Source organism: Toxotes jaculatrix, chromosome 9 (genome assembly GCF_017976425.1).
Source record: "Toxotes jaculatrix isolate fToxJac2 chromosome 9, fToxJac2.pri, whole genome shotgun sequence".
Classification (NCBI taxonomy): domain Eukaryota; kingdom Metazoa; phylum Chordata; class Actinopteri; family Toxotidae; genus Toxotes; species Toxotes jaculatrix.
In genome coordinates, this window is record NC_054402.1 from 28,715,422 (window position 1) to 28,787,510 (window position 72,089).

The 72,089-nt window shown below is 41.0% G+C and overlaps 1 protein-coding gene across 2 annotated transcripts; it reads left to right on the forward strand.

Annotated features, from left to right (window-relative positions):
* The first annotated feature begins 3,916 nt into the window (after window positions 1-3,916).
* Window positions 3,917-21,830, forward strand: gal3st2 (galactose-3-O-sulfotransferase 2). Of its 2 annotated transcripts, none has more exons than XM_041047297.1 (4): window positions 3,917-4,033; window positions 14,085-14,189; window positions 14,807-15,509; window positions 16,416-21,830. In XM_041047297.1, exons 1-4 carry the CDS (start codon window positions 3,978-3,980, stop codon window positions 17,412-17,414), a joined length of 1,863 nt encoding a protein of 620 aa, XP_040903231.1. In that variant the 5' UTR covers window positions 3,917-3,977; the 3' UTR covers window positions 17,415-21,830. The 2 variants fall into 2 exon arrangements, with proteins under 2 accessions (XP_040903231.1, XP_040903233.1); XM_041047299.1 differs by having other exon boundaries at window positions 14,819-15,509.
* Window positions 21,831-72,089: the final 50,259 nt, after the last annotated feature.

A 72,089-nucleotide genomic window follows, 5' to 3' on the forward strand; every position in this document is an offset into this window, starting at 1 on the left:
GTATCGGGTGCGGGAGAGGAAAATGCAGGAAATGGATTGAGTGAGGAGAAGAGAGTGGAAGAAAGTTTAGTTTCATAGACCAGGGAGGGAAAAAGGAAGTGAAGAGAAAGATTAAACAGAGGCAAGGAGAGAAGAAAGGCAACACAAGTGTGACAGGGAACAGAGAGTCATTGTTCTGACTTCAGCAACTGACTCTCAGTGTGTCTGGCAGGTTAGAGTTTAAATGGCCACAGACGGGGCGAAGGCATTTCTGTACCTATTCCTATCCAACAGCCTGACGTTTGACAGCCTGCGTTCTTGTTCTGCAGAGAACAGAACCTGAATCTTACTCTTGTCCTGTTTTCCCCCTTGGTTTGTTGTCATGGCTGTTCCACACAGAGCGACAGGTCGCAGTCCTACGTTCCACTCCTGTTTCCTCTGACGTCCAGCCTTAAAACTCTTTTAGCCCAGTCACTGCAAATCACATGCACTCTTCATCACTGCTGTCCATTTTCCAAAGAGAGTAGTTGCTGAAAGTCTTTTCCCACATTCCACCTGGTTTCTCTTAATTTCCAGATTGTTTGTGAACAGTTTGAGGACAGCCAGTGATTTTTCTCTGCGTTCCTGTTGTTGAAGCTGAAACAACACTAGGTAAAACCTAGTATATGGCAGGGCTGTGTATGGTCAATGCACAAATCTGCGGACACAGTTGAAAGCTGCTGTGTAAATACTTGATGGTGTTATACGCTGATTAGCATATTAATGATCTCATCTCATTGTGTTTGCATCCTGCCTAGTTTCAGCTCTTTATCTGTTTGCTTCTCTCCTCCTCTCTGTGCTTACATATATGTTTTGATTTAATTTAACTGAATTAACAGTTAAGCTGTTTCTCTGTTTCTGTGTCAGATGGTGGAACAAATATGAAATGACTGACTGAAACGTGGCCCATTAAGATCCATGTTAACCAGCAGACACTGCTGCTCTACTGCTGCTAAAATCCTGAGTTTATAAATTAAAAAAATGGCTGTGCTGTGACTTCAGGTGTATTTACTTGTAACATGATCAGAGAGAAAGTTAGAGGCTCATTCATGTCTATGTCAGCTGAATGAGATGCACAGAGAGGTGTGCCTTCAGACGGAAAGCCAGACCTCTGGCTAACAGAGCAATACAGGAAGTAGATACGTTTTTATCCAAAAAGTAGCTTGATTTGTCTCTGGGTGCTTTTTATCCTGACTAACAGGGCATTTACATCCGCTCTATCAACATGATGAATCCACCCTCTCCATTCACCATCTCTGTCCTGTCAGTAGCAGCTCCTGAGAAGATAAGAACTTCACTGGGCTGAGAAACATCCGAAATTTACTGAACAAAAATAGTTTGACAGAAAGTTACCTGAACAACTTAATGTAGCTTAATGTCCCCTGATGGTGGGTGAGTGAAAGATTCCAGCAAGTCTCAGTGTGTGGATGGCCCTTTAAGTCTCTGGTGTGGTTGAAGTCCTGAAGCCACTGGATCCTACATTTTCTATATCGGTATCTGTTGTTATACCCTGCTTGGTTAATGTCCACATTTATTTTTTTTTAATCAAGCTGATTTCAATTGAATTGAATTTAAAGTTTTTCTTTATTTTAGCCTCTGTTCCTCTGCCTCCACACACACACACACACACACATGCACACACTTACATACGCCTACGGTTAGGGCTGGTGTTTGTACAATGCCATCCTCTCTGGGCACAGAAGGAGTAAAAAGAAGGGTGTGTGTGTGTGTGTGTGAATGTGTGTGAATGTGTGGAGGGGATTTGCAGGACTTACACAATGCCATGTTCACCCCCGTGAGGGTGGCTGGTGCAGGCTCATTTTACCTATGTGTTCATGGAGACAAAGGAGTCTTTTGTGGGCCAAAAAGCCTCCCTCACACCCCTCAACCCCTGAGTCTTTACTCCCCCGTACAGCAGCACAAGGGAGCCACAGACAGCAGATTATATGGGAAGGTTCGCACCAAGAAAAAAACTAAAGGGGCTACTTTCTATGAGCAGGACTTATTGGGACACATTCACACTGATATTCACTCTGTGTGAAAAATGCAGTGACGTGGGGGGGGGGGCTGGGTTTGCAACTTCTAACCTGTAGAAGAAGAAAAAAACCATTGAGGACATGACCTCAGTGTTGTTAATGGTATGAAAAATGAAAAGTGACGCTGGACAGTCCACAGACACCAGCAACATGGACACTTTGTATTGGTACAAAGGAAACAGACTTCAGCGTTAAAGAGTGGAGGGAGTCTGTATTCAGAGGTGCATGAATGTTGAGCAGACTGCTCAGTGTAGCTAAATTCACTTATTAGTCACTACCAACAAATAAAAGGTTATTTATGGAGAATGAGCCTGCAGGGGCACGTCTATTTTCAAAATGCTTTTACCCTGACTCTCACATGGAGGACCCGCAGACTGGAGCATGCATCCACCGCTCTACAGTTTATGGACTAACCGCAACAGTCGTTTCATTTCCAGGCTCGACACTTAATAGTCTCTTAAATGCCAACAGGAGAATATAATAACCAGTATTTCTACTTTAGTAGTGTTGGAGAGTGCTGGTAGCTGACCATCATATATCTTATAAACACAGTCTCTCATGCAGCACAGAAACCTCCCAGCTGAGAGGCTGATGTAAAAACAGTGATGTATTCTGACAACGTACAGATTCAGGTGTAGATGTATGAACTAATAATTCACTAATAATTTCCATAGCACAGAACAGAAACTCGTGGCTGAACTGTCAGAAAGGAGCCCTTCACACAAGGACTTGACTAATCTGACAAATTCAGCTGCATTATTTCTAAGAACAAGACTAAAGACTCTGTCCACTCCTGAGGTTTGTCTAATAGGGCTGAAAGTTTTGATTGCCGTGAATTGAAATGGTTTCGAAAGAATGAACTTGGATGAACTTTAACTTTTATGTCTACATGGATTGGAACTCACGGGTGGTTCCTCAGAAAGATGGAAAATTTCAACAACTGCAGTTCAGTTATATGATAGCTGAGCAATGATGAAGAGTTTAAAAAAAAAAAAGGTCATCGGGAAAAATGTTGAACCTGATTCCAATGTTTTTGTAGTGCTGCTGTTGTGTTAACCAAATTTAACATCACAAATTACAGGCATCTTTGCTTTTCTTTATATGTATTTACTTTTTCATTGAAATGTGTTGAGAGCTGTACAAGAGGGGCACAGACTCCACTGGGACAGCTCTGTTGTGCAAAGTCTGGTTAAAACATCAACTTTTAATTCTCATTTAAGAACAAAGTCTTTTGTTTCTGATGTGCAGGAGAACACAGAGCCACCAGTGAATGACCAGCAGGCTGCTGAGGTAAAGGTCGTGGTAGTGGGACAGGAAGACGGACACAATAGCAGACACCGAGTGAGACAGAAAAGACCACGGACTGGAGGACAAACTGAGTCAGTTCTACCAACAACAAGAGAAAACAGTAACAAAGAAACGCTTCCTGTTTTACTGCGACACAATAAAACTCAAATACCCTGCTACACACTGCACCTCCACCTACACACCCAGGCCAAAGCTGCATCCAGTAATAAGCTGGAAGAGGGAGGCAGCCGAATCTGTCAGAGCTTGTCATGCCTGAGGGAAGCTCCTCTGGTTCTCTCACAGTCACTCCCTGTGTAAAGCGGATGACAGGCAGAACCTACAGCAGCTGTGAGGTGGAGGTCCATCTACTTGACATTTGAACTTGTCCAACAGGATTTTACAAACTGCTGATTTCTGATCGTGTCTCTCTCCTCACTCATGCCTCATGTCTCTCTGCCTCTGTGCGAAGTGATGACGGCTCAGCAGGAGGAGTCGAGAGAGCTACAGAGAGAGAGGGAGAGAGAGAGAGAGAGAGAGAGAGGGGAAAGAGAGGGAAAGAGAGTGAGAGAGGACGGCAGACAGGACGGGGATCGGGGAGATAGTCGGAGCGGGACTTGTACCGGGGGTTTCGGGGAGATGCTGTCCCCACCGAGGAGATGGATCAGAGAGCAGCCTCTGAGCTCTGTAACCTCGTAAGTCTACTCATGTTCCGCTTATTCTGCCGCTGTCTCTGACTCCACTCCGCTTTGTGCCTCAGCAGCGAACACTTTCTCATTTCCCCGTGAACAGCATCCTGTGTGGCGGACAGCCCGCTCACACGCTCCGCTATACGCTGTAGGGAGGACACCGAGAGGCAGATGTAGCCCCCCCCCCCCCCCCCCCCGCAGCCGGGGGTGGGGACAGGGACCTGTTTCAGGTCCCAACTGAACGTAAAGTAAGTGAGAAGCTGGTGTCTGTGTCCTCTTTGCTGGGACATGTTCAGGGTGTCATTTAAAGAGGCTTTGGTAGGATGTTCCAGTGGCTGCTGAGGTGAGCGAAAGGTGTGTGTTTGTAATCTCAGCACACACCCCATGTGGTCAGGAACAAACATTTAGTTGATTCATCAGTTAGTCACTTAACACCACAAATTTAGAAAATCTATTACTAGTCCATGTTATTAATCATTAACAAGTTTCACTGTTTTCTGACAATTAACAGTAAAATAACAAATAGAAAATAACTGTCAGTTTCAGCCCTAAATATCAGTGAACAGGATGTTTGTAAAAATGTATTTTTAAACTCAGATGAAACAACATTCCACTGCTGATAAGGTCTGTGCCCAGGACATTTCTATCAACACTCTAATCAACATAGGACCTGACCACAGCTAAATGCAGTGTGATGAAAAAAGGTTTATCAGGCAAACATAAACACGTAAACATCAATGTAAATGGAAAAGCACAAAATCAAATGCTTAATAGGCCATCCAGGATCCGACAAAAAAATACATACAGGCGGGCTTGTGTTCTGGACTTGTTCTACCAGGTTATTTGTCGTAAATTACTTACTTGAATGATTTTACACTCTTGACAGGACATTCCAATTCAATTAAATAAATTAGGGTAATTTCCTGTGAAACATGTCTGTCAGGAAGTGAGTCAGAGTGAAGAAAAGTGTGTGATCAGTGCAGGCAGCCGTAAGGTGCACTTCCATGTATTCTTAGCTTTCCTGCTCAAACAAGAATTAATATGCTGCTTTTTTTAAGGAACAAGGCTTAAAACCATATGAATCCACTATGAAACTGTTATGTGAACAGTACCCAAGTCAGCAGGTCAAATCAGTGTCTGCTGCTAACGTCACTCAGCTTGATGCTGATACTGTATCCTGTTCCAGGTTCCAGGCGGACTGAAATGGTAGCCTATCAGCTTCAGATTACAGTCTGCTGATTGGATCTGATAAGTGTAACAGTAGTCCAGGTGGTGTGGATGTAGGTTGGTGATCTTGAGTCCAGTCCAAGGTCAGATAGCGCTACAAGCTGGACCTCCTTCATGTTATCTAACACTGGCTGTTAAGGTGGCACTCCTTTCTCTTTAGTTAGAGAGATTGGTCATTCTCTCACCTGGACTGACTGACTCAGTAATAGCATGTGTTTGTACCTATGCTGTCTGATGGGATGGCACTGTTGGTTGCTGCTTGTTGGTTCACATTTTTGCTTCAGTGGAAATAGTTGAAATTTCTCCAACCAAAAGAAACCTCGGTGGACTGAAATCGGACCTACTCAACTGTTCGAAAAAAGTTACATGTTATCTCTAAATGCACTGAGTGTACTTTATGTAGCATTAGTAGCCTAAAATAAAAAAAAGCAAAAAAAAACTAGTATTTGCAGAATAGCATTCTGATTTGTTCACACTCTCAAATCTATCTAAATGCTAAAATTAGTTTGGAGCTGATTCAGAGTAAACGTTCATTAAATGTACAGTAAACATTCAGTACAACATTAGACATGTTAGACCCAGTAGTCTCCATTAGGTTGGGCAAGTTCAAAATGGGGCGTTTTTAAACCCCCACCCCATCCATCCCCTTGGCCTTGTAAACAGTAGCTGACAGGTTATTGCAAACAGTCTCAGTACATGGTCCATTTTGGAGTCTGCCCAGTTAACTGGAGGTGTCAGTCTCAACTCATGTCTTTTTACCATCACTTCCATTCCCTTTTTTTCTCTTTATTTTCATTGCTAATAAGCTTCTGTCAGTCACAGACTTCTCTCACAGATGTTTCACATTAAAAGCCTCCCAGCAACTCCGAGGATATAATCCCTCTCTTTACTTGAAGGCTTTTAATGTGAAGTATCTGCAAGAAGTTTTGAGCAAAGTTGAAAGTGAATGAAAGTAATTAGTGACTGAACAGTGTTAATATCTTTATCTGCATGTGCTGCCATTATTTGACATTTGCTTTTTTCAGCATGAAAATGTCTGTGCTCCTCTAACTGTTCCAAGTCCAGACTGTGTTGGTTTCACGTCCCCCCCACGCTTCCTGCTTCATATCAGCAGCCCAGTGTTTAGCTTAGATCATGAGTGTGATTTCTTTGCTCAGGGTGACCTGGCTCTGATCACATCTCTGTCCAGGACCAGACTAGAGGCTGTAGTAGTACACACTTAGCCAGGATGAAATGTTCATCTTCACTCACACTGGCTGTGCGTTTGACTGAGCTCCAGTCCACCGTTGGCATAGAGATGCCTGGAATTCCTCTAAGAGACAGAGTTGCCTACCTGGAGCTACCTCTTCGCTTTCACACAGAGGTTAAAAGTTCATGTGTGTGAGCAGGCTGGGCTCCAGATGTTGCTGTTGCCTGGGGAAACCAGTGGCTTTTCCCCCCTCATTTAGTCCTGATTTCTGTAAATACTCGCTGCCCTCATATTTTAAGAGCAGTTTGAACAGGCAGCCTGTGGTCTGAGTTCGTTTCCATACAGCATGGAGATCACCTTGCAGATCTGACACATGCTTTAAATATGGCAACTGAACCACAGACTGAACCACAAACTTTGTGTGTGCTTTGTACGGTGCATGTGCACACCCAGAAAAGTGACCATTTATTTAACAGCTTGAAAGTGATTCCACCCCACTCTTTGGATTTTACAACATGTAATAATGACACGATTGTTGTTTTATATTTAAAAAATATATATATATATAATTCATGGCTGTGAGTGTTACCAGAAACAAATCTGAAATGTTGGAACTGACCATTTTGAGTGTGACTGAACTGTTGTGAAAGCCATAACGCTGGACCGTGTGTGGTCAGTGTGTGAAACTGAAAACTGTTTTTAGTGGAAAGCAGCTAAAGTTAGATAAAGTACACGCCTCATCATCACCATTTCATTCATTTCTTTATCTGTTTGCTTCTCCCCTCCTCTCTGTGCTCACTCATACAGTCATTTAACTCAGCTGAATTCACAGTAAAGCTGTTCTCACTGACATGTTTCTCGGTTTCTGTGTCAGACAGTGGAACAAAGTATGAAACAGAGACTGAAACTTGGCCCATTAAGATCCGTGTTAACCAGGATTTCAGTTGTATTTACATGTAAGATGATCAGAGAGAAAGTTAGAGGGTCATCCATGTCTGTGTCAGCTGAGTGAGACTCATAGAGAGGCATGTCGACGGAGAGACACAGAGCAATACTAGAGACTCTTCTACAGGAAGGAGTTTTGTCCACAACTTCTTTTCTGAACAATGTTGCCTAAATTTAGTGACAAAGGTGCTAAACACCCCCTGATGATGTAATAGGAACAATTCTTTTTTGAAAGCGCAACAGCCAACGGGAAAACTCCAACACTCGGCCGGCTGACCAGTGGTGTGCCTTCATCACTCAGTCAGTCAGTGAGTCAGCAAGAGACATTCGTGATTATAGAGCTGACCCTGCTGTTGTGGTCCAGCCAATAAAGTGGAAAGTGTGTACATCCAACCCTTGGTGTGGTCATGTGCAGGACAAAAAAAAAAAAAAGCAACAAAGGAAAAGCAGAAGAAGTTCGCATCCTTAAATTTGCAGGCTCCCAAAAGCTTTTCTTCTACTTCTTCTTCTTATTGTTTTAATAAAAAAAATGTGTGCATTGTGCAAAATATACATTAAAAGAAACAAATCAGTATTTGTTTCTAGGTCTTGGCATCAGGGGGAGACGTATCTTCAAAGAGGGAATGAAGGAAATTTGTACTGTCACTTGTAGGTGGAAATGTTGGATTAATAAAAACTTTTGGGAGCCTGTATATTTTAGTGTGTGGACGATGTGTCTTTTTCCTCATGGCTAACTGCATCAGCAGGCATGAAACTCTGTCAGTGTATTTCATTTATCCTCCTACAGAATCTGCTGTTTAAGGATAAGGGACCACAGTGGTCTTGGATAAATACTGAAAAGATCTACATTGAGTGTAAACCAATCAAAACCACCACCTCTCCCTGACCTAACCTTAACCATGTGTTTTAGTAGTTTTAGTAGCCTAAACCTAATCACACAATACTCAAAGCCTGCTTCCAGTGTCAGAGAATTTTGTATGTCCATCCACCTGGACCTCCAAAAACTCTATGAATCATGAATTACTGTCATTTTTCTTATTGTCAGTAATAATGTCTCCAATCAGCTAGTACTGTCTTTTTACCTAGAGTCTGATATCTCTGACTCCTCTGAGCCATAGCGTTCCACTGTTTCCACAAACTATTAAAACACGTAAGTGAGACACACTGTTACACTGGGTGACATGTTTCTTCATCACCATTAGCACACATGCTGTAGTTTATACTGACTTAGTATAAACTACAGCACACACACACACACACACACACACACACACACACACACACACACACATTGTCTTGCTGCGGACACTCACCGCACCACCAACAAAGTCACTGCTTTGAGTAACCTTGGCTAAAAACTACAGTGACCAGCTGTTTCAGGAAATTACTTAAAAATGAAACTTGAATTGTTTTTTAAAGAATTATGTCCTCAGTAGGAGCCAGTGGGCTCAAAGCTGAGAGCCACAGACAGATAGGGAAGTCAGAGAGTACTGAGAGACGCACCAACAGACAGATTATGTTTACATGCACTTAAGTGAGCCATGTAAACAACAAACCTGGTTTCATTTTTCAGCTGGTTTATGAAACACTGTGGTTTCAGTGACTAGCTGCTGTTCTAAATGAAAGACAGTGTCTTAGTGTGGTTTTGATCAGTGTATGTGGTACTTTAGACCTGGCAAACCAAATGTCTCATTTCTTTTCCATCTGGAGCTGTGGCTGAGCTGCGGCTAGCTGCGGCTGGCTGCTGAGATCAGTTTATAGAAAGCTCTGACTGTGCTAAAACATCAGACCAATACAACATGACAAAGCCAGTGGACACTTCTCTGCGGTGTGGAAACAGACACGGACATGAACCGGGCCCCAGCTATACCCTTCTAGGTTTTAAAGCAGTCCGTAGCGAAAGTTTCACACCACCATTTTAATCTGGACTGCTGTTAACTCTCACCTGCAAAGAACCAACCATTTATGAGTTAATGTAAGCTCAAAGCATGGTATGTCCTGCTCATCTCACTGCTGCTCTTAGCAATACTGATTATTTACAGCCACCACCACTTTTTTATTTTTGGTAAGCTACCATCAGTCTCTACTGACAGGGAAACTCTTCCTGCACAGATGTGTCATATTAAAACTCTTCTAATAGCTCAAAAGACCTAATCCCTTGCTTTTCTGGTAAGCTTTTATTCTGAAATATATACAATAAGTGTGGAGCTTCACTGATATCTGCTCAAAAACGTAGTGTAAAAGTGATTAGAGCCGTTGTGCTAAAAAGAGACTGTGGGAGCAGTAGAGATATAAGCGTGTGGTGTGTAGAGTGTGTGTCTTTGCGTGTGTCACTGTGTTGTGTTGTGTCCCCACAGCTATTTAGTGCCTCCAGAACTTCAACTTGGCAGAGCAGGCTGAGTATCACAGACACAGGCTGCAGCAGAGAGCTGATGTCTGCTTTAACACAGCAGGAGATAGGGAGTAGAAAAGAGCTGCTCTGGTTGGATTTGAGCCTCCTTCTGAATGACTCATGAAACAGAGTTCTGTTGTGGCTGTAACAGCAACACAGATTAACCCATAAGAACCCACGGTGACACCAGTGTAACAAGCACTTTGAATGGCCCAGTCTCTTTCTTATAAAGCTTTATGTCTGACCTTAACTCATTAAGTCCCTAAGCAACATATACTAAACATCCTGGTGTGATGACCATGTGGCTGTCATGTGACTCTGACGGGAAGTGGCCTCTCCAAAATGCTGGTATGGCCTGTGTGCAAATTTCAAGGAAGCAGCTAATTTCAAAAAGCTGTTTTTTGATACTACATGTAATTTCAAACACATTTAACAGTTCCAATGCTTTGATAACATGTTACATTCAACCTGGTCTGACCATATTTGTTGAAGAATGTAATCAGTTACGGAAATATTGCTGTAACATATATGTAACAACACAGATCTTTGGTATTAAAAAGTGTTATTCTGAAAAAAAAAACATCAGAAATGTGTTCTATGTGGTCCACTCGGTCTGTGGTATATCCCACATAATTTTCCTTTAAGGAAAAATGGGTCTGGGTTCTTATGGCTTAAGAATAGTAATATGTATAGTTAGGTTGGTGCTCCCTGGCCACTGTGGTCCACAGCATGATATGCTGATATGCTGACTAACACCAGCCAGATGTCTTTTGGTTCCATACTCACAATCAGCAGCATGAACAGTGCACCAACGTTTCTAATGTTTATATGACCAATGGGCCCCTCCCTGCTGACTGGCCCCGGCTGAGCAAAGACCATTTGTGTATGATGTGTCTTGGTGAAAAACAAACAGAAAAAACAATGGTGTTATTTATCCTTCAGAGGAAGTTGGGTAGGAACCTTGTGACCAAGACCATTTGGATGTCATCCATTATGGGTTACTTTCAGGTTACGCAGCACTCAGCTGTCATCTCACTGGTTTCGCTCGTAAAGATCAAAAGTGCTGTCACAAGGCTCACTCTGGAGCTGATCATCAACTTCCCTTCTTAACCCTATCACAACCCCATCATAAGACTTTCACTGCAGGCTGTGTTTTTATATTGTTTGTGCCAGTAATAATCTGTATCTGAAGATAATAACTTGCTATTTTTGCTGCAGTTTTGTATATGTTGACACAATAACCCAAAACCAGTATCCTGACAGTAATTGTCCGTACGGTCCATAATGGAGTTGAAGCTACTCAAAACATCAAACCAGCCAAAACATGCAAAATGGTGGCCACAGCAGTTAGAATGACTGTGTTACCTTGACATTTACAAAGTCCTGGTTGATATGGGACAAGGAACAGCTGGATGTGGGGAGTGGACAGAGCAGGCCTGAAGAGGGACTTATTCAGGCGCCGGAGAACCTGGTGGACATAGCAGACATGTTCAGTTTTATTCTTCTCTAAAGTTTAAGATCCAAAAGCAAAACTCAAACACAGAGACAGGTGGAATACAGTCTACTGCAGTTTATTGCCAAAAAGAATAAAGTTCTTTTTGCTGGAGCAGGACAGGAAGCTATAGGCAGACTAGAACAGGTGGAGTTTGTGTCCAGATAAGATGAAGGGCTTGAACGGGTAAGCCAGGAAAACAGGAATCCACTGGAGGCCGACAAGGGCAGAGGCATGCTGCTGAGTGTGACGAGAAGGCAGAGGTACTGGAAAGGCAAGAAACACAAAGGAGGAGGGAGAGACTTTAGACTCCTAACAACCATTCCTTCAAAAAGGATAAGTCTAACTCCTTATTGTCATTGTTCCAAACAGAAATATGCACTACAGCAGACTGACGAACTCTGCCCCACCCGCCAACTTCCCACGCTTTATTGCCACCTTCACTACTCAGCCCCTTTGACCCCCATGGAGATGTCCACTCTTATGGAGGAAATGAAAAGTTCCTCCAGTGCTTGGACCCCATCTCCTAATTATCTCCCCGCTCATCACAGAAATAATAAATTCCTGTCTCAGCCCTGCTTCCTTCCCTCAACCATTTCAACTGACTGCTGTCAACTCCATCCTCAAAATGGAACTCCTCATCTCCAAAGCTCACGTTTGATGTCTTTGACAAATATAGAAATGGCCTCCTGCAGGGAATAACCCCGAGGCAGCAGTGTGTCTTCACTCTCTGTGTGTCTCCTGGGGATAGTATTTACAGCATCACATTATATTTAATGTTTGTTGGTATGAAGCTGTTTCATCATGTAGAGGAAACCAGGGTGCTGCTGCTGTATGTTTGCCATTAATGGCCCAAATGTTAATTAAATGTGGAGCTCCATCGATTTAGTGCACTCAGCCTGTGACAACAGTTGTATGATGTCTGCTCTTTCTGAGTTACAAACATGGAGTTTGAAAAATGTGGGCATTTACCAGGTAGGAGGACACAATAGAGTTACATTACGGGAGTGGAGGATCTAGTCTAGAGATTCAAAATCTGGATGTCTCAGTCTCTGTGGCTCAGACTGGGACCAGTGTGTATATTTGGTCTTCTTATTATTACATTATCTAGGCTATGGAAAAAAAGAGTTAAAATTAGCCTCCATTCTCCAAGAATTCTTCTGCTGCAGCCCCCCACTGCTTCCCTGTCAGCCAGGACAAGGACAGATGTGGCTGCTACCGCAATTCAGACCTAAACTGGATGGATGTGGAGAGTATGAGACATGCAGTATTTGTAGCGGGTCAATGGAAATATGGAGCCATAACAGCGTTCACAAACAACTTAGCAACTTAGCATGGCATAGCCGAAAGTCTGAAGCAGTCAGGTTGTTGGTGTAGGTGGGCGAGAAGAGTGCCTACTCCACCCCGCATCCCCGTCAGACCCACTCCTTGCTCCACCCTCTTATCCAAATATGGTCACTTCTGGCTCCAATAAATGGTGACGACCAAATGCCAAACTCGAGGCTTTACAAACCAATGGGTGATGTCCCGTTGGGTTGACAGGGTGACCTACAGAGCCCTGGTCACCCTACAGACACAGTGTACAGTGAGACCACTCTTCTTCCTGGCATCAGAGCACCTGACCCATCATAACACACTTTCAGTGCTGATGGGTAACAGTCACAGGTTTGATGTTTGAGCTAACATATTGGACATATTAGTGAGTGCCAGGTGTGTTTGGGTCTTATACTCACCTTCAGGTCCATTCTGAGCCTGATTCTGATCACATGGTCTTCACCCACAGATGAGGTTGCTCAGTTGATAAGGACCATGTGACAGACCTGAAAGCTTCAGAATAGCTACCACATGGACCTTGAGGAGAGACAGTTTTGTCAACATCTGTTTCAAAGAATATGAATGAACTTTCATGAACTGAGGGAACTTTAAGTGAACCTGGGGTTTTGGAGGCCAGGGGCCACCATGGATCTGGTACACTGGTACACTAGTTCTCTTCTCAGCTTAGTGTTTGACTTTGCTCTTAATATTTTCACATACTCTCCCTGATCTTAACCATACTGTGGCTGTCATGGTCAGATATTGTGAGAATAATTATTTCTAATGTCTAATGACTTTTAAACGCTTTGCCACTGAAAGTAATCTGGAAGTTTGTACAACCGTCCAACATGAACACTGTGTCTGGTCAGTAAGAATGTCCACAAGTAAAACATGTAGGACAAGATAGTAGGTGACTGTCATTAACACTCAAAAATATGCAACTGAAATATTCAGTTCATGAAGTGCAAACAATAAAGGTTGGAAGGAACTGAAATGGCAGAGGAAAGAAAAGTCTAAATAAAGAGTGGACGAATGTGTGTATTTGAAGCAGAGAGTTTCTAAGTGTGGTGATCAGTGGAGTATTTGTTGGCCAGACATTGTGAGTCTGTTAAAATGGAAAATTCATTCCTTCACTGTTTGACATATTGTTTCACCCAGAGGTAGCTTGAGTCCCTGGAAGAGATGAGATGGCAAAATGCTACTGGATGTTGTTTGATCACAGGGTTACTGTCCATCTGCATTCCACAAGAGTTTAGAGTTTTTATGTCCAGACAACAGCCAAACATGATATATTGATTCATGGTCATTGCTGCAGATGGAAGAGACAATAGCTAACAGCTACAGAAAATATTCACAAGATTTGTATATTATTTATCACATTGAACACTGACTGCACCTAATCATATCTCAATTAAAGAGCTATATCAGAGCTCTCTTTGGTTTCACTGATACCAGGAAGGCTTCTATCAACAGTGTGTGTGTGTTGTGCCCCCTGCAGGTGTGTAAGGAGAGGGCTGTGCAGCAGGCGTCAGTCTCTGTGGATACTTCTCATCCTGCTCGTGGTCTGTATCGCCATTCAGACCTTTGTCGCCCGTCAGGCCAGGTAACGTTACACACTCACACACTCACAACACTGAACTGCCCCAGGTCTGGGCAAACAATAAGTACAAACCTTTGACTCAAGTCAAGCTGACTTTTCTTACCAGTGGAAGTTTGTCACTTCCCACACACATCTGTCACGCATGGCTGAAGAAAGGAGATATTTTTGGAGCAGAAAAACCTGACATGATATGACTTATGGTGTACCTCAGCCAAGTGCTGTGCTCACTGTTTTGCTGCACGCCTGCTGCCACACCACTCACCTGAATCTGTGTTTAGGTGCCCCTGGGAAAATGCTGTACATTTTAGCATTCACATAATAATCTATTCAACATGTTGACCAAGTGAGTGAAATTATAATAAAATAATAACATTATAAATGAATATCATTTCATTTCATTTCATGTCATGTCTAACATATGATATATCATGGATAAAAGCTGGGCTCAGACTGCAGCTCTTGTTTAAATCAATTAAGCCAACATTTATTAAAATGAACTCTGAGTAACTGACAAGATAACTTCATTTTTCTGTGTCATGACATGGAACCTAACAAAGCTGAGACTGCTGTGAAATATTTCAGTGCTGTACATCATATGACATCATGCTGACTGTGTTTAGGACTTCTTCCAGGAGAGACAAGCTGACGGGACTACCACATCTGAGATTCACTGTCAACAAACAGCACCTGTTTCCTACTCTGCAAAATGTGTACGAAGGCCTTCATCATCAGTCTTCACTGGCAGGAAAGCAGAATGTGAGGTCACTGCAGACAGAAAGACCTTCAGATCTTCATCATCAGAATGACGGACATGGAAAGTCATCAGATGTTGTTCTGTTAAGACATGTGGATAAAACTGTGGACCTTGCTACTGGATCTCAGAGGGATGCAAGAAAAGTTTCACCTGGAAAGCTGCTTCTACCAAAACATGGAAACGACCCAGGCCTTAGACTCCCAAGTTCCTTGGTCCTCCACAGCACAAAGGAACATTTGACTGCAGGCACAGACAAAAGGCTCATCAACACTCCGATTCCATCCACTTTTTTAAAGGCTCACATCAACAGTGTCCATACTAAAGCAACCTGTCAACCAAAGTCTCGCATTGTTTTCCTCAAGACACATAAAACAGCCAGCAGCACCATCTTAAACATCCTGTATCGCTATGGTGAAAGCAGGAACTTGACCTTTGCCCTCCCCATGAACAAGCACAGTCAGTTGTTTTACCCATTCTTCTTTGCATCACATTTTGTGGAAGGCATCAGCAGCGGAAGTGTGAGGGAATTCCACGTCATGTGCAACCACATGAGGTTTAGAAAATCTGAGGTGAGCTTGATCTCAAAATGATTCAAGTTGTGTTGTTTTGTTGAAATTACAGTACATTTACAGGCTAGATGTGTTAAAAAGCTTGGGATAGACAAATTGTGAGGGCCGCTAAAGTGTGGGTAAGGTAGAACTAGATACACTGTGTGGGTTCATAATAACTCTCAGGAGTGACAAGCTCAACTCATACAGTTAATATCATATCTATGAAGATGGTTGTCAGTGAAAATGAACAAAAGATCCAGAAGGAACTTGATGGACTCACTTTACCCTTGAGCTCAGCCAGCATGTTAATGTGGACCCCACATTGGTTAATGATGTGCTGGCATTTGAGCCCCATTTGGGCGACTTGACTCAGGTCCAAAAAAGTATGAATCAGCCCCCCCATTGGTCCAAATGAGCCTATACATGTGGGTTGGTAATGGGGTTAAGGAGGACTGTATTTGGCCCATGTGAAGGTCTACCCAGGATCCACATGAGTATTTTCTGTATCCATGTACAGTATGTGGGCCACTATCTGCACCAAGGCATGGAATTAGTATCGTGCTTGGTGATCACCTGTGACATAAATGTTGCTGATGTTGACTTATTTTTCTTGATGGAATAAAAAAAACAACAACAAAAAAACAAACAAATGTTTTGTTTGTTTACAAGTTAAAAGTGATACTGCTGGGCAAACTGGGCCCCTGTTAGCTGGGTCTTAAATGCCTTAAATGCCTTAAATGATCTTACCCACATGGGGCACAAGCAGGCACATGGCTAATGGCTAATTAATAGATTTCATTTCTCTGACAAAAATAAATAAATACAAAATATACATATACAGACAAATAAACAGTGACAGTGACAGAATTGAATTTTTTCAACATGCCATTTCGAAAATAAATTTCTTCCAATGTTTCATCCTAGGTGGCAAAAGTGATGCCTGAGGATACCTTCTACTTTTCCATACTGAGGCATCCTGTGGTCATGATGGAGTCCATCTTTACTTACTACAAGAGCATCCCAGCGTTCCGCAAGACTCACAGCTTGGATGACTTTCTAGACAACAGCTGGACAAACTACAACTCATCAGCAACCAACAATCACTATGCTCACAATATCCTGGCCTTTGACTTTGGCTTTAATAACAACATTGCAGCTGATTCTGAGAATCTAGAGGAGGTAGCCAGCATGGCTATTGCAGCCATTGAACGAGACTTCCACCTTATTCTTATTTCTGAATACTTTGATGTGTCCATGATCTTGCTCAAACATGCCCTTTGCTGGTCCCTGGAAGATGTGGTTTCCTTCAAGCTTAACAGTCGCAGTGAAAAAACTCGTCACCCACTTTCACCAAACACTGCGGAGAAAATCAAGAGGTGGAATGCTCTGGACTGGAGGATCTACCTGCACTTTAACACCACCTTCTGGCACAAAGTGGATAGTCTGGTTGGTCAAGAGCAGATGAAGATGGAAGTAGCTCATTTGAGAGAGCTACAAGACAAGCTAGCAAACACCTGCTTGAAAGGTGGCAGGGCAGTCGACCCGTCCCAGATAAAAGATGCTGGGCTGAAGCCGTTCCAGTATGGAGCAGCTGTCATTCAGGGCTATAACCTAAACCCACACATAGACAGACAAACCAAAACAAAATGTGAAAGACTCATAACTCCAGAACTGCAGTACACAGACCGTCTGTACACCCAGCAGTTCCCTGAGCTCGCTGCTAAGCTTAAACAAGCAACAAGGATGGTTTCTCCACAACGTCAACGCTCAGACAGGACTGGAATGATGGGAATGGTGTGGGCTAGAGAAGCCCATCACAGACAGTTCGTAAGACGCAAATTCTCAAATCTCAAGAACCAAAAGGCCTCCACAAGTCCCGTGTTAACACACACAGAAGCTAACAGCAAAACAAGAATGCCATGAGTGATAACTGTAAGAGTCATGGGATGATGTTCTATGTTCATACTGTCAAGTATGAAAGAAGCTGTTCTGTCTAATTCTCACTTTCTATAAAGTATAAAATGAAAACTAAAGCAGCTTATGATCTCCTAGTGATGGCAATGACCATTGCTAGCCACAAAGAGAAATTGTTCTGACAGAATGAACAAAGTATTATTTTGCTGTTTTTATAGCCTTACCAGTAGTGAATCTAAAAATGTGAAGGAGGAGCTAGAGGAAAGGGTTTGTTCTGTAAACAAGTGTTTTGGAAATCAACCAATGGTAGCTCCTCCTGGAAAACATGGCCTCACAGTGTCATGTCATTATCCGCCACTTATCTGGGTCCAGGCGCAGATGACCACAGATGGTGAGCCCATGGGAGGTGGTGCTGTCCAGAGTGGGGCTCAAACCCACAACCCCAAGAGATTGGGTCTCGTGCTCTACCAACAGAGCTAACCGGGTGGTGGCCTCACAGTGTCACCAATCAAAAGTCTATCTATCTGTCGCCAAAAGAACATGGTTCATTCTGTTTGATCAGGAATATCTGAAGCAAATTTTCAGCATTTCTGATCTGTTAGTGCCTTCCAAAAGATGTATGACCTTTACAAAAATGATTCATATTTCTGATCTGCTGCCTCTACGGTTATAAGAAACCAAAGTTTACTGCTGCAGTACTTGGTATTCCCAACCAATAATATTTTCCGGCACTGTAACAGTGTCACGTTACTTCCACCACTGCTTTTCAGAGACAACAGTCTTTATTCACTTGACCATTAGAGCTTCCTCAACAATAAGACAAACAAAAGTTGTTTTAAGTTTTTGACCTAAAAACTGCTGTTGTTTTAGTGAGGACATTGTCCTATCACCATGCCCACCTTTACAGAAACCTGACCACTGGTTTTCAGTGAACCTTGTCATGTGCTGAAGTGTTTGTCAAGGGGAAAGCACTGTCATTTCATACCGAACACCAGGTTGCTGGTTTATTAGGTACACTCAGCTACGTCCCAACAGCAAGAATTCAACTCTCATGGTTAAGGCAATGGTAAGGTTGTGTTAAACTGTACTGCATTGTATGGAAGGGTCTTTCAGTTTAAGGTTTGGGTCTCCGTAGAGGCATAGTGGTCCCAAACCTTTCAATCTCACTGTTCTGACAAGCTACACATTGTCACTGAGATTGTGTCTGTGTATGGATTAAACAGATGAGGTACAACATGTTCATTAGTGCGCTTTAGAGGTGTTGGTGTCTGTGTTTTGAACAGAACCAAGCTAACTTATTCCCCCTGTTTCCACTCTTTAAGCTATGCTATGCTAACAACATCCTGATTCCAGTTCTGCATTCAGCACACATGACTGATATCTGTCTTTACTGAACTCTTGGCCAGAAAACAAACCAACATTCTTCCCAAAATGTTAATCCAGTCTTTTAGTAGTTTTTTGAATATGAACAGGTCCAAAAGGTTATGAAATTCTAATCTGTTAGAATAATTATTTTCCATGTAATCTGCATCTTTCTGTCTGTGAATTCTGATTTATTAATACTGACAAAAGATTCATGTTTGTTTCTGATACCTTATAGGAAGGCTCAGACTCTGTCTCCATGGATCTGTTCAGTGATTTGTCTCTGTCATTCCCTAAATGAAGCTTTAATCATATTTGTCAGGAGCAGAGTGACGGGGAACACACTGTAAAGAGATTGTATTGAAGCTTGTCACTTTATTTGGGGTGACTTCAAAGAAACATCTTTGCTTAGGCGTTCAAAAACAGATCTCCTGCTTTTGATGTTCTATTTTTCATATGAGGTTAGTGGTAGGAACAGGAACAGGAATCACATAGCAGGAGAAGAAACTTACTTTCTTTCATTAGACGGGTGATATACAATGTTTTCATGCTTAAAATACCAAGTGATAAGGATTTCACTCAGTTAAATGTCTGTTTTCACAGTCTTACTTGACTTTAATGAATTAAAATCAAGTTAAGTTTGACCAAAACAACACATCTGAAGATGTTTAAGAAAGGACATTCTTTGATTTATGATGATCTGGATGACTTCTGAAAAAACAGTTGTTATAATGATAAATATTGTAATAATGAGCACAGATTTGAGTTGCTGTGATCTGAGTGTTTTTTTCAGGTCCTGATGGTAGGCCAAAGTCCACATTTCAAGACCTGCAACCTTCTGCAGAAGATGAACCTAAGCTTGAGTGTAAAGGACAGGACAGATGTTGCGGACTAGTGGTGGAAAGTAAGAAACCTACAATAGATGGTTTTATTAACAAAGAAAACTGTAACATGTAAACCAGCTAATGTGATACTTGTTTCTAAGATGATGTCTCCACCACACATGGGACATGGACATGAATAGTAACAAAATCAACCTATGTTAGCTTAAAAGATTCTGCATCAGTCGACAGAGAAACAGTTAAACAACTCTGCAATACGCAACCAAGTGGTGTCAGCGGCATTTCCCATCTCAAGTGAGTAAAGTCTCCCCCAGGCACTTGTCTGTTCCAGACATTGGTAATTGTACAGCCCAACATGTGCAACAGTGCATATTAGTGTCATAAATAAAAAGGGAACTAGTCTGTCATGGACAATGTGATAGCAGTGTATCCTAAATTCCAAGAAGCCTTTCCTCCCACTCTCTTCATCATTCACTTCTCTTTCTTTCATTTCATTTATTCCTTAACAAGGAATGACTTAGACCTCAGGTAAGTTGTGATTTAAAGCTCTACATGTATCTTAACATTGCACTGGAAAAACACAACGCAACCTGTTTTACTGAGTTATAACAGAACTGCCACAATACATTCAAAATACGCAGCGATCCAACCTATGCAAAGCTGGTGCAGCAGGCTGCAGTTCTCAGCATCATTCAGCTCTTATCAACTTATTACATAGGAAAATGATCATGTGACCTCATGTAGCAGGTGGACATCAGTCACAGGTAAAGACGTGATGAAAGGGACCAATTTACAGCAGCTTCAAAAAGTCTTCAGATGTCTTTGCTTTTTGCACACTTTATTATTTTGTAAATTTTGTTTTAAATGGAGAAAAAAAATGTAATTTTGCTCCTCAGTCTCCACTCAGTGACCCACAATGATAAAAGGAAAACAGATTTTTAGACATTTTTACAATTTTTTTTAAACTTTTTTTTTTTTTTTTTTTAAACTGAAATCACTAAATTCTCAAATATTCAGACCTTATCCAGTTCTCTTTAGATCCCTCTCTGGCAGCAGTTACAGCTTCCAGTCTTCCAGACTCTATGAGCTTCGCTCAGCTGGATTTGTGCAGTTTGTTCCAGTCTTCGTGTCCAATCCTCTCAGGATCTGTCAGATTTGATGGAAAGTGTCTGTGAACTTCCATCTTCAGGTCTCTCCACAGATGTTCCAGGGGTTTAAGTCTGGACTTAGGCTGAGCCACTCAGACACTCAGGTCTTGTGTTGTGGTCCCTGTGATCAGGTTTTCTCCTGAGTCCTTTAAATGTTGTTTGACAAAATCCAAACAGACTGTCATATGACACGTACTCAAACTGGCTTCCGTCTGTCCACTCTACCATAAAGGCCTGACTGATGGAGAGATGCTGAAACGGTTGTCTCTCCAGCAGGTTCTCAATCTCTGCAGAGGACCTCTGCACAGATGTGTGCTCTGTGTGCTTTTCTAAACTATGTCCAATTGATCCAGTTTGCCACAGGTGCAGCAGATCACAGTCTGTTTTTTAATTTTAATACATTTGCTAAAGAAATTCTAAAAACACATTTTCACTTCGTTATTATGGATTACTGAGTGTAGACTGATCAGCTCAATCAAAATTACATCATTATCCATTTACAATGAAATGTACAACACAATGAAGCATGCAAAAAGTGAAGAGGTCTGAATACAGTCTGAAGCCACTGTTTGTAAAAAAAAATGTCATTCACGCTTAAACTCCACTGATTGACCTTTAAGCATCCTCTTTAATAAAACCTGGCAGACTACCTTACCAGTTGTCAAAAGGCTGAAGTTAAAGTCAGGAGTCTGAACTCTGGCAGTAGGAAATATGTCCACATTCACCACATTATTTTTTAGAGCGCAACTTGCAGGTGGTAAACCCACAAATGTTGATTAAAGTGCACCAGGAGCACTGGAATCCACCATTAGCTTGGTCTCTGTGAGACCAGGTGCACAACCTGGTGATTTACAGATGAATCCTGTGTCTAGATGAGGATCAGCCTCCAGTCCTTTGAAGGACACAGTGTCATAGGCTGAGTCCTGCTAAGATGGCACAGCCTCACGTGGGACAGCACTCCACATACTGAACTGATTCCTTAAGAGTGAACGTTGTTTTTGTGGTCTGTTCATTGGTGGTCTACATTTCATTTCACTTTTGTTTCTACCTGTGCAGAATAAATAACTGAACCAGAAGCTAGTCCCCAGAATCCTTCAGCATCTCTTTGAAACTGCTTTCCACTGTGTGTGAAAGAGAGTGGACTGCGTGGAGGCACTTCACTGAATGAATGATGGAGGCAAGGATTAAAGTGACACTCTACTCAAAATCTATCTCCTCAATATTTAAAATATTTGTAAGCAGAGGTCAGTTTGAATCATGCTGGTAACAGTGGATTCCAAAATGGACCAGTTTTCTGCCGGTGCTCACTCACACCACAAGGTGTATAAATACAATTCTGTTCAATTTTATTATGATAACAGAATTTTAAATAATTGAATTTTGCACCCAACGATGGACAATCGTGTGACTGTCTATTTGATGTGACAGTGGTAGTGTATCGCTGTTACCAGGACAAAACACATTTGCTCACATTTCTCATTATAAAGTGAAAAGTTTGTCATTCTGACTTTTTTTTTCCATATTAAAGGAAACCAAATTATTCAATTTTACTTAAAACATTGCATTGCAAAACTTTCCTGTTCTAACACAAAGTCGTATCTAATTAGAACAAGAAACACTGCTTGTTATAAGAATCTAAACTTATCATACAGTGTATATGAGCCATATGACAGGTCTCTATATTGTTAAACTCTGATGCTATACAAGCTATTTATGTTTCAGTGTATGAAGAATCTATCAGTGTCTGTCTTTACATGTTAACCGACTTAATGAACAACCACGTTTGAATCTATACAAGAGACAGGAGTGAAATTCACACTCTCCATTTAAAGTTAGACATCAACTCTAACTGTCACACTTCCTGTAACACTGTTAGCTGAAGAGAGGGACAACCAACAAATTTAAACTGGTACCAAGTGTCAAACAAAGCTTTTGTAGCCTTTTTCACTTTAGTTTGTACATTTTCTCCACATTAAACAAATAATTGAATGAAGGGCAGAACAATGACTGTGTGTACAAGGAGAAGAGTTTGTGTTTTTAATTAGACACATGGATTTAAATAAGAAGGGAAGAAGTGATCTGCTGTTTTAACAGGAAAGATTTCCTGTTCAATGGAGTCATTTGGTATCAGAATGAAATGAAAAGCTTCTTCTTACAAAAATAATAAACTTTTCACTTTATAAAAAGAAGATGAGCACAGTTTGACTCAGGTGCTATGTCCTTCTCCTATGTCCTAACTATCCTCTAAGTTCTGCCAAATTCAGTTCTCAGTGTTTCGAACTGTGGAGGGTCCAAGTTCCAGTGTCAGGTTTCTTTAGGTCGATTCCTTTTATTAAGTTTCACCAGTTTACCAGATGAAAACTGAGTCAGACTGAAAATATTAATGTGTATGTCTGTGTGTGTTTGTGTTTCTGCTGTTGAGTGAGTGCATCTGTTTATAATGTTGAAATGCATGCTGGGATAGGCCTTCGCCTCAAGTGTTTCATGAAGCAGGATCCTGATGCAGCCTCTTGCTCTTGTCCATTTTCTGACAGTCATTCCATTACAGCTGAAGTCTGCCTCCCTGTGTTTGGCAGCTGTAATTACAACAACATTCAACAGCGTTTGCAGAGTCCAATCGGTTTTCAGTTTACTGCTTCTCTGCTTCAGCGCATGAATACAGTCAGCACTGTGTGTGTGTGTGTGTGTGATCAGAAGGACAGTTTCATAGTTTATCCAGTTCTAATTTTCCTCTCTGGATTTGAGGTTGATTTGATGTCAGTATTTCAGAGTTTTAAATTTTTGATGATGTCATGTCAGTTGTCACCAACATCTAGTTGTGTCTGTAGTGAGCAGAACATTTTACAGTGTAAAAATAAATGTCAGTGCCCTCTGGTGGACAAACCGTGTAATGAAGAGCTAAAACATATCTTTACCATTTCTCTGCTGACCCATCTTATCTTCTGTAATATAGGCTGAAACAGTTCATGTGTTATAATCTGAAACTGGTTGATAATATCAGGCATGTCCACATCGTTGGTTTCTGGCTTCAACCACATGAGCAGAGCTGAGGATCAGAAGAAAGATAAAGTCACATTCACACACAGATTCTCTACACACAGCGCTTTACTAATACACACACGCTCACACACACTGAGGTGGGGGTTCAGTATCTTGCCCAATGAAACTTCAACATGAGGACTGGAGGAGGTGGGGATGGAACCCTGACCTGATTAGTGAAGGACTCGCTTCACTTTTCCTGAGCTACAGTCGCCCTCCAGAGGAGTCGATGGAGACTCAAGTCTGTTGTGAGATATAAAGAATCAGCATGAGCTGATATGACACAAGTACAGCGTGTGTGTGTGTGAGTGTGTGTGTGTGCATTAGTATTTCAGTTGTCATTACAAAGCCTAATAAGTAAAGCAGCTTGCTAGGTGTTTGTGTAAAGCTGTCAGACTGAGTACATGTGTGATGTATGTAGTGAGTCCACCTTCAGAGGCCTCGGGCTGATGTGCTGCTGTGATGTGTTATTTCATTTCCACAAACACTGACCCACATGCAAACAGCACAAACAGGACACAGCCTCATCTACAAACCACACACTCTTGCTAGACTCTACAAAAACACACATGCAGAGCTGTCTACACAATAATATCACTGTGTGTGCGTGTGAGTGAATGTGTGCATGTCCAAACATCCTGGATGTTTTTGGTTTTTTTTTCATTTCCAACTCACTCTTTGTGTATATGTATAAATCTGCTTGCATGACAGAAACACAGGATCAGCTGCAGCAATGCATATACTTGTTAAATCCATCAGGCTGTACTTTGGACTCACAGTGGAGCACACTGAGAGATAATTAATCCCATCCTGGTGATGAGGGATGATGGTGATGAGAGTTTTATTACAATGTTCACCTGCTCTGATGCTAAGAAGACTTCTCATAGTGACATGCTCTGTCCCCCATGTGGACAGAGCATGTGGCGTTGCCCAGCTGTGCTCTGAGTGGTCCAGCCTGAGAGCAGACTGACTCTGTCATGCAGGTTACAGTCACCTGAGTCCTGTTCTGCTCTGTGATGGTGATTTGACAAAGATGTGTGGTTGATTGAGACGCTGCTCAGTGAAGGTGCTGGGAGATGTTAGTACAGCATGAGGATCTTTTCTCTGATTCTTGGCCAAAGTTTAATTTTACATATGAATAGAAACATTTCTGAAACACAGAAATATAGTTTTTCTTGACTTGACTGTGGCTTGTATCACTTCAGGGAGAAGTCATGACTTGACATTAGTTTGGCAAGTCAACTGCAGGCTCTAGTCAAAGGTGTGACAGGGACTTGCAATCTAATTTTTGCTTCTTTGTAGCTTTGTGAAGAGCTTTGTACCTGATTATGTGCATTGTACGCTACATGGAGTTGTGATGAAGTTTGTCAGCCTCTGGCTGGACACTGTTCATCAGATCAGGCCCTGGTGTCTTGGAAGACAACTTCCAGCTCTCAACTCTAGACTACTGTCCATTAAGCCTCTCAGAGAGGTCAGTCATGTTCTTCACTCTTTCAATAAAAGATGGTTGTGGAATGTCACTGAGTACAAGTCTGTCCTATTGTGTTATTCTTTGTGTTAATGAGCAGAGACAGAGAGGTACATTCATGTTTTTATTGCTCTAAACTTTCAGACACCTATCTATAAATATATGTGTGAGATGTGATGGGGCTCACCACAATTATACAATTATTATTTATATATTTCAGCCAATCTGGTTTTATTAAGGTGGATGGGATAGATTGAATTCAGCACAGAGAGGAAGGACTAAGAAACACATTGCTCTCAGAGAGAAATTTAAAGCCCTTTAGTCCTGTACAGTATTATTTAGTAAACGTTGAGTCTGTAGTTGATGGTGTAAATAAGTGGTTGTTCCTACTGGGAGCTTGTGCAGCTTGTATAGAGAATTTAAGATGACGTTGAAACTGAATCCAGATTTTTTAGTTGATCACAATAAAGGAAAGGAAGAGGTGGAGAAGACAGCTAACAAGACTGAGCTTCCGGTACACACCAGTTGGTATCAGGGGTCCGTAACCAGTCATTTATTTTTGAATATTGGCTAAATATTCATAATAATGGCAAAATGATTACAAAAACTATGGAGGACTAAGAGACGATACGAACAGAATACTTTGGATCTTTTATACGGAGCAAATGGTCATGAGCGTACAGGGAAGCCTAGACAGGTTCAGTTACAACAGCAAAGACCAATAGAGGTCGGAAAAGGTGAGCTCAGTCTATTCAGTCGAACACCTTCTCCAAGCTACTTCTGGAGGGAGAGGTGGGTTTGGTGTATTAATATTTCAACCCTGGTGAAGTTCATTGGTCAATGACTTGTAACTAAAATGGCAAGTAACTAAAAAAAAAGTCCTTTCAGGGCTTGAACCAGAATTAATAGCAATGATGCTGAGTATTCAGTAGCAGTGGGAGATCGGGATCAGATACCTGCAGAATGAAAATATATAGTAACATCAAGGGCTGTGTACTGCATGTACTACTACAAGTTAGAACTGCAGCATTAATCACTCGGTGACAGGCTTCTCTCGGTTCCTTTAACTTGATCAGAGAAGGTTTTTAAAGCAGATGACAACAAATTCTTGCTGTTGACACACAGGCAAATCACCACAGACACCTACTCACTGTCGATCACATTCATCCTTCCTTCGAAAAGCTTGTGGAGTTACCTTAATACAAAGATTTCATCCTCTCAGGAGCAGGAAGATGCTCAGTACATTTGGATACATTTGGATATTTCTTGCCTACCAGTGGATAATTCATAGTCAGAGAGGTCATGGAGTTCTCAAGGTGTTATCTTAAGCATTTTTATCCATGTGTTTCCTAAGCACACACCACGTGTGTCCAGTGTGAAAGTGATGAGATCTAGTTTATCCCATCTACAAGATAACAAGTAGCTCCTGTAAATGCAATGATGGATGGATGAACATCTATGTCTCTCTGTGCCAGAAACATTTGAAGCCATCGTGGTGTCACTGCGGCACTGTGACTTTAGCACAGAGGGGCTATAGAGTGCAGGGGTGAGAGGTCAGCTGTGACAGAAGCTTTGTCTGCGTTCCTCTGTCTGTTGTTCCATATCAAAGACTCATGTCAGTTAACTCCTGATGGCCAGTAACATCTTCTAAAGATTGTTGATTTCATGTGGGAGGAAAAAATTAACAGCATGAACCTTTCCTCACTTTTTGTCTCCCACATGAGGGACAGTTAGAGTGGTGGCAGCCCTTCAGAGTGTTTGCATCCTCTGACTCTGCTCCAGACTCATGAAATCCTTCACTGCTGTGTGTGGGTGCAGATGAAACCAAAAGCATCTGACTGACACATTCCTGTCTCAGCCCTGTTCATGTTGTCCACTCTGTCTCTGTCTCCTGCCATTGTCCACACACCCACCAGATATGCCTGGACTTTCTTCCTACTCCCAGGATGAGCTTCTAAACATTTCTGAAGATTACCTGTTTCACTGAAAGGTCCCTGCCTACCTGCACACCTGTTCCTCTCTTTCCTCATTCGCTCACCTTTACTTACACCAGTGCCTTTCCTTCAGTCACTGGTCAGATCATTTTATATGTCTCTATGTTTCCTTTGTGCTGTTCATGCTTTGGGCTCTATGTGAACATACGGTTTGGTTTTTGTTACCTTTCGACGCCTTCCTAAAATAATGGCCTAAGTCATTTTTTGCCTAAAGCTGGAGATTCGACTGTGCATGACTTGCGGGCTCTTCAGTTTAGCAGTTCATTTCAATTCAATTCAATTCAATTTTATTTATATAGCGCCTTCCACATCAAAATTGTTTCAAAGCACTTTACAGAGACCCAGAGCAAGCACTTAAGGTGACAGTGGCAAGGAAAAACTCCCTTTGAACAGGAAGAAACCTTGAGCAGAACCCGGCTCATATGGGGGACCCTCCTGCTGATGGCCAGGCTGGGTGAAAGGAGGAAGGCAGGGTCCATTTCAAACTGTCCTTCTCTGAGAAATCAGTGTGGGAAGCACTGCCACAGAGGGTACAGGTGCCAAATGAGCCGATAAGATGGATAAGAATGTTTCCATGTGCTCTGCCAATCAAGGAGAGAAAGTTCCAGGACCTCCAGTCAATAAAACATGTCATTCCTGTTGAGTGCCATCACTTCTTTGACAATTTGCCACATTAATAGGCACCAGTCAAGAACCCAGCAAAGAATAGCTGGAGGGAGAAGTGAGGTGAGGGGATGTACATGTCCCCTCAGCTTCCTGTTTACTTAGTTTGTTATCCTGTATTGGTTATAAAGTTGCAGGTGTATAGTTGCCTAAGTCACAAAGGCATGTTCAATAAATTGCCTAAGTCATTTATTTCTCTTATGTTATATAACTGACTGATAGTGTTATTAGTATTTCAATTGTCATGAATTGTCATAACCTTTTTGGGTGAAACCATAAATAAATGTCATATATTCAGTATTTGGTTGAGTTTTTTGTGTTTACTGAAAAATCTGAAAAAATGACTTATTTAGGAAAGTGTCGCTTTTCTGCTTCCAGTGTTTTGTTATCTGTTGTCTGTCACCTGCCTGCCAGCCTGTCTGTCCACCTTTCTACTTCCAAGCCTGGACCTCACCACATATTCTAATAAAGTAACCTAACTGCACCAGCCTGCCTGTGTGTCTGTGCTTCGGTCCTCACTGCCTCTGCTCCTGCAGCCATGACAATACAGCGACTGTTACACAGGGTTTCAGATATTTAGTCAAAGATTAAACATGGAGATATTAAACATGATGTAGGCTACAGCTGAGGTACAACTTCTCTGTGAAGTCTCATTTTAAACGTGATATTTCACACAGCTACTGCCATGCTGCTGGATTTGACTTTGCCAAAATTTCCCTTTCAGCCTGGATACAGATCTGAAAACAAACCTGGGGCTGTTTTTATTGTCTTTTATTAATGTAGAGTAATAGGCTGCTCTGGCATTACAGAGGGCCAAACTGTATGTTTTAAGACTATATTGCCAGACTAAGCACAATTCTTCCAGTTCTTTACAAGTTTTCATGTAATTTGCTTTAATATGCAGGTTCAGGAGCTAAACCGTGGGGAAAACCTTTTTTGTTTTATTGTCTTCTTTTTTGGAGGGGCAGTAGGATTGAGTGTTATTTGCACCGAGCTGCAGCACTATCAACAAGATGGTCAGTTTGGGATGGACTGAAGTTAGAACAGGAGTTCTCTGTTATACTGAGGCATGACACTGAATTCAGTGCCAATGGAATCACTTCCTTAAATTTATCTAGTAAAGATGTTTGTTTTCCTAATGGTTACATTGTTGTATTTCTACTTTAACTTAGGCAGATAATTTGAATACTTCCTCCACTGTTATGAAGCTGACTAAAAAACATGGTATATTCTGTTTCTTTATTCCATATACAAATAGCAATATAAAAATGACAATATCTGGTTTAATGAAAACTTCTGCGCAGTGTCTCTGGCTATAGTGCAGATTGCCAGATACAGTTAGTGACCACAACTTTGTGTTTGGTCTTTGTACGGGCACAGTGATACCAAACCTGGCAACCTCATTGTTTCAACAAACTACAAAAATCTGGCCACAGAGATCTATGCAACTCTAAGCTGACTCAAGGAAATAACAACTCTCAAAACTGTATATTTTATTCTAAGGTCAGGAAAAATGTTAACTGCTCTCAGATTTTGTTTGGGCAAACGCAAAGTAACCTCCCACTCAAAAAGAGATCTGCTAATGAGAACAATGTTAGACTGAATTAATGGGCTGAAATGAAATGAAATGACAGTCCAGTCTCATTATCAAGCTGGAACTAACTGTGCCTTGGAAAATAACAATGTTACCCCAACACTCATGAGAAAGCTGTACAAATGCAGTAAGATGTGTGTTGTGTATGTAGAAGAAACCTTTGTGAACTACTGGGAGCTATGATTTTTATCAGATTTATCAGTTTTCAATCATTTGTTCCAGTAGCACATGACATGGCTCATTTCCAAGTAGTTTGTGAGTGTGTGTGGGCACTCTCTCCCACTCTGCTCCATCTGGGAACCATTACAGAGCAGTAAAATCAGCCTCCACCTCACATGTCCATAACTTACCCCATTAATTGAAGAAACATTGATTATTTCCAGTTTGTGCCTGAGGTAATTGAATGAGGCCGCCATCAGCTTGTACGTGCACTGCCAGTGCACGTACAAGCTGGTATAAGGTGATGGGGGCTGTTCTTCATCTACCTTACAGCTAAGGTTCTCATTAGAGTCCTGCTCACACTGGTGCAATAGATGATTTCAACCTGATTATGAGTTTGGTTACCTGTCGTCACATTGTTGACATCTGGAGATCCAGATCAAACCCAGCTGATTTATTACCCTGCAACATAAATTGGTTTGTCATGGTGCAATGTCACACAATTCTTTCTTTTTTTTTTTTCCTCTTGACCTCTCTGGGATGCAGGATACGCTCCAGTAAGAAAAGTAATCAGAGCAGGCAGGTAATCACACAGGTTGTAAACAAAACCCAAATTCAAATTTACTTTCTAAATTAACTTACTTAGAAGTGAAACCAAAGTGAACGTGCTCACAACAGTAAAGTCTCTATTTACCTCAACTGCAGAGTGATCCAGACCTTTGTCTGAAACAGACCTCCAGCAGAGACAGAGCTTGATTTTTCATTTTATGAATCTGACCATAATTCTGATGAGGCTGCTTGAAGAGGTTCACATTTTTTCAGGTCTATCTGAAAACAACACTCACATGTCCATGTGTATGTTGAATTAGTAATCATCTGTTGCTCTCCGTGTCTCTAGGCAGCTCCGGTGTTGTCTGCATCTACACAGGAGACAGAGAAAGCAGCATGTTAGCAGAACGGCATGTTAGCACAACAGCATGTTAGCAGAACGGCATGTTAGGTCAACAGCATGTTAGCAGAACAGCATGTTAGCAAAACGGCATGTTAGCAGAGCAGCTGCAGCTTTGTCTATAGATGGAGATGTTTAGGAAGAGGACTGAGTTGTAGTACACCTACACTTTGGCAGCACAATCACTGTGGATATTCAAAGAAAACAGAAGAAATAAGACTCTAATTGGAGAAATCCACTCTTGTGTGTATAGTGTGAGCAACGTGAATATGTCCAACCGGCTATCACGCTTTTCTTGCGCTCATAGTCACTAAAATTGATCTACAGAATCATGTCCCAGAGCACTATTGTCCCACTTTTCTCATGCCGAACATAAGGACATTTTTAACCTGCGTATTTTGTGGACTGCTGTTATGAAGCCTTGATTTTCGGAGCCAGAAGTGACATTTGGACAAGAGGGTGGACTTGACCCCTGTGCCAGCTGAGCGTAAAACCATTAAAACTAAATGCACTTATGTTACTGGAAAAAAACTGAACAGCCCACTGCTCAGAGGCTGTTTTAGTCCAACCAAACATTACGTAACCTATGGTACTGCCGTGTTAGTGACTTGTTGATCACATCCCCTAAAACATACCCGGCTTTAATGTCTAATTTAGTCTAAATGGGGACATCATTTACAAAATGATAATCATTAGGAAAGAGTTTATTGGTGTAATAAATCAGGTGAGAAGAAGGGTCATTTTCTCATAAACTTCCATACAATCTGATTTCTTTTTGGAGCCAGTGGAGTCGCCCCCTGCTGGCCATTAGAAGGAAAACAGGTACATTCCTGCATCGCCTTCACTTTTTAAACTTTAAACTTATCTGCTTGTTGAAAGTAACTGCATTTTGAATGTTTTGATTAAAATACTAATAATTTATTGCATTTGGCTAATAAAATATTTACAGTTATTAAATGATAATAATACGAAACTAGAAGTCTACCAACCCCAATATCGTCGCACAACTCACTAACCTTGTATATACCTATGTATGAGGACTCACAGGCATATGTGTAATATGATTCTATGTTTCTGAACCTTTTGTATATCACATAGACCTCATCATCTTCCTGGACTATATTCTGCACTAATGCAATTCTATTTCGTGGTCTTGTGAGACCTCGTGGTCTCGTGAGATGGTGGTGCCTAGTGCAATATCAGCACCATGCACAATATTGATTCACAGTTGGTATTTCAACCTTGAAAAAACAACATTTATACAACGTTGATTCAATAACAGTTTTTCAGCCATTGAAGTGAACTGTAATTAAACGTTGAATCAACATAGACTTTTCAACCTCAACCAAAATAACCATAACTCAACGTTGAATTAATATCTTTTGCTATCTGGGATGTAATAAATGTTGAAGAAAACTTTGGGATCCATCCTTCCTTGTGGCATCAAACAGTGACAGAATTAGGAGTACAGAGTATAAGAGTATAACACATTTTATTAAAACAAGCACAGCAACCAATGTGCTACGAAACAACATATAGCAATAACATTGAAGTGCTTTTCAACAGCCCTCACATTCAAAACACTGTTAATACAGATTAAAAATTGTTTGTATGTTCTGCCAACAGGGCCTCCATCGCTTTGGTCAACTCATCTATTTTTTTTGGATTGTGCATCATCTTTGTCCTTGGCCCGTGTGCGCAGTTTCTTGGCCGACAGCACAACTGTGGGAAACGGTGGCATTAGGTTACCTGAAACCACACAGAAAGGACCAGTAGCAGCTAGTTGACCAAAACTGATAGTTACTATAACATTGTGTTATAACTTGGGATGGGAATTGGTAAAATGTTATGGATATCAATTCTATTATCAGTTCTGCTTATTGATCTGATTCTTTAATGATTCCCTTATGGATTCCTGATTTATGTGAGAAAAACCTCCAAAAACAAACCAGTTAGAATCAGACAGGAGGATGCCTGCTGGCCTCAAGGTCAACAGGTTGCAATATCTCAATTCATATAACTAACTGCGTTTACATGGACATCTTTTATTTCGAAACAATTTTAATCATTCTAATAAAAAAAAAAAAAAGGTGTCCATGAAAACGGGGTTATTGATAGAACATGTAGTAGCTAGCTCGCTAGAGTGGTTTACTACCGATTCTCAACCTGAACTGATTCCCATCTCTAGTTATCACGCCAGGTAAAACAATTACTACTATGCTTCATAGCACAAGCATAAGTTCTTCAGTGTTTCATGTTACAATAGATTATCCCCCTTGCAACAATCTGCATTCACCATGTGGGATTAGTAAAACTATCCAAACCACACTGACGTGTTGATAAAGTTAGCTAGACTATAGCTAACAGAGCTAACTAGCTAAAAACTGGTTAGTGTTTGTGCTTGCTTGCTAATTTAGCAGATTCAGCCAGGCAAAATAAGTCAACAAATAAGTTAACCAGCAAACGTGAATTTAGAACTGTGGACTTGTAACGGTACTGTAACAGTTAGCTTAACATTACCTGCGCTGCTGCTAGCTCTTTAACCGTAGATGTGACTTTTTAAATTTCCCATAACACGGGAAGGCATCAATTGACGCACATACAAGCTGTAGCTACTAATACAAAGTGTCACACAATGATCAAATTAACGTACATTATGGGACTTTTGACATCACTGATCGTATATAGTACAAAGGGCACAATTACTGTACAAAATATGGTAATTGTCATACACCTGGCAACGCTGCTAACAGCTCTCTAAACACACACAGACATATAAACATGTCGAACTGCCTTGTGGGAGATTGAAGTTTTCTGGCGGGCCCATCCATTCATTCATTGATATGCGTTCAAATGTAGGCGCTGAACTTGGAGGTTTAATTTTTGTGAGTTGTTAAAATGCCTGGTTTGGTCAGTATATTGAAAGAGCTGACAGAAGGGAAAAAAACTACCAAAAACACCACAAACCGATTAAATGGTCCAATGATTGTTCATCTGTTAAACATGAATAAACAAATGGTGGTACAGTGTTTTTTTTTGTTTTTTTTTTTTAACATATCTACACTATTTCACCAATAATTTACTAATAAGGTTGATCATATTGAAAATTAGTTGATGATGAATAAATCATATAAAAACAATGTTGACAAAGCATTTTTAATAATGTCTAAACCATATATAAATGTTGTACAACCTTATTTATAAATGATTTTATAATCATTCACAAATATATATAAATAGTTTATTCATGATTAGTTACAATATATACAATATAATATAATTACAATAAATAATAATAGCTTATAAATGTCTTGTAACTTAAGTAACATGTGTTTTAATAATCATTTACAAATGTATATAAGTGTTTAGTTCATGATTTGTTAACTATCTACTAATAACTACTAATGGCTTATAAATGTCTTATAAGGGATCGTAATTGTGTGTTAGCGACTTTGGACATGATTTAAATAAGTAGATGTGTGTGTAATAGTTGGCTTTATATATCTGACTTGTTTGGTATGACCACATGCATGTTAGAGTTTGGCACTGTGACTTTTAGACTGTGGTGTGTGGACGCCAGGCTGAGTTTAAACTGAGATGTTCAGTGTTTTTACACGTATGCATTAATGTGTCTCTCTTTCCAGTTGTATGTGGCTGAGTGGGGCTCCAACTTGAATGAGGCCATATCCAAGGTGGAGCTCAGGTATGCTCCCTGCTGTATGTGGAAGTGTAGCAGAATGTTTAAAATAGGTTTAATTCACGATTAATCTATGAATCGATGAATAATAATCATCACCTCTAAACGTCCGTTCAGAGGTGATGAGTCCGATAAGCAGCAACAGATTCTGTGGTTTTGTTTGTGTACTGTTAACACGTATACTGGCAGTATGAAGATAGTATTCACAGCATAGTGGAATTAGTTCAGGTACAACACCTGATGAACACAAGTAACAGAACTTATGGCCCAGTCTCTCTCTGTCCGCCTTGCTGTCCTTGCTGGGCATCATGTCTGTTTATCGAGTGCTGTTCTTCAGTCTTGATATCCTGTGCCCAGATAGAGCACCCTTTGTACCACACAGTGGAGCCATTGTACTCCATAATTGTGGAAATGGTTTCCTCTTTTTTTCTGTGTCTGCTACAGTTTAGTGCAGTAATGATGTCCTCTGCTACTGTGCTGACATTGAGTAGACTGGAGGCTCTTCACTGGCTTCCTCCTTCTTGGTCTTTATGATCCTGGCTTTTAACGTCGGCTTGTATAATGTGCTGTAAATAGTCATGGCCTGAGGGCAGAAGAACGTTACAAGTACATAGCATTAGTTAAGTGATATTTCATGGCGAAGGTGTATTGTCACAGTGAGGAAATGAGGTCTTGTTATGTTTTGTCCTGTGCTTATGTTGTCTTGTGAATTCCGCTTTCATTTTGTAATCTGTTCTCCCTTTGTGTTTCAGGTAGCTTGCCCTTCTTCTTGTGTTCCTGCCAGTCTGATTGTCTTCCCCGCCCTGATTGTTTCCACCTGTTCCCCATTACCTAGTGTCTATATATTGTCTGCGTCTCCCTCATCCTGTCAGGTCTTGATCAGTTTGCTCATTCAATCCATTGTCTTGGTTGTTGGTACTTTGTTTGAATTATTTCATTATCTAGAGTTTTTCCTCGCTTAAAGTGATTTTGTGTTTTGTCTTAGTCTTTTGTTTCCTAGTTGCCTTTTCCTCACTGAGTTTTTGTAGTCATTTATTTTTTGTTGACCTTCTGTCTCGCCACGAGTGATTTTTTTTAAAATAAAGACTGTTATTTTGAACTCCATTGTTGAGTCGTGCATTTGGGTTCAATCCTTGCTCAGTCGTGACATTACAAACTGGCCATTATGAACCCAGCTGACTCAGATCATCTGGTGGCGGCCGTTCGCTCCCAAGGCACCCGCCTGAAGCAACAGGAGTACCAGATGTCCTCACTGCTTCATGGTTTGAAGGAATTAGCAACCTGCCAGGAGAGTTTTCAAGCAACCATGTCTTCACGGATGAACGACTTGGCTACTCAACTACAACAGGGCCTGGCTCCTCGTTCGAAAGACCCGTCTCAGGCTGCCATGGGAGAGTCACCTGGTTCAGAGACCCAATTTGCTGCCCCCTGCCTCTCGCCCCCTGAAAGATTCTCCAGTGAGTCTGAAAAATGCAGGTCTTTTATCATTGACTGTGAAATGCATTTTGAACTATCGGCCTCAGCATTTACCTCAGATCGCTTTAAAGTGATGTTCATGATTTCCTATCTCACCGGGAGGGCAAAGACGTGGGCTACAGTTGAGTGGTCTCGGGGATCTTCAATTTGCCAGTCTCTCAGCAGATTTACTGAGGCACTGAAACGTGCTTTTGACCCTACTTCTTCGGATCAAGATAAGGCGAGAGAACTTTGCTCGATCAAGGAAACCGGCTGCAAGTTTATCATGGTGTTATTGTGGTGAAAGGGGGGGGAGGGTAGTAGGATAGATATACTAAAAGTAGGAGTCAGACAACTCCACCATGGGAATTTCACCCAAGGAATATTAATGTAAGTCTAAAGTGCATTAACAAACCCCAAAACAAGGGCACTCAGGTCCGTTCAAAGAAGGAAGGGGGGGAGACGTGGTTCCAAAATCAAAGGAGTACAAGTTTTATTAACAAATTGCACAATGGTAAAAGCAATGTGCTAAAATGACGGAACCCCACCTAGTGACAGAGGCTTACTGGCTATGGGGAGGGCTCAAACGGGGGGTCAAGGGGTCCAAAAAGAAATAGGGAACACCCCACTCATATGTGCCACACACACAGCAAACGGTGAAGTGCAGAAGAACCTTAAACCACAGGACAAAACACAGTTAAAAGGGTTGCCAGTCAAAATAAACCACCAACAAGAAAAGCAAGAAACAACCAAAAGAAAAGAGAATAACAAAAAAGAAAAAGAAAGAACAACAAAAAGAAAACAAACTCAAAAACAATCTTATTTCTGGCCAACAATGCTAAACTAAATCAGAAATAAACACATTCTTTCACAAAAAACAACAACAAAATAAACCACTACCAAAAATAACCAAAATAAATAAATAAATAAATAAACAGATTTAAAATAGCTCCAACCACTTTCCACCCACACACACGTGCGCACTCGCGCACCTGCACGCACACACAGAGTTCGGGGAAATGACAGCCAGCACGATTGTTCACAGTAGGCCACCGGAAGCTATCTGGCTTGCACTGAAGCAGCTAGCAGTTATCACCCGGAGATTGCAGCAGCCGCCACAGAAGGCAATGGGTCGATGAAGCAACCAAACCTCGCCCGCAAAACAGCCACCAGCGAAGCCGTCTCCAACGAAGCCGACACAGGTGAAGCCGACAACGGCGAAGCACACACCAACAAAGCAGGCGTCGCAGCCACAGGCGAAGTCGACACAGGCGAAGCAGCAGTGTTCCAATACTTAGTGGTCCAGGAGGGGAAGGAGTGAGGATTAGTTGGGATTAGCCGCCGCCGCGAATGAAGCGACAGACACCGAGACGCAGCTGCAGCCAGGACAAAGAGCAGTCGCGGCAGTTGCCACAGCGCCAACAGAGCCTGGTAAAACGACAATGTATAAGAAACTTAGCCATAAAGTTGCCTGGCAGTTCCCGCATAATAGACTTACCTGCATTACATAGCAGCAGCAGAGCATGCCGCTACATTATCATGACCTGGTGTTATCATGACCTGAAGGAGATATTCAGTAAAAGTAAAGCCTCATCCCTTCCTCCTCACGGACCCTATGATTGCCCCATCGATTTGGTTCCGGGTGCACCTATTCCCAAGGGAAGAATCTACTCCATCTCGGACCCTGAAAAACAGGCCATGGAGGATTACATTGAGAGTTCCCTGAAGGCAGGCCTCATTCGCCCCTCCTCTTCCAAAGCTGGAGCAGGGTTCTTTTTTGTGGGGAAGAAGGATGGGTCCCTTCGATCCTGCATTGACACACTCAATGACATTACCATTAAAAATCGCTATCCTTTCCCCCTCATGTGTTCTGCTTTTGACCAGCTTCAGCAGGCTAAAGTATTCACTAAGCTAGACTTGAGAAATGCCTACCATTTGGTCAGAATATGGGAGGGAAATGAATGGAAGACTGGTTTTAACACTCCCAGTGGTCACTATGAGTACCTTGTTATGCCTATGGTTTGACTAATGCTCCTGCTGTGTTCCAGGCCATGATCAATGATGTTCTCAGAGACTTCCTGAATCGGTTCGTGTTTGTCTTTTTAGATGACATCCTGATTTTTTCATCTGATGTTGACACCCATGTTGGCCATGTTCGCCAGGTTCTCCAGCGGCTGCTGAGAATTGTATGTGAAGGCTGAAAAAAGCGTATTTCATGCTGATACTGTGTCTTTCCTCAGCTTCATCATAGCCCCTGGGAAGATACAGATGGATCCGGCTAAAGTCAGCGCTGTGGCTCAATGGCCAACTCCTGATAGCCGCAAGAAGGTTCAGCAATTCCTAGGATTTGCTAGCTTCTATAGGCGGTTTATCAGAAGCTTCAGCGCCATAGCTGCCCCTCTCCATGTTCTCACCTCTCCACACACCCCGTTCCTGTGGTCTCCTCAGGCTGAGGAAGCCTTTCAGCAGCTCAAGGCTCGGTTCATCACCACACCCATTCTCACGGTTCCAGACCCCAGCCGGCAGTTCGTGGTGGAGGTGGACGTCTCCAATGACGGAATAGGGGTGATACTCTCCCAACGCTCAGAGAAGGACAACAAGCTCCACCCCTGTGCCTTCCTGTCACGTAAGCTTTCACTGGCTGAAAGGAACTATGAGGTTGGGAACCGTGAACTATTAGCGGTCTTGGAGGACTGTGTATTTCCCAAAATGTTGAACCTCTGACCTAAAACATTCAAAGGAATCACCCTAATTTCATGATTTGTAACAATATTCATTTTGTGAACATGAATGTACCAAAACTGGGGGGGTGGAGGGGGAAGTGGGGAGGGTGGTGTTGGGGGGTTTGGTTTACAGTTTTAGATGTCAGCTGGTGGCATGCCATCAGCTGCACGCGGCCTCATGTGTATGACCCTGTGACCTGTGTAAGAAGGCAGCTTCTCAGACTCTTCTTGGAGGGGTGGTGCTTCCTCCTGAGCAGCTGGTTGAACCCTGTTTTTTCTCAGTACTTTCTTTTTTTATCCATGAGCTTATGTTCTTTGGCTTTTTTGCCTCCTGAACTTCTTCCTTCAGCTTTTCCACCTCCACAGTCTTTTTCTGAGCTGTTGTCATGAGCACACTGGTGGTCCTAACCATATGTTCACATGTGCTGTGAAGGGTCTTCCCCAGATGTTTCTTTTCATTACGTTCATTCTGCCGGATCCTTTCAAGGAAGCCAAACGTTTTTCTGAGACATTCAGTCTGATGCTGGTGTTTTCATCCATCTCTACTCTTGGACACACTTAAGGCAGCTTCTCTGTCTTGGAGCTCAGACAGTTGTTCTTCATTTTTGTCCTGTAAGCTCTTCATCTGCTTCATCAGTTGCTGTAAATGTTGTTTTAAAGCTGCAGCTTTGTCTTTTGCATTTTTCAGAGAGTTTTTAGTGGCATTATTAATACGCATTTGTTTAGCAAATTTTTCTTCGCTATCTTTGAGGTCTTTCTTTAGTTTTGAGACATTTTGCTTTAATTGGGCCACTTTCCCAGTCAGATCTTCCTTCCTGTTTAGATCTTTTATAGTCTGAGCCTGTATATGTATTTGAAGTTCCAGCTCTTCACACTTTACTGCGTATTCATTCATCTTTTTAAGAGAGTTTTGAGACAGCGTGCTGTAATTGGGCCACTTTCCCAGCGTATTGCGTATTCATTAATCCATCTTAATTGGATTTTTCTTTATTTCCAAATCCTCATTTTCTTCTCGCAGCCCCTGCTTCTTGTTGTTAAGATTAAGATTAGGATTAAGAGTTACTTTCAGAGTTACTTATGGTGCATGGAACAAGCATCGAGTTTACTCTTCTAGTGCATGCACAATTGACACACTTGCAGTGCGTAAAGTCCGGCACTCTGGAGGGGTCCTCCCCACCACCACCAGTCCTGCCCCTCTGTGTTCCAACCTGCTTCTTTTCAGCACAGGTATAAGTACAGGTCTTTCTTGTCCACGTTTTGTTTGTAGGTGAATGGAATTTAATTTGTGTGCATTTGTGTGAGTGAGCATGATTGCCTTTCCATCATTCTCATTGGTTCACATTTCCAAAGGCCTGTACACCTCAGTCAAGCATCAGTCCCCTCCTCCCCTCTCCGTTCTCTCTCCCCTCACCTGTCACTTCTGATATGTGACACACATTAGTGTCTTTATCCACATAATAGGTGCTTGAGTCATAATAAGGCTACTGAGGAGAGGTCTGTGCCACCACTTTGTTGGGCGAGGCCGTTTTGTTACCCTCAGCCTTCCAGTGCAGCAGGAGCGTGAGAAGGATCTCAACAACACCCAGATTATTGTTTCCACATGCTTTGACCTTTCCCTCTGCAGATAAATGACAATATTAGCATAAACAGCCCTTTTGGAGAGGCAGATATTCAGCACAGCAGGGAGATGACAGCTGACATTGGCAGTGGCTTCAGAAAGTGGACCCCTTCACTATTTTTACAACTAATTTCCCTCTGGGATTAATAAAGTCTATCTATCTATCTATCTATTTGCACACTTTCCAGTGTAGATTTAATTTTACATGTATAAAATTGCCAGTGATAAGGTCCCACAATTCATACTGCAGGTCAGGACAAAAACTGAGCCATGACATCAAAGCAGCTCTCTGTAGACCTCCACAATAAAACTGAATGTAATCCTGGTGTCTGCTAAACCAAGATTAAGTACAGTCATATGGGAGCGACATCAGTGGTGAGACTCAGACATGAATAGACAGATATATACAACAGAGAGATAGATGCTAAATATTATACTTTACAATCACAGGAATATACTAGATCACCCAAACAATGACACTAACTGTTCTAAAACAGCCTCTGCCTTAATCACGTTAGTAGTTGCATTCTGACTCATTTCAATGGGCTTATGTAATAGATGTGAATTTCGAAGACCTCTGTGTAAACTGTGGCTTTTCCTCTCTGTAATGTTTATGCTCCAGTCTTTGTACCGAAGTGTGGAGAAAAGCCTGAAACACTGTGGGAGTAGCAGCAAACACTCACTGACTGAAAGGAAAACTTTAGTCTTTTAACTGCTGCATGCCTGCATCTTGTTGTGTGCAGGGTTATATTACTCCCCCTCTGGCAAACCATGTCATCGAGTGCAGTGATGGAATGTAACAAAGTATTTGTACTTCGTTACTGTACTTAAGTATTTTTTTACGTATCTGTAGCCTACTTTACTTATGTAAAAATAATAATGCATACTTTGTATTTTACTCCATTACATTTCGCAGCAATTATCTGTACTTTCTACTCCACTACATATCTACAATTTATGCTGTTACTCGTTACATGTTATGAACATAATTTCCTCAAAATCTTGCATGAAAAGAGAAAAAAGACTGATTGCGTTGAGGCGTTGTTTGCCATTGCCAACCAGTCAGGTGGCTCCATTACCTCCAATGATGGCAGAGTGCGCATTTGGTAGCAGCACGAGCTGGTGAACTGGCCTGATTCCAGCGAGAAGAAACGACATGCAACACAAACATGAACCCAGAGCCAACGTCGGCTGAGCCTGAGTCTGAGCCCTCCAGCTTTGAATTAGACAGCCATCTTTGGCCGTATTTAAGCAGGTGACATAGGCAGAGGCATAAATCAGTATCAGTATCTACATTCTTTATCAAAGTGTGGCTTTGGAATTTGGACCGGCTTGAGATCCGAGGGTCATGGGTTCGATCCCTCGACCAAGCGCAAAAAAGGGTGGTGGTGAAGGAGACGCGCCTCCCCTGCCCCTGAGCAAGGCACCGATTCACCTGGGTGCCTCACTAGGCAGCCCCCTGCCCCAGCTCTAGTGCATGTTGCTCATGTGCATAATGCTTGTGTGTGTGTTTCGTTCACTTGGTGTGGGTAAAATGCATAGAATAATTTCCCCAGGAGGGATCAATAAAGTAATTTTAAAAAAAAGAATAAAAAATGGCCCCGGCACTGAGACAACCCATTGCGTGAGTACTTTTACTTTAAAAAATACTTTAAAGTAAATTTAAAAGTAAGTACTTAGTACTTAAGTAAGATTCTTGATGCAGTACTTTCACTTGAGTATATTTTTTGCGGGATATTTGTACTTTTACTTAAGCTTCAGTACTTCCTCCACCACTGATCGAGTGTATGGGACCAGGGTGGATAAAGGTTTGGAATACTGCACACTCGCAGGACTCTCAGGTGGACATGAAAGTGGATGAGTTAGACCAGAACAAAGAGAGATAGAAAACAAATTTCAGACCAAGCAACAACCTTGAATTTAACAAATTACAAGTTGCTTGAAATGAATTATGTGACCACTGTCTGCACGAGTTGTACACTCAGCACTCCATTACATTTCAGGGTAAGCATTTTTAAAAAGGATGTATTGTGTGTTGATGTTTTTTTCTGTGCTGATTGAGCATCCTCACCTCATGCAACACTTCATGAAAAAAAAAAGATTGGAGTTATGTAAAGCGATGTGATGGTCTCTTTTCTCTCCCTCTCTGTACTGTATGTGTGTGTGTGTGAACTGTGAAGTGCCACATCACATTCAACAGCCTTTTAATTATGCACATCCAGCACAGAGCAGTTCTCTGTGGAGAATGAGGAGAAGAGAGTTTGACACCAGACTGTGTGGGAGAGATGAGCTGAGCCACAGATTGGTGTCAGTTATGTAAGGCTGCATTTACATGGCGGCACCCAGTCTCATTTGAGCCCTTTGATACTGCTCCATCTTATTGCGGGATAAACAAAGAGATTAGGTTTGCATCATAATTCTTTCTGGTTTTTTTAAGATGTTCAGATAAAATCTAAGATGTAAGATACTGTCAAATTTTAATTTTATTTTGGTTCATTTATTTTAAAGTGTTCCCTTAGCTCCTGTTTTTCAGGTTGTTAATGACCTGCCAAGCTCTATCACAAACATATCTTGTTTCACCAAAACAAACATATCTTGTTTCACTAAAACTATATCTGCTCCCAGCTAATATCAGCTGATATTTCAGCCTGATAGCTATCAGACCATTAAATCTAGATGTAGCGGTCAGGCTCCAGTAGTAACAGCGGTAATGGGTTATTAGCAGTGATAGCAGCACAAGTACAGGTAGGTAAAACTGGAGGTGTTATGGCTGTAAGACTACCTGATTGCTGGATAGAACTGACCTGTGAAAACAGGTCAAGACCTGCTCTCCCCTGCACGCTCACTGTAATCATTACAGTCTATTATTTATGGCCAATACATTTTAATGCATACACAGCAGACAGCGTCACAGTTGTGTAAAAAAAAAAACAACAACAAAAAAACCCCAAAACCAAACATATACAGCACTGCATTCCGAATTTACACTCACCAGCAAAGAAATGGAATAAGTGGAATAAGAAGGGAAGTATAGAGGCTAGACAGACCAATCTAGACAGACCATCTGAGAAAACATGGAAGTGACATTATCTGATTATCTGAGTTTCCCTGTTAAGTTTGAGTATGAAATTTACAAAGAGCACATTGTCACATGTTCATATACGCTAAGCCAATCACATGGCAGCAACTCAATGCATGTACACATAGACATGGTCCAGACGACCTGCTAAAGTTCAAACCAAGCATCAGAATGGGCAAGAAAGATGATTTAAGTGATCTGAATATTTCAGAAACTGCTGATCTACTGGGACTTTTTCACACAACCATCTCTAGAGTTAACAGAGAATGGTCAGAAAAGAGAAAATATCCAGTGAGAGAATGATCAGATTGTTTTGCTCTGATAGGAAGGCAGCAGTAACTCAAATAACCACCTTTTACATCAAAGTTATGAAGAAGAGCATCTCTGAAGGCACAATATGTTGAACCTTGAAGCAGATGGGCTACAAGACCACACTGGGGGGCCACTCCTGTCAGCTAAGAACAGAGTGAGTGTACAATTAATCATAAATATATACATCTTGAACAGAAATTATTTATTTATGCTTCTTGAAAAATAAGAAATATTTAGTTGTGTTTATTTCCTTTAAACATTAACACATCGTCATAATAAATGAATATGATTTTACATACATTGTGTCATTCAGGTGTTTGAATCATTCATGAGCACAAGAGAGGATGACTTGCCTTCTTTGAGTTGTGCCCATGATTTGGAGGGACCAAAAGCATGAGGACAAAAATGACAGAACAGCAGCACAGAAAGGAAAAGAAGTACAAAATGGCAAATACAACGCAACAAAGACTCTAGTTGTTTTATTCCTGAGGATGCAGGGCGTGCTTCTTGGGGCAGCGCTGCTCTTCTCTGTTTGTTTAACTGAAGAATTAAGTTACTCCTCTATAAAACGTTGGAATTTTTCACTCTGGGGTTTACTTGCCAAGGTCTTCCACCATGACCCATTAAAATGTTAAACAAGACAACATATAAAACTAATGGCACTATTTATGACAGAACTGGAACAATACAGGCATGGATATCAGAACAGTATGTCATTCAAAACCTTCAACATAATAACAAATAATTTATTGACCAAACAAAACAATAAATCAATCACAATTGTCTAATATGGTGGATGCTGAATTAGGCATAGACACTAGATGTCAGTATGGCCACATGGTAGATATTAGATATTACTTTAAATCCTACGTTCCACATTGGCCATTCTATAGGATAGAAATCTGAGGAGAGAAATAAATTACCTAAATACATTTGCTGAATATTATCACTGGGCTTACAGACCAGTTGGACATTTTCATGTTATTTCAGACGTGTTGAAGAGTTAGGTTTAAACCAGGGTTGGTATGCAGTTTTATTAAAGTCAGTGGTGTTCATTTGGGGACCCCTCAGGAATGAGATAAATGGAGAACGGGGAGGAATGCAGTGTTTGTGTATGGATCAGTGAGTTCATAGTGTGAGGAAGAGTTCACAACTTAGCGATAATTGCAGTCCTTTTCATTTTACTTTCCCTGGGGAAGTCAAATATCAATCAGAGATGAGGTCTTATTGTTATAGAATGAACTTCATCCTGGAACAAAAAAGGATTTTGCAACCACTACAAAAGAGTCTAGTGACTGTGTCCCAGTTGCTGGGTAAAGAGTTAAATCAGATCAGAATCAGAATCAGAATAACTTTATTAATCCCCGTAGGGAAATTCTTGCTGTTACTTTAACTCCCAGTTGAAAAGAAGAAAAGAAGAAAAGTGCACATAGTGTGTGGTAAGAGAAAAAAAATTCTAGAATAAATAAGTAAAATGAAAAACAAAAATAAGAGTATAGTATAATGAAAATCAAGTAAAAATATTGCAATAACTCCAATATCAAACAGAACAATATATACACCTAATATAAAAATAGAAAAGATAAGACATCTTAATATTTTCATATTTGCAATATGTACATGAGGTTTGTGGTTGATAGTTTAAAAATGAAGTATACACAGTATAAATGAGTCCGTGATTCTTACAATCACAGATGTGAAGGAGAGTCCAATATTGTCCTAACTTTGGACAACATTCTCCTCTCCAACACTGTATTCACTGAGTCCAGTTCCTCTCCTACAACATGGCTGGCCTTCCTGATGATCTTATTGAGTGTTTTAGTGTCCTTCACCCTCAGGCTGCTGCCCCAGCAGACAACAGCGTACAGGATGGCACTACCCACCACAGACTCATAGAACATCCGCAGCATCGTCCGGCAGATGTTAAAGGACCTTAGCCGCCTCAGAAAATAGAGACGGCTCTGGCCCTTTCTGTAAACAGTGTCCACGTTTTTGGACCAGTCCAGTTTGTGATCTAGGTACACCCCCTAGAATAAAGGTTAGGGGAGAGTGGGGCAAGTTGTGCCAGTTTTTACTTAAAGTGACTTTAAAGCTAGGCCATAACAGTAACACTTCCAATTTAAATATGTACATATATTTCAGGATGTGGTGCATCTATGGGAACAATGACTTTGGAACTGAAATATAGTATTTAAGAAATATAGCTTTCTGAAAAAAAGTGATCTCGTGGCACAACTTGCCCCCGGTGCGGGGTAAGTTGTGCCTTTGGAGAGCATACATTGGGGTAAATTGTGCCATTAATTATTCAAGTAAAACAGTATATTTTAATCTCAGAAACTGTAATGCTATATAAAAGCTAGACACATTCAACACAAAATTACTCATTTATGGTTTATTTAAAGTTATTTTACAACATTAATGGCCAATATTTCACTTATTGAGCCATTGCCGTTTACATTCAGATTTACATAAGTTGAAGCTACATGCTCTTAATAAGAACCCAGTTTTGCTTCTCTGTGAACTATCTTCATGGTAATAACTGATAATAAGCATTTCCTGGGGAAATAATTATTAATGTTCCCTATTACCTTTTCTTAATAAATGCACACTTAACCAAACCTGCCTTTTCCTCTCTAATTCAGCTGGCAAGGATATTGATGTCATTTCTTCGTGCATACTCAAAAGCCAGTTCACGGCATTTAATGGGACTTAGACCGTAAAACATTGCTGCTAGTGCCTTTATATGTTCTGCCAGTTCTTTCTCCATATGTTCATCAAAGACTTGATTGGCAAGTCCTGTTCTTTTATATCCTGTCCTTATTTCTTTTCCATCTATTTTTTTCTTCTCCATGTATCATTTTAATGTAATCCTGCATATGTTCATCTGCCTTGCCACCTGACCAATGGACTCCCCCTTCTCCACCTCTTTCACTGCTCTGTCCATGTCCTCTAGAGGGGTGGAAGCCCTGTCTGTCTTCCTCTTATAACTTCGTGGCATGATGGTCTAATTCTCTTTTTGGCCTAAAATTAAGAATGTCACATAGTTTAAGTGATGAAATGTAAGAATACAATGTACAATTGATGTGTGAATGTACAATGATATTGATATTGATATTGAGGGTGAGTTGTGCCACTGGCACAACTTAACCCAGGCCTTTTGGCACAAATCACCCCAACCCCAACATTTTGGAAAAAATGCATCATCCAGCAGTTTTAAGCTAACATCATGCTAGCTGTATAGACTCATAGTATAGCACTACAACATGTGTGAAATGTTTTCAAACTTGTCTATTACAGTTCAGATACAACAATAAAAAAAAAACCTTGATCACAAAAATTTTACTTTGAAGGTCAAAAAACAGTTTTTTGAACTTAAATATGCTTAATTCTCATGCAATGATGCTCTCTTCTTTACAGGATGAGTAAAAGGCCTGACTCCTCAAAAATCTGTTAAAGTTACCCTCTGTCTCATCTCCTTTTCCATTGTTTCGTACCAGTCAGGGAAGAAAAAATACATAAATTTCGACTTATCGGCTCCACGCTCCGGTCCTATTGCAAGACTCAACAGTTTCATCCATCCTGTTCCTTTTTTCCTTCATTATGCTACAGTGGTTAATGCAATCAAACTGATCAAACTAGCCTGGCAAGGTGCACGGTTCTCAAAAGCAAATAACACAGATGCCTTCAAAATTGTCCCCATTTACCCTTCTCAGTGGCGGAGTAAGGTGGGATTTCAAGTTTTATTTCCGGTCAGACTAACTTTTTACTGCAGATGTAGTCCATGCATATTTAATGCAGGGTCAGAAACTCTCTGCTGGATTTTATAAAATAAAGTTAGACTTCCATTAGTGATTTTTTACTAATTGACAAACGACAGCTCCTGTTCAGTCACCATGGCGTTCCTCTCTCAGAAGACAAAACCACTGGTCCCATTACAAAGTTGGACCATGCTTTCGATAACATATCTATCCTCTCAAAAAGATAGCCAATTTCACCAAAGATTATATAAATATATGCATCAAAACACTTAATAATGCCAAAATTTAAAGGCAGTATTTTACAACCAACTCGTGTTAAAATGAGCCATAAAGTGAAGCATAAGGCAGTTTTGGCCTAACTTCACTGTAAGCCTTAAAGACTTTGATTGAAAACAATGACAATGTAAAAAGAAAAATGGATGTTGGATCTGGGTATTTAAATTAATACACAACATTCTTCTCACCATGGGACAATCATGAAGTTAACATACTGGCTTCCAAAGGAGTTTTCTGCCATCCTGCTTACTTTTGTCCACATGTCTCTGTTGTTCCCCTAAAGTACAGTAAAAAACAAGAACTGTTGCTGGCTATTTACTCGCCAACGTCCGGCACGTTTATCATAGCATAGTTTATCATGTCATTTAACAGCAAGCAGGTGGACTCAAGGACAGCTATGTACCAGCCATACTAGTACTACTAGCTACATGGCCGTCCTGGACAGCCATGTATTGCCATGCTAACTATGCTAGTACATGGCGGCTAGTACAGCCATGCTGCTAGTAGTACTAGCATGGCTAGTACATGACTGTCCTGGACACAGTGGTAATGTGGTGTAATGTTGACGTGCTAATATATTCACAATGACAATGCTAACATGCTGACGATTAGCAGGTACAATGATTATCATCTGCACTATTTCAGTTTAGTGCATTATTAACTAACATTAGCTAATAAACACTGAACACAGAGTAGAGCTGAGGTTGATGGGAATTTCATTAATTCTGTATCTGGTCATGAACCAAAGTATTGGACAAATTAAAATGTTAACCTGCTGGGCACACTTTGACAGAAAAAAATCCAATGTGGAGATATTTCAGCCTGGACCGAGGATATAGGTTTCATCTTTGGTAGAGACATTTTTTTGACTCTACCTCCCTTTTCTCGTTCATCTGCTCACATGTACAGATGAAATCATGTTTGTCTTTATGTGTGTATGTATGAATATTGGCACATAAAGACAAACATGATTTTTTCCTCTGATTTAAAAAAATATATATCTTTTTTTATTTTACCTTCTAAATAAATCAACAGAAATTATGATGAGATAGATTTTTTTAGGAAATGAAAGGTATAAAATCCTGTAGGTAGCTTGCAGCTCTGTTTGAACCAACTATGTCAGACATTTTCACATCTTACCGTAGAGTCTGCAGCTCACCTGTTTGTGTTTCTGTGTTGCTCAAGCTGTTGTTGACAGGACTTTCAGACTAAAATGATGACTGACATTAACAAACTAATTAGTTGGATAAGTTGTGGCTAATTTCCTCCATAAATAATGTTAATTGTCTTAATGACCCACATGCAGTGAGAACTACTCCTGATCCACCCATGGGAAGAGGGATCAGCTGTTACTTCCACTTCAGTTCTTCTTTAAGAAGGTGATGTCTTAACTCACTTTGGGAGGCATTTTCACTTCGCATATTAATTTAAATTTAAAATAATATCAGCAGATGTTCATGATTGTTTGCCTGATCACTCTTTATCATAAAAAGCAGCAGAAAACACACGTGTCTACTGTTCTACCCCCATGGAAAGTGGTGGACTGTAGCAGACAAACTGATACTGGCATCCATAGAGCCACGCTGATAACATGGCCAAACACTGGATTCACAGAAACACAATCACAGATTGATTATTCCCAGGAAACAAAAAACATTGGTGAAAGAAATAATTCAACATCACTGTCACCTGATAATAGTAAAACATATCTAATAGGATCATAATGCAGCTCTTTTTTCTTTTAAGTTTATTTATCAAGTAATGCCTCTTCACTCTGTGTCTGTTAAATCCTCTTGGCTAAATAACTCACTCCAAACAGCTGTTGGCTGTAAAGTCTAAGTTATAAATGGTGAGAAAAATGGGGAGTTGTTTCAGGCATTAATGAATGATTTTATTGTGACAGTCCTGAACTGTCTGACCTCCCTCCTGTTTGATTTTGGATAATTGTCTGTGATTCTCTCTGTGTCTCTTCCTCTGTGCCTTACTTTTTGGTTCCATCCATCTTGTTTGCATCCTAATAAATTGTAAGTAACAAACAGACAAAGAAAATAATCAAACCAGTGCTTCAGAGTGGAGTCCAACGGTCCAGTGTTCACATGTGCAGAGCAAACAGGAGGAAGACGCGGCAGTTTATGAAGCTGCGGCGCAGAAGTTCCAGCCTTTTGCACCCTCATCAGGCTGACTGGTGTCATGACTGTAGCCGATGCCATTTCATCTGCACACAATCATCCATCATCCTGCCAGACTTCACGTCTCTACAAATGACATAAGATGAAGAAAAATATTCCGAAACCAGCAGTAATGCAAAAGGGTCTCAGGTCTCTGGGCTAGAACCTCTCATTATCTGATCTTTATGTGCGTGTACTGGGACAAAGGAAGTGTACAAGATCTGTGTGTCATCTTCTGCTGAGTGTGTGTGGCTGCAGCGTGTTTTCTGTGCTGCTGAGGAGACACTGGCAATACTGCTGCACACTGAGAGGCATCTGTGCCTAAAAAACCCATATATTCTCTTCTGGTTTGAACATAATTGTATTTGTTCTTCTGGTAATCACCCACACAATTAAACTATCACATAGACATGAAAGAGAGACCAAGGATCTTTATCCAGAAAACACTGATCAGCTTTCAGCACATGAAAGCAATTTATGGACAAAACAAAGGAGAACAAACAGGCAAAACCTCCACAGAGTGAAACTTCTACAACTACGTGGCTCTGTTCACATTAAGATGTGATCAGAGCTCACCTCTCTACTCTAGATACAAATAAATACGTACATCATTGCTGTTTGCAAAGACCAAGTGTGTTGTTGCTCTTAACAATGAACACAAGTAGTTTGTTCTGAATGATTTCATTTACTTGTTCTGAGCAAATGAAGCTTCGGTGGAGATCTCATCTAACAGGCTGTGAAAACATCAGTTTGGTACAAAAACTCATTTCATTCACTGTGATGCTCAAAGGCTACCAGCACATACTTTTAAGGTGGAATGTTTTCTTGCATGTTACTCAATTCAGGAGTTGACATTGTGAATCAATCAATACACCTTAAATGTTAATATGACAACTTTGACCATTCCATTCGTTTTCATTGGTTCTTGAAAGACATGTTTTATATATATATAAAAGTGGTGGAGCCTCATTCCTCTGACAGACTGGGTCTGTTCCTCTGCGTGTTCCAGTCAAACCAAATCATCAAAGTTGTTTGACGCACTTGTGATGTATCTCTATGGGCTTGTCAAACATTTCAGACGTCGTGGACAAAGCCAGCTCACAGGATGTGTACGACTTGTGTTTGGTTACAGTGAGTACATACAGCTGCTCACACAGAAGACGTCAGCTGAGTATTCACTCTTTCAGTGTGGCCCAGGACACATTTATGTTCACACTCGATGAAGAATGTGGCCATATGAGGCCCAGACCACGTCTGAATGTGGTTTGAGTGATCAGATCTCAAATGCATCCTCAGTGTGTCTTGGATGCATTCCCACCTGAACACACACACACACACACACACACACACACACACACACACACACACACACACACACACACACACACACACACAGACTAGTTTCTCCCCCTCCTCTTTTCCCTCTCTTTTTCCCTCTCTTCAGACTCTGACCATAAAGGTCAAAGGCCACATTCCTGAAGCAGTGCAACAGGAGATTCTTCCTTTTTAACACATCTGAAATAATCTGAAAATAACAGTCCAACTTTGTGACTCATCATATTACTCAGTAAACAGTTTATGTAAGTTAGTTCAATCCACATGATGAAATGTGAAATGTAATGTTTGAGACAGCACTTACCATGTGACCATACAGTCAGCATGAAGGTTTGTGAATGATGCACTGATGTGAATCAGAATCAGAATCAGCTTTATTCTCCAAGTACGCATACACATACAAGGAATTTTTTGCCGGCAGTTGTTGTCGCTAGTGACAAGGTAGCAAGGTAAAATACAAGGTAACAAATCTATATACAATATGTACAATATACAATAAAGTGCAGATGAAAATCTATATGTTTGTTTTACTATCATTAATAGCACTGTTAGGTTTATATGGTGGAAGGCAGATGTGGGATTTTTGTGCGTGAACTGCAAATTAAACAGTTCAGAAGTTTATTCTCCTCTCCGGCCGAAACACAGGGACACAAGACGGGTTCGGCCTCTGAGACACAGGCTCCGCCCTCAGGCAAAAAAACAGACATTTCGTTTCTTCGAGCTTTTTGGTTTGATGCAATTTTGCACTTCTACGCTGACTCAATAACTGCCTGCTCCTTCTGTCCACTGAGCTGATGTGAAGCTTTTCACTTCCTGGGTTTTTATTTCAACCCAGATTTCATCCACATACATGAACCAGTGGCTGGTTTATTCAAGACTTCAAACAATTATTATTACTTCAACTACAGTAATCTGATACGGTTAAAAACACAACATTACTGCCAACTGTAAATTTACATCACTGTAACAAACATTCACTACACCACAACATTTTACCACCAATAAAAATGGCAGACATTTCATTTCTGTCCCTGTTTTCCATGTTGCACTGACTTAGCGACGTACAGTGATAAACACTGAAACATGTGGTTTAGTGTTTGTCTGTGATCTACGGGACTATTTTTTTAAGGCTTAATGAAAAATATTTACCAAAAAAAGTCGCATCACCAAGCTGCAAAGAATCACACAACCTGACATATCAGTCATTGCAGTAGAACTGAAACTGTAGGAGATTAATGTGTTGAAAGTTTTCAACCTTAACAGCTTAAATAATTAAATGTGCACATTTTATGAAACTGCAGGAAACTTAGAAATCAATAAATGAAGTTAATGAAATTCTGAACCCAAACTTTGTACATATCAGAATTACTGTTTGATTATTTTCTATTTTTTAAGTTCAGTCATTCAGTGATCTGCCTGGGGGTGCCCAGACCTTTGCATAAAACTGTTTTTGCTTAAACTGTATTTTTTTTTTTGCAGTTCAACAAAAATACACAGCAGAAGAAGTATGCAACCAACCACACTCATTGACATGAAAAGATTTACTCACATTTCCTGGGCACAACACATATTCATATTCATATGCAGACACACACACACACATTCACACATTGCTAGCCTACAAAGTTTAAGACAGAAGCACAACCAAACAATGTTGTAAGTGATTACAAATCATCAGAACTCACCAAAACAGTAAACAGTAAGGTTTGATCAGGAGCAAATACTGAAGTCCATAAGTTTTAATATCATTAACACACTATGAAGTGGCTCAGAGAGGTGAGCTTGTGATGAACTGCAGCTGTGGTGAAGAGTTATGGACAGAGAAACAGCTTAGCACACAGCTCCTCAGCAGCCTCCCTCCATGATGCCACTAAAAGATGTCATACATATCAGTAAAAGAGAGCTGAAATCCTTCAACATGACGGCTGCAAATTATTTTAACAACTATTTCATTGAGTCCTCGACAGAACTGAGTGGGAAGGTTAAAAAAAAACCTAATTTGCATGTGGCTTTAAAACATGATACAACCATGTTGAATTCAAAAGCAAATGACAGCTGGGGACTTAATGAAGAACACTTTATAGCTTCTATTAGTTAGAACTCCAGTATTCAAAACTGGTGTCAGACGAGAAGAGATCAGCTACACACTGTCACTGTGCTCCCTGTGGTTTCTGAAAACAGGTTTAGGCCTTCATGGCCTGAGGGACCCAGAACAGGTCTGGATCAGCAGTTCCTCTGGACTGTAACACGTTTCAGGCTTGGTTCTCTTCATTCTGCATCATCAGCAAATTTATGCTGACGTGTCTTTAGAGATAAACAAGAGAAGAAACACCAAGAGATGATGCGATAAATACCTCATAATATAAAACCATGAGTACAAAACAATAATGGGATGCCGCCATTATTGATAAAAAGCACTAACCTTCTAGCATTATACATTTAATACAAAATCAATATTCAATACTTGCTGAAAAAGTGTGATGAAATATCTCTGAATCAGGAAGCAGCCGCTTATTAAAGATGGGAAAAAAAGGTGATGAGGACAGTGAGGGTGAAAACATGTCTCAGAATCCTGTGCTCACACTAAATACCCATCTTGCCTTTGTAGCAGGTGGCATTCAAGATCAGCACCTCTGCTACAGACTGGGATGAGCTCAATGGCCCAGAACTGAAAAGTCCATGTGAGCTCTTCCTGTTACTAAAGTGTGTGAAGGGGGATGATTAACCTGTCTGTCTGTCTGACTGTCTGTCTGTCCGTCTGTCTGTCTGTCTGTCTGCTTTCACATTCAGTTCTCTGACTGTGAACAGCTGAGGACAGGGATACTCATGCTTGTAGGTGCATGTGGTGCTGCTGGGTGATGTGACAGTTTTTCATTAGCAGGGCTGTGACCACCAGGTTGGTGTTCAGTGATGAGTGTTGTGTGTGCACTATTGAGTCCTTAAGGCTCCTGTCCTTCCAGTGTGAGGCAGATGTAGCTCACGCCAGTGTCAGAGTGTGATGTTTTATTCTACTGGCCAAAGCAGAGTCTCTGGGATTAGTGGTTGGTGGGTGGTGGGTTTGGATCCTGTGTAATGCTCTTTGACACAGTGTTTTGATGGTTTTGTTGCTAAACTCGAGGCAAGAGCTTGAGCTGCTGATCCAAGCCTCTCCTGAATTCTTCATGACATTAAGTTGAGCTGTATTTGTGCACATATTGAGAAATCCTGCTCAAATCCTTATTCCCTGTCTGCGCCTCTATTTAAAAAAAAATATTTTTTCCAAATACATGTTTACATGCAAGTTACTATTCAAAGATGGAAATATTACAGATAATTTCCAAACCAGACCATTATTCATCTTCCCAAAACATCCACAGCTCAGTTTGTGTCACCTACAGGATCCCAAATTAAACTGCTATTCTCACTGGGTTAAATCACTGGGTTATCATTTAAAGCACATTTAAAAAGGTAAGCACTGGTAAGAAATCAGCTGATCAGAATGATCAGGGCTTCTCTGCATTTTGTTTTTGTCTTGATTTTTTGATTGTTGTATTTGTCTGATTTTACTTATGCAAATAAATCAAAATAAATGAACTAAAAACGTGACGAATGCTTATGTTTCAACATTTTTCACACACACAACCAACAGTAAAGTACAGAGAAGTACTTACGTCAGGTGAAAAAAAAATATTCGAAGATGAACTTGAATGGCTCTAAAACAGAAAATGAATGTTGGCTGAAGAGCCTCCGTGGTGTGATGGCACCCGTGGTTTTGCAGCCCATCTGTATGTAGGCAGATGGCTGTGTGGGTGCTCAGGGGGACAAACACCTAGACTAGATGGCAGGCTGTGGACGGCTGACAGTGCTGGCAGATACACCAATCTGCCAATCACTGGCTAGTTCATCAAAGTCATCTCTTATCCAGAGGACTGTAACACAAGTCCAGTTAAGTAGGTGGGATGTTGTGTTTTCTCTCTGTGTACAGTCAGACTGAACATTGGTGAAAGAATTCTTCATGTTAAGAGTCAGTGAAAGTAGTAATACTAGAATGGAGTGTCACTAATATATCATTGTTTAACAGATATTTCTGTTCTGAGCAGCCTTTGATGAACTAGATCTCCCACAAGCCCAAGATCTTTACAGGTTAAACATCATTGGCTCAACATAGGAGACCAGTCAAGGGACTGTGGCTGGTTTACACACGGCTGTAACGACACCAGGACAGAGGGCTGAGCTCTGATCAGAGCACAGATCAGACCGGATCAGATCAGATCAGATCAGACAGCACGGATTGAAGCTGAAAGGCCAGAGAGGTGACATTAGACATAAGTCTGTAGATTGTTGAATGATAACAAAGTAATTACTGTTTAACTTTTAACTTTTAAAATCATGATGGATTAACATTTTTATAGCACAGACATTTATGTTAAAACATTATAAATCACAAGTTACACAAATAGCTGGAACACAGGCTGGACAGAAGATTTAGTTTAGTTTAGTTTAGTTTAGTTTAGTTTAGTTTAATTAAATTACATTTATTGTTACTATTATGCAGGGACCATGTACAGAAATATTAATCTCATGGAAAGAGAAGAGGTGCTAGAGTCCCTGGGCAGCTAGACACCATACAACAAGTACAGTAATATCAGTACAAATTCCTAAAGTCACAGAACAGTAAATACTGAATAAAATCACACATTCTGTAACACAAAATCCTTTCTTTGCAACCACTGTTATGTCAGTGAATGCTGACACATCCACAAAAAATAAAATCAAAATCTAGATGTTTTCAAAGCCTCGGAGACTGTTCTTTTAGGGTTAGGGTCCACACTGTCCCCTCTGACTGGACCTTGAGGCTCTGATCATCTGTTCCAAGCTCAGTAGTGCAAATTATTTCAGGGGTGGAGGTGCAATAGTGTGAATGATTTTAAACACCAGTACATAAATGTTAGATTAAATTCTCAAAATTCAACATGTTGTAGTTACATCGTATCACAGTGATGATAATGTTGTGGTTTTCTGTCCAAGACTTTTAAGGTTTGAAATGTGACCTGATTGGTTTTAAAGTGGTCTTACTTGCCTAAGACCAGCATGAAATACAGTATTCGGATCCAAGTCAGATCTGAAAAAAAAAAAGAGAAATACGCTGAAATAGAATATATCAGACATATCATAAATTCACTTCCTGTTGAGGCATCAAGGTTGAGTCAAGATGAATGAGTGCAAAGACATTTTCTCATCTCAACTACTGTATTTCATGCTGGTCTCAGACCAGTGCTGGGAGCCCTGTTCATTAGTCAACACCATACCTGGTCTTCTATTGGTGGGAGAATTTTAAAGGGTTATTACACAGAAATGTGAGAGCAGAAATCTGAGAGCTGGCACTTCACAAGAGCACAGAAGAATCCTGAATACAAGGAGAAGGACTTACACTCCTGTGTATGAATGTAGCCTCATGACAGTTCAATGTCTGGGCTGCAGAAAACACAACACACCACACAGACTCAACGTCTGATTCCTCACTAGAGCTGTTAGCTCATCCATCTTACTGACAGGCGATGTCATATTGGCAATGATGATAGAAGGAAGATACGGCTTATATCTCTGTTGTCTCTGTTGTGTGGACCAGCTCTCTTCCCTCATCGGTTCATTCCTCCTTTGCATCGTCCAGGAGTCCTCCTCCTGATTTCTGGCCCCCATGCCTGCTGGCTTCAGTGCTGTCAGCTGGTCCCGGGTGTATCCAGTAAACGGACCAGAAATCTCCTTCTCTACAAGCATGAGAGGGCGTAGCATAAATAAGTTACTACTTAAACTTTAAACAGGTAGGACAAAAGAAGAAAACTAAAAAGATAAATGAGCAGGAGTAACTGCAACTGGCTGCATGCACATACACAGCAGGTTTATTTAAATCTATTTGTATTACTTATTTTGCCTTCTTTATACAGGTGTATTTAATAAAATACTATTTCAGTAAGTTACAAATATGATGATGTGATTGTGTGAATTAATCATGACACTGATTTCAGGTGATTTTCTACCAGGCCACATTCCAGGTTCCAGTTTGAACCAGTGTTTCCCCATGTATGTGTTACTACGCAAAAAGCTAAACCACATTCCCCTGATTTCCAAATCCTCAGTTTGTGTTTTGATTAGAGCTATACAATCTCTAATCAAAACCGATAATCGACGATCTCGCCGATAATCTGCGCCGATATTCAGCATTTTGACACATATCGGCATCTGCCTTTTTTTTTAATCTGACGGCCGATGAGAAATCAATTTAAAACTGGGTTTTATTTAATTATATAATTTTGGCTCTGATGCAGCCTCGCCTGTTTGTCTGCAGTCACTACTCTGTCTACAGCATTGTCCCACCAACAGTACCATCTGATTTTCCTTACACGCAGAGCTGATTGGCACAGGTCAACAGCCAATCAGCAGTGAAAGCTGTGCATGCGCAGTGCTTACACACACGGCGGAGAGGAGAAAAGTTTTGCTGAGTGGAGAAGCTCCGGACAGCAGATGTATGTTTCGAAGGTAACTTGAGCAGGCAGACTCTTCTGAAATTGTAATAAACATCCCAGTTCTTTACAACTCACAACTACTAGTAACGTTACTGTGAGCTCAATAACGTAATATAAACATAAGCGGCAGCTCTGCTCACTCACAGTCCCACCAGACGTGTCTGTTAATCTCTGGAAACAAGGTGACTGATAATATCGATATAGAAATAGTCTGTGATAGTAGAGGTGTGTGCGTGTGAGTGTGAGAGAGAGTAAAAACCTAATGAACTCAATTCAGTCCAGTTTTATTGCAGGGAAGCACGTTGAGGTTCAAAGATTCAAGATTCAAAGGGTTTATTGTCATTTGCACAGTAAGGAAACAGGTTTCCCTGTACAATGAAATTCTTACTTTGCTCTTCACCCAGAATGCCATACAAAACGTTGTAAGTAAAATAAAATAGATAATAGTATTTACAAAATATTAACAAGAGCATAAGTGAAAAAAGTTACACAAAATATAAACTGTACTGATATATACAAATCAGCTGTTGTGCAAATTCAGCTGAGAGTGAAGTGAAGACTGTGCAAAAGAACTGTTATGTGAACAGTGCGGTATGTGTGCAGTTATTAAGCTGCAGAACAGTAATAAATAATAAATAATAACAGTCAGTATGTGCAAAAGTTGCAGCCTGTTGTTACAGACTCCTGTCAGCTGTTGAGGAGTCTGATGGCAGACGGGAAGAAAGAGTTTGGCGAAGGCTGATTAGCTTTTAGTGTAACGTTAGCCCACCGGTCTGCTCTCTGCTCCTCTGGCTCTAGACGCTCAGCAGACTGTAGCAATGGGGAGAATGTCTGTTGTGGTAGAGAACACTGTGTGTTTGTGTGGAGGCTACATGAGAAACTCTACAACTCACGACTACTAACGTTACTGTGAGGCCCAATACGTTAGCGGCAGCTGTCTGTTGCTATGATTATTAAAGCTGCTGAAACTGACAGCAAAGCACTGTCTGTCTGAGAGAAAACTGTAGGGCAATAATGGCTGTTTAACTACCAGGTTATTTTACTTGACCTTTTTCTGTGTTGACGGACAGATCCCAAGCAGCAGAAAATGACATATTGTTAGAGGAAGTGTGTCCTGAAGCTGTCTTTGATAGTTTCTTGTAGAGAGGAGCAGGATGTTGCTGTTCAAGACTTAAGACATAAAGTAACTGCATCATAAAGCCTACATGAACTGCATGGTGTTCAGGGATGAATAGTCTCTCCTATTGCTATTGTGCTATTTTTCCAGATATTGTAACATGAATCATTAGTAATGTAGCAGCCTAGGTTTGAATGACAGGGTCCCTGCTATCACGTTGTTAAAATATAACATTTACATAATAAATATAAATTAATTCTCTCTCCTTTTTTCAAACCCTTATTGCAGATGGATAGACTTAAGTCTTCAGTGAAGTCTCTGCAATTCATGAGAGCAAGAGAAGCCGTCTCACTAGAGAGCACGCTGAACAATGCTTTTTGCACCACAATCTGGTGCTGCTTAACCGGGACTACTAATTGATTTGAGAGTCACATTTCTGTGCAAATTTTATTTAACTTTGTTTTATTTACTTTATAAAACTTCAGGAAGCTATTTATTTATTTAAAATTTCAGTTAACTTTATAAGAGATGTTGCTGACCCTGGGAACTCCCTGCACTTTACTGTTAGAATTTTAAAACAAAGATGTATATTGTCTAAGATAAAAAAAAAACCTTTAACGTGTTGCAAATCTGAAAAGCTGTTTAAATAAACATATGCTTAAAGGCATTTAAACAAAGTTAAGTGTTTGAGTTTGTATTATTCAAAAGTTTTACGCCAATATTTTCACTTTTACTGCAAATGAATATCGGCTCCAAATATCGGTTATCGGCCTCCTTGACTACTAAAAATCGGTATCGTACCCTGAAAAAAACATATCGGTCTATCTCTAGTTTTGATGATGATGATGATGATGAGCACACATGATGATAATGTTTGGATGCAGAGAATCCCAGAAGACTCCTGTCACAATTTATGTCCTCCTTACCTTTAGTGAAGTGGTTCCTCAGTGAAGTGGTTCCATGTTGACTAATCTGCTTTTTCTGGCATCAGCAGACTCTCAGCCTGTTCAGTATTTTTTTCTATGCCTCACTTTAAGCCTCCCCTGGAGAGCCTTCTCATATTTGTATGCTGGACACACAGTGGTTTGGTTTTCAGTAGAGCTGCCAGACATTCCCATAAACAGCGGCTGAACATGCCAAAGCACACTGGCCTGTTTTCATGGCTTGTATTCACACCTTATATACACCAACCAACTGCACTAACTTCACTTTTATAAGAAGGCTGAGGAAAGGTGAGTTCAGGTTGATGAAAAGCACATGGCCTCGCGTGGGTCCTGAATGGAAACTGGATTGTAGGCTTCTTCTGTTGCTGTAAAATCTGAAGTCAGCGCGCTGAACCCAGTTCACAGAGAGTAACAGTAATGCTCATTATGAGGATGAGCCAACTATTTCTTTGTCTACAGGGAAATTCTTTTTATTACAGGCTCAGCTTAACAAAAGCAGAGCGCTCTGTGCCTTTAATGGATGTGGCTGATTGCTCTTTAATTGGTTTGTCATTCCACACACAGAAAAGGTCACTGGTGGGACTGGGAAATATCATTATGTTTAATGTTGGGTGAAAGTGGCTAGAGAGAAAGCATCGCAATAAATGGAATCCTTAAAGGGTATAAACATGTCACACTGATGCAAATATATGTCAGTATACACTAAATGAATGAGTCTGTGTGCAGCTGGAGACAGGGTTGGCCTGAGGGGACCGATGGAGGGACAATCTGGGAAGATACGACCAGAACATTCACAGACAGACACATGGTAGATCCTTGCAAGACTGATGGCACCATGTACAGAGAGAGAGAGAGACAGGGGGAGAGGGAGAGAAACAGCGAGATCTTTGTAAGTTGGAGGAAATTTTACAATGAGCAGAATCTTGGTCAAAGACCAGAACACAAAACAAGTAATAATAATAATTTAAAAAATGACTAATCAATCAATCCTGCAACTCACTTTGCCCAGATGTGAGCCAGAGGTGTGCGGTCCTGTCTCTCCTGACTTGTCAGCTTGGTCGAGCCTTTGGTGTGATGGAATAGTTCAGGTGTGGTGAGTGGAGAGCTGTGGAGAAACTGAGTCCATGTGAAACCCTTACAGTTGCTTCTGGTGAAAGCATACAAGGACTGAAAAATAGGCAGTGGCTGAGCTTTTGCATGCTGACATATTAACCTAATGGACAGTACAAAAACTAGTTTAAATGAAACCCAACTTCACACTAAACTTACAGCGCACAGGGTACAACCCTCGTATTTTCTTTTCTTTCTTTTTTTTTTTTTTACTGTGAAACATTTGCAGAAAGTGTTGAGATCCTCAAGCAGCTTAACACCACATTAAAAAAACAGCAAATTAGAAGTGACTGGAATGAATTACTCTGTGAGAATAATTATTTATGACAAAAATTTTAAGTGGTTTCAGCAGAGTGGTGAATACATACAAGACACATTTGAGATCCACTCAGACCCCATTTGGAGGTAGTCTGGGCCGCATATGACAACATTTTTTGAGTGTGAACTCAAATGTTTCCTGGGACAGACTGAAGAACTGCCTACTCACTTGACATCCTCTGTGTGAGCGGACGTACATAAAACTTGTAAACAAGTCATATACATCCTGTGAGCTGGCTTTGTCCACAACGTCTGAAATGTTTGATGAGCCCACAGAAATCTATCACGAGTACGTCAAACAACTTTGGTGATTTGGTTTGATTGGAACACGCAGAGGAACAGACCCAGTCTGTCAGAGAAACGAGGCTCCACCACTCCAATAAAACTAATGGTCGAACTTGTTATATTAACTTTTAAGGTGTATTGATTGATTCACAACGTCAGCTCATGCATTGAGTAACATGCAAGAAAACATTCCACCTTAAAAGTAGCTGCTGGTAGCTGCTTTGTATGTAGAGCAGAGAGGTGAGATCTGATCACTGGTTTCAGTTGAGACGCATTCTAATGCCAGGTGTGAACTGATGTACACAGGTGATTGTATCACCTAAGACACGTTAATGTCAGGCATGAATGGGGCCTTGGTTCGCTGATGGAAAACGTCAGTCCAGCTGTCCAACACATCTGGACAATTACTGCTCAGGAAATTTACTGTGGGCATTCATGGCTCCCAGAGGACGGATACTAATGTTTTAGTGACCCAGTGGCCTGTGCTGCCTGATGACATCATCATTTGAAATGTTATACATGTAGCCGATAATTATAAAAATCTGTAGAAGTTTCTGAGCATGTTGATGCTTCTTAGAGCGCTGGTTCTTTTCTTTTCTGTTTCTTTTCTTATTCTAAACACACACACATACACACACACACACACACACACACACACACACATTGCTAGCCTCATATCTAAGTTTAAGACAGAAGCACAACCAAACAATGTTGTGAGCACAAATAATAAATAATAGTAAATGGACTGCACCCTTATAGAACTTTTCTAGTCTTATTGACCACTGAAAATGATTCAGATTAGCTGTGTGACATCCATCAGTGAGTGTCCTTGTGCTTTCACTGCTGTTACATGACTGCAGTGTCTCCTGGTTGCCACTCTGACAGTGCGTCTTGTAACTTCTGCCTTTTGGATCAATGAACTTGGATTATTAACTGAGAAAACCTCACCACACAGTCCACTAAGTAGCTGCTTCGGAGCCATCATGTTACACTGTCTTCCTCAGGAATTCAATTTCAATCTGACCTTGGATCCACTATCCAGTGCATTTAAACTGTTAGCGAACTGTCCAATGACAGGTGTTCCTAATACAGACTATATTATATCTATCTAGATGGAGATAATACATCAATCAGTCTGGATGCAGAGAGAGAGACAAGAACCAGAAGTCCCATTTAAGGAATATGTAATCATCAACTTTTTATTTGCAACACAGATTATGATGTGTGTGTGTGTGTGTGTGTGTGTGTGTGTGTGTGTGTGTGTGTGTGTTATTAGAGCCCGACTGATACACTGGTGGGCTGAGTTGGCCAGCCAGTTTAGGCTACTTGCAGACAAATCTGTATCAGTATTTCTAACAGCTGATAAGTAACAAGCAATGAAAGTAATGGAAAGTCAAAGGTGCTCGAGTTGTTTTATTACCAGTGTCGCTGTTGTGTAGTTTGTTCATCACAGAGCAGTGCGACCCCTGTGTTGGCAACACACCAAGCCCTGTGAACGCATCACAGCTCAGCTGACAAATGCAGAGTAGAGTGGAGACAGTGTTTGATGATCTGTGTCTCCATGGTAACATGCATATTTTCATATGTAATGCTTTACTTGAATGCTAATGAAACCATGCCCCCTCCTTCCTCCTTTTATATAACTGAAACAAGCCTGCTTTCCCACAGTGGTTCCCTCGTGCATTCAGCAGCCCAGCAGCTGAGCGGTAAAGGCAATAGCTCCTTGACAAACTTCATTGTGTGTTTATAGGTGGAACAGTCAGGGAGACAGTTCTACCAAGTAAATCAACAACGGTCCCATCAGCCCCTATTTTCTCCCCCGTCATCATAGCGCTGACATCTGCTATTAAACACAGTTTGCAGTTAACTGGTTGCCAACTACTGAAGCTGCAAAGCTGGCTAACACCACAGCTTGTCAGTGGAAGACTGCTAATGAGCCGTTAACATAGACTGCTATACTCTTTTTGCCTAAATGACAATGTTTTTATATTTGCGACAAATAGAGTCTGATTTTCACTGAAGATATGACACCTAGAGTTTGTCTCAGAAGTTTAAAGATGAGACATCATTTGAGAATGAATACCAACCCCGTTGGCTAATGTCTGACCATCACATTTCAAAACAGCTGCCTGATATTAGAGGGGTTATCACACCAGCAGAAAAAACATAGGTGAAATACAGGCAGGTTGGGTCCATGGATTCATGCTGTTGACTCCATATTCTGACCCTACCATCTGCAGCCTCAGCAGAAATCCAGATCCATCAGACCAGGCTATGTTTTTCCAGTCTTCAACTGTTCACTTTTGGTGAGTCTGTGTCCACTGCAGCCTCAGGTTTCTGTTCTTGGCTGACAGGACTGGAACCTGATGTGGTCTCTGCTGTTGCGGTCCATCTTCCTCAAGGTTGGATGTGCTGTTCATTCTGTTAGCTCCAACCAGTCTGACCTCTGACCTCTATCATCAACAAGGTGTTTCTGTCCTCAGAGCTGCTGCTTCACTGGATGCTTTTTGGTTCTGGTTCCATTCTGAGTTAAACTCTAGAGACTGTTGTGTGTGAAAATCCCAGGAGGTCAACAGTTTTTCAAACACTCAAACCAACAATCAGGCCACCATTAAAGTCACTGAGATCACGTGTTTTCATTCTGATGTTTGATGTGAACATTAACTGAGGTTCCTCACCTGTATCTGCAGGAGTTTATGTATGGCTGCCACATGATTGACTGATTGGATGATTGCACGAATGAGCAGGTTTACAGGTGTTCCTAATAAAGTGCTCTGTGAGCGTACACTGTATTCACCGTATGTTCCCACTCCTTCAGTGTTCTCTCTCTCTACATGATTCTCTGTCAGCTGTTATCTGTGTCATTCCTTCCTCAAACAGCATAGTGTTGGAGCAGCAGCAGCAGTGTGTGTGTGAGCATTGAGACAGGCCGACTGATAGGACAAGCTGCAGTGAATCTCAGACCTCCATGCAACACGCTGATCAAACTGCATCATGAATGAGCTGCTGGATAGACAGAGAAAGACAGAGAACATGAGCAGCTGATGGTTGGAGAGAGAAAGAGAAAAATAAGATGAAGAAAAGAATGAAAATGAGAGAACATTCAGCAGAGAGAAGCAGCATGAACACTTTCAACGGGGAAAAAAACGGTGACAATAAATTGTATTAATACTTTTCAACAATTTGACTTTTCACTACAAAGACCTCACAATTTAAACTAGAATGGCACTCATACATTCAGCTCATACACCGGCCAAGGCCAAATACTGATATATTTTGCAGTTTTAAGGGAAGTGATAAAAAACATCTGGCTCCGCACCACAATGTACCCATGCCCCATTCCTCCACTAAGTTTGGTACAAATCAGCGCAGTACTTTTTTTTTTTTTTGGTGCTAACAAACAACCAAACAAATAAACCAACAAACAGATTTGGGTGAAAACACAGAGGGACCAGTGGGGATCAGTATCATGCCAGAGTAAGACTGTGAGTGTTTCTGTATCTCCTACTGTGAGTTTGAACCGTTTCCAGCTGAGCACCTCCGCCATTTCTTTTGTGCGATGCCTCGGAGAGAACAGTGTACGTCAGCAGTGTACACTGTTCTGAAACAATGCAAAGGAATAAGTCAATATAAAGCCACTGGGTGCAAAGGAAGACGTGTCTGATGTGTTTTTAGTCATACTGGAATGCACATAAACATTTATATCTGCATGCTTATACTGTTGAGACTACAATGGGGACATATTTTGACTATCACATTTTTAGGGATGGAGTATATAACAGGAAGAAAGAGGCTCTCACATTCAAATGTCCAAGGAGGAGTGCAGGCAAAAGCTCCACCTCTCCTGATTATCACAGACTCTGGGCTGTGGCTCTTAATATTGAACACAACCCTCCAGAGAAGCATCAACTACACTGGTCACAGGCACTGAGGCTATTAGGTGTTATTGTGCGTTGTGTGGTGGTTTCAGGTGGCTGTGTTCTCCTGAGCTTCATTTCTGAAAGCAGTCACGGAGCAAGTTCTAAATGTGTGCATAGGAACTGTCTGCTCAAACAAAAAACTTGGCATTTATCAAAGTTGCATATGCACAACTTCACACTGTGAATATGGATTAATCTGTTCTATATTCATCTGCTTCATCTACCGCTACTCATACACGCTCACTTACATACGGAAAGGCCCAAACAGGGTCAACACTTCCCTTTCAAAGTCCTCTAGTCGTCCTGTAGAGTTAATTGTTGTGGACACAAGCATCAAATGATAGATATCAAGTAAATAAGCAACATGTAAAACATGATAGAGAAAAAGGTTAAGACACCATAGCTTTAAAAAATATATCATGTGTTTGTGTATTAGGAAAATGATATTAATGCAGATTAATTACAACTGAACATTATTAACAGATGGCATGATTGTTGTTATTAACTCTGGCTCTCTCATGCTCACTGAGCACTTTGTTAGGAACACCACATTGAGGCTGGGCACTTCCTCTCTATGCTCTCATGGTTTCACCAGATGTTGGACACCTTCCTCTGAGATTCTGCTCCATGCTGACATGATTCATCACATCATCTCTGCAGATTTGTTATGTGCACATTCGTGGCTGTGTCATTCAAACCATGATTGATTGGTATGCAGTACTGAGATAGGCTGAACATGTTTCTTATGTTTATTTGCCTTCTTGACAAGAACCAGATCAAAAGATTGATACCATTCTAACATTTGTATGCTAAATGTGAAGCTACTATTCTTATCTACTATCTAGTTTGGCATTTTGGGAATATATGCTTTCTTGCCAAAAGTTAGAAAAGACTGATACCACACTGTTGAATATGAAACTACATCCAGGAGATGGTTAGCCAAGTTAAAGTAAAAGTCAGTCAAAGACCGAACACTGAAAGTGATTGATGATGCAAATGTAGACCTGAAGTTGGCCGTTAACCTTCCATCCAGTCTGATGGAACTTGAGAGGAAGAATGGGATAAACTGCCCGAATCCTGGTGGGCAAAGCTTGTAGAGATTTAACCCAATGAAGACTTGAAGCTGTAACTGCTGCCACAGAGGCTTCTACAGAGTACTCAATGAAGGGTCTGAATAGGGTCTTTTGCAAATCAGAGACTTCAGTTTTTGATTTTTAATAAATATGCATGAAAATATGTTTTCACTTTGTCATTATGGGTTATTTATTGTAGAGTGAGGGAAATCTACAGTTATCCAGTGGAGCTCCATGATAAAGCCTGATGTGGAGATTTGTAACACAACTGCAAAGCTGCTGCATGATGAGGGAAAAGATGAGAGTAGACATCACCAAAACATAGATTTTATCAGGGTAAATAAAAAAGACAAGCAGTCAGTTGTGTGTGTGTGTGTGTTCACATGGATGTGTGTGCACATGTCCAGGTTTATGTGTTGTAGCCATGATAACTGAACCCCCTCACCTCCACCACATCAATCAGATGGAAACAAAGTTAACTCTCCTTGCTGTTCTTCAAACTGAATAGAAGGAGCTGCTGGGTATAGACCTCTACCACCAGCACTGCCAGCACACACACACACACACACACACACACACGCTAGAGGCCATGTCAGTCTACTGAGTATGTTTCTCATTTAAAAAATAGCCTCAACACCAGCACCATAATAAAACATAATTTGTTGAGGGGGTGGTGTGTGGGCGAACAGGAGCCAGTGCATTGTATTTGTAATTGCTAAACATGCAGCCACAGAATAATGAGACTTTTCCAATATTAAACACAGAGCAGCAGAGGACAATAATAATAAGAGCAGAACAGTGGGCTTTAATAATGATGAATAGCAGTGTGAATTAAAGACTGCCACGGGTGGTTAAATGGTTTTCAGGTCAGAGAGAGTGGGAGGAGAGGGACAATCTGCAACACACCTGAAAGCTCACCTTTCCTTTTTCCTTCTGTCACTGTCTAATAACAGCTCGCTGACTTTAATCTCAGTAGCTTTGTGTCAACACGTTAGAAAAGCTGAGACACTTCGCTGATGCTTCAGAGGCGACTGCAGCAGCAGAGGTCAACATAAACAGAGCAAACAAAGGTTTTCAGAAATACACATTTGACTAGCTGAATACAAGGGGTTGAGTAGAATACAGGTGTGGAAATAATGTGAAAATATTTTGTATGCTGTGTAGTCAAATTCAAAAACCCCTCAAGTTTTATGCATGAGATAAGAAAGTATTTGTCTGCCTACGTATGCAGCATTTATTAAAGCTCAGTTTGATGCAAGTGTAGTATAAACCACACATCCTCATGTATACAGGGGTACAGATATGACATGGTTATATATATATTTATAACCATATATATATATGAGGATGAGTGAGGATGATAAGACTCTGTGTGTGTGTGTGTGTGTGTGTGTGTGTGTGTGTGTGTGTGTGTGTGTGTGTGTGTGTGTGTGTGTGTGTGTGTGTGTTTGGGAAAGCAGGAGCCAGGCCATGGTGTTGCATCACCTGCAGAACAAAGCCCAGGGCGTTTCTAAGCCTTCATGTTTTGAGCCACACTTTGAGGTGTAGAAATGTGCCTGGAGTAAAAGAACATCCAGGTTTTTACATCTGACCCTTACATAACATCATCTTTTTAAACTCCCCCCAAAACTTCCACAGTTTCCCCTCTCCCCCTCTCTCTCCAGCTTCACTCACTCACTGTGAATATGTTCACAACACCGTCTCTCCAAAGTGACCTTAGGGTATTTTATACAGGTTTGCTCCAAACCTGAGATGCAGAGTGAAGTAACTGCAATTAAACCTCTTCTTAAAAACCCAATTCTTGATTTTAGCCAACTACAGACGTGTATCTAACCCTCCCATTCTCTCCAAGATCCTTGAGAAAGCAGCCTCCAATCAGCTGTGTGGCTTTCAGCAATTTATCTGGGGATTTTCAGTCTGGATTCAGGGTGAATCACAGCACAGATACAGCACTGCTGAAAGTTACACATGACCTTCTAACTGCATCGGACAAAGGACTCATCTCTGTACTTGTCTTTTTAGATCTTAGTGATGGATTTGACACCACTGATCACATCACATCACATTACATTTTTAATGCTGTAGTAGTGGTTTTGGAATAGAAAAAAATGTTTTATCCATCTCAGACAATCAGTCTAGAATTTAGAGAGGGTCGCCTTTAACACTAAAGTTTTGCAGTCCAAAGCCCGCCCCATTCTGAATCACTCCACTGTACTGAATGGCGTCCCTATCAGTGATATTGGGTTTCAGCTGATGAGCAAAATTCATGGAGAAACACAACTGGATGTGTTTTCTACAATATCCAGAAAGCTCTTCTTCTTATTGATGATTTCGTTGTCCAACATTTTTCCCAATGTTCTTCTACTGCCATCTCAAGGTTTATGGATCACCTCTCTACCTCTCCACCTGCAACATGCAGCAAAGGTGTCCAAACAGGGAATGTGCAGTTGTGTGGTATGCACATTAACCATTCTGGGACACCGCTACAGGCGAAATTCAGAGAATAGCTGACGTGTGTTTTGCTGCAGTGCTCTGCTTTCCATTCTGTAAACCAGCATTTGTATATTCAAAAACAGATCACATGTTCAGTAATGAGCAGTTTTTTCCTCTTAATAGAGGGGCGGGGTCACCAAATGTTGCATCAATATATTTTATTTTATTTTATTGTGAAAGAAAAATAATGGCTGTCACTGTCACTCCCTCATTTTCTTATTCAGGAGAAAACTGAGCAGCATACACTTGCATCAAAGACACGCAGCCATGTGCTAAAGTAAAATGAAAGAGGCAAATGGTAAATGTGACAAACAAATAAGTGCTGGGAGTCACATGTAGGGTCAGAGGTCAACATCTGGCAATAAGAGCTGCTGATACGTCTCACTATCATGCAAGGTAAGAGGAGGGTTGCATGGACTACCACACATCCATTCCAGTCCCACTTCATTCATCACCACTGTGTCATGACCGGGCAGCCAGGAACACAAGGGAAGAGAGGACCCAAATGCAAAAGCCAAGCCCCAAAACAGGCGATACCAATTAGGACGGGGCAGACATCACAAAAGGAGGGAAACTAGACAAAACAGGAAGTAGATACACTAGAGACAAGGTTTACAAAATAAAGAAGAAAACTACTAACAAAACTTAAAAATCTAAACAAGAGCCCTCAAACAGTCCACAATGATTTCAAATAACCAAAGGAGTTCAGAAAAACAGCCCTCTCAGGGGCTGATCATGACACACTGCCACGTTGTTCACATTACAGTTTGCCTGCAATGTTATCTGCACTGCTTTTGGATATACAAGACACGCACACACGTTTCTTAGACCAAAGGAGAGAGTCAGAGTCAGTGTGGATTGTTATGGAGCACAAGAAAAGTATTTCCTGTTTAAAATGTAGCCACTCAGATGTAGTAATGTCCCCTCTGCTGAGTCCCAGACACAACTGGGTAAACGCAGGTCATTTTAATCTACATTAGGAAAGAGTTTTCTCTCTCCCAGTAGACTTGAAAGCCATAATATGGCAAAACTCAAATGATAATCACAGCACTTCAAGCCATGCAACAAGAAGATGACAGTTGTATTGGTACTTCTAAAAATGTAATTGGAGCTCTGTGATTTTTTAAAGCTCATGTTAACATGGAGAGGAAAGAGCACAGCTGCTGGGTAGACCATTGCAATAATCACCATTATCCACAAAACACCAGAGCCAGATTTCAGCCACACTTTTCCCTCTGCAGTACTTCTACACAGCAAAACCTACACACAAAACCCACACATTTTAAGTACAAGGAGGAAAATATTTTCATGGACAGCCAGAGGTAGTTTTGTTAGACTTGAGATTTCTTCATAATGTTTCTTGGAAAATATCTGCAGTTTTTGATAGTCGGAGCATTTCAGGTCTCACGTCTACACAGAAGAAAAGATACAGCAGTGCATTAAAGTAACAATGTCTCAATGAATGGCTTATTTTTAGGTTAGGGATACAAAGAAGAAGCAGGACATGGGCCAGGGGTGGATGGTGGGACATGGAGGCTCACCCACCAGATTCCACATCAAGCCATCCAACCATTAGAGTCTTTCTATGTGGTGAGAGCAGAGGAGTCCAGACACACATTGTGTGCATACCACCACAGGCAGAAGCTGATGCAGCACTGACAGAGCTGCATGGTGTTCTGTGCTGGCAGCAGACCAGGTCATTGTGACTGAGGATTTCAGCAATGCGAACCTCAGAAAAAGTCCAGTGAAATATCAAGGCCAGTACTATGTGCATGAATATACAGACTTCAGTTTGACAGGGCTTTTACTTCCAAATTCTCTGATCTGTTATCTGTGGTACCACAATCTTACCATCTTCAGATAGCAGGTGATTAGAACGTTAATATTTGCTGCCCATTAATACAGTTACTGACTTTCTGAATCTCAGTCTTATACAGTATATCATGAAACCTATGCATGTACATAGTCATTACCCTTTATCCTTTATCTAATTCTAACGTTAGACCTCCCTATCCCAAATCTCCACATAAGGGACATTCATTTATCAAATCATTCACTCAGTCCCCTTACAAAGTCCAAAAGTCTGTTGCCTGGAACTTATGGCCCCATTTGCACTTGGTATTAATGTGGATCTAGATGATGACATCTGATCTACATGTGATTTACACTTGTTATAAAATATGTTCTTGTCATTTCAGTTATTCTGCATTATGATCTGTTTTTAATGTTACTTAGTGTGGTGGAGCAAGCTGCTGTCAAAAAACAGTGCGTCCAAGGTCCTGGCAAAACTTATCACAACATTACTGCCACTCCCTGTGGCTTTACCTCGGCTTGGTTAACTTGTTCAGCCGTACAGATTACGGTCACATTCCAGTCCCAGTGCTGTCTTCATGCATCACCACCTGCATTAACATGAGTTTTTTCTTATGCAGATACAGGATGCACCGTGTCACTCTTTGCACTGCCAACCAGTTCTCTGGTGCTGTTATTGATACTGCTCCATGACCCAGGTCTGTAGAACAGCTGCTCAGTGTGTTCAGTGCCACTTGCACAAATTTTCTGGAATCCTGAATGGCCAAAGGTTTTCTTCAGCCAAGTAAGTGTAAGACAGTGGTTAGTATTGTCTCTTCCTGGGAAGTTTGTCTCCTGGTGTAGTTCTCTTGGGCCTCTGTCTTCAAATCCATAAATTGGTAGAAATCTAGGTGTCTCGTGGTGTCTTGGTGTCTTGACTGCAGCTATCTTTATGTAAGAATCAGTTAGTCTATGCTTACTCAGTTGCTGTTGGTTCAATATGCAGCAGTAAGACTCCTCACTGGTACCAGAGAGAAAGACTACTCTTCCTGGGACTGACCTCTCGTCAATGGCTACCAGTGGTTATTGGTTTTTAATCCCAGCCAGCAGTGGTCTATACTGTGTGAATGCCAGTATCTGCAGTTAGTTTACATATATCATACAAATATCATATATCATACAAATCAAAATTATTAGCACTTTATAAGCTACTAATGTGAAAGCAATAACTGAAAGACACTTATTTTCATTTAGTTAACCTTCCTCCTCTGAATGTGGAGTGTGTGTGTGCGTGCGTGTATGTATGTATGTATGTATATATATATATATGTATGTGTGTGTGTGTATATATATATATTTATGGAGACTCTAGAAACCAGAAGTAAACCTGCATTCTGGGAGCACAGTGTTCTAGTGGGGTAATAGAATAATGTGGTGGTGTCTGACCATTGAGGGTTTTGTAGGTGAGCAGCAGGATTTTAAAATCTGTTC

Coding starts and splice junctions, on each gene's coding strand:
- gal3st2 (XM_041047297.1), top strand. CDS start 3,978: ATGCTGTCCCCACCGAGGAGATGGATCAGAGAGCAGCCTCTGAGCTCT. Junction 14,190..14,806: donor TTTGTCGCCCGTCAGGCCAG/GTAACGTTACAC, acceptor GACTGTGTTTAG/GACTTCTTCCAGGAGAGACA. Junction 15,510..16,415: donor TGAGGTTTAGAAAATCTGAG/GTGAGCTTGATC, acceptor GTTTCATCCTAG/GTGGCAAAAGTGATGCCTGA.